General features: G+C 46.8%; 1 protein-coding gene across 1 annotated transcript; it reads left to right on the top strand.

Moving 5' to 3' along the window:
* Positions 1-23,329: 23,329 nt before the first annotated feature.
* On the top strand, positions 23,330-27,840 carry LOC107226436 (transcriptional repressor scratch 2-like). The gene is made up of 2 exons (XM_046731676.1): positions 23,330-24,087; positions 24,366-27,840. Exons 1-2 carry the CDS (start codon positions 23,958-23,960, stop codon positions 25,868-25,870), a joined length of 1,635 nt encoding a protein of 544 aa, XP_046587632.1. The 5' UTR covers positions 23,330-23,957; the 3' UTR covers positions 25,871-27,840.
* The last annotated feature ends 44,249 nt before the right edge of the window (positions 27,841-72,089 follow it).

Below are 72,089 nucleotides of genomic sequence, written 5' to 3'. Positions count from 1 at the left end.
ACTGTACATAATGGAAAAACCTTCGGCAAATAAACATTTACGCTTGCACCTCGACTAACCCGGCTTTACCTGTCTCAAAAAATAACCTCATCGTTCAGCCCGAGGATCTTGTACATATATGCCCAATGGCTTAGCGGGCGACAAGATTTTCAACAATCATTTCAAAAATTTCTTACTCTCTGATAATTTACGATTTTATTTTCCTGTAACTTGTTTGTAGACTCGCTTGAAAAATCTCGCGAATCAATTCTCAAGATTTATTGAAACTTTCGGTTACTCTTTGATTTTCTTTTGGTTCCGGAAGAGAAAAAAAAAAAGAAAAAACAAGAAATGATTTCTATCCCGGTGAGATTCGGATAATATATGTATCATGTAGACGAGTGGAATTTTTTTCCATTCTTTTCGACACGTAGTTTAATATACTGAAAAAAAAAAGTTGTCGGTAAATTGGCAGGTGAGAAAGACGACACGGTTCTTCCGAAGTTATCAAGGTGACAGCGCACCTTGTGACGCATCGAGATAAGGGAACCTTGCTCGCCACGGGTTTTTCTCGGGGGGAGGAGGATAAATAGGTTCGCTTATAACGCATTCGATGCTTGCGGCTGGACGAGGCGAGTGTAGGAAACCATCGGCTTACCCATGTGCGAGGGACCAGCTATGAAGACGAGATCGAGGCGACGAGCAAACTGCGGATCGACGAAGAAGACGGCCGCGAAGCGATCACTGTAAACCTGAGGTGTTTGTAATCTATGACAAACAGAAACACGTCCCACTCACTCACTCTCTCTCTCGCCCACTTTTTTTTTCTACTCAGGGTGCTATCTCGCCGGAGATAGTCGCTACAGGTATTTCCTATTTTACCTTGAGATTGTAGGAGGAAGACAGCATGCACGGTCATTCGGGGCGCCTCCCTCGGGACTCCTCACCCAATCGATATCGACCCTGGTCCTCCACACTTTGCACTTTACACTAACTTTGAGAAATTGAGAAATTTCTCATTAACACCGACGACGTTTTAGACGCGGTAAAGTGTTCCATCATTCGTAGCTTAATTTTCGTGTTCGGTAACAGTATTGGTATTCCGAGAAAGTTCGGAGAATCTTCAGATGCTTGTGAACCGTCCAGTGCGTCTAGACGACGACGATTCGTGTGATAGGTATTCACCAAAATACGGTATAAGAGCCCAATGAGGGATCACGTCGCGATTACCTGGACGGGTAATACGGTTACGTACAATATTTACCCACAAACCATCAGGTAAATATTTGCCGTCCAATCGCTCATCCGCATCTCTCACGAGGCTCGAACAAGCCGCTAGGGACAAAGGAATTACTTTAATCGGCTTCCACCGGCCGATGGTTGACGCGTATTTGGCGCCTAAGTGAGATTACGAGCCTGGACGTCGAGGCAAGACGAGTAGGTACCTTAAATACACCACCAATCGGTGGATAATCGAGCGTTTGCCAACCGCGGACATCCCGACGTCTCACGGCTGTACAACGAGCTGAGAAAAACCCGGAAATCCTGTTAACACCGGTCGTTCTCGGTTCACGCCGGAGGTAACAAGCCCGGCGTCTCTCAGGTACAAACGACACCCGCTGGTTTAACAGGTAGAATTTCGGAGAGCGGATATTGTACGTGCGAGAAATTCTGGAGTCCATTTTAAGACGATGTTGAATTCCGTCGCGATTAACCTATGCTCGTGCACGGTCTTCGAGTATATTCAGCTTGAGTTTATTCTACGGCGTACAATCAACACTAATTCGTTGTTTACCCGATTTGACGAAGATATCCGAGCTACTCAAGGTCTGTTATCAAACTGCTGGGTATGGTCGTACCCAAGTTCACAACAGTCCCCCCCCCCCCCCTGCCGCTGTTCATCGAGCATTCATTCAATAATCTCGCGTTTGTCAACAGAACTTACGTGCCGCATCTTCCACGGCACAGATTAAACGTTTCGTGAGTTTTTAGGAAATCACGCTGTTTCAGCCAATGACGATATGTTTGTCGGAGCGACCGTGAATTAAATCTTTAAGCCTACTTGATAGTATGTAAACAAAGCGTTATTCGAATATCTCAATTCTTAATCAGTGAAAGACGGTAACGCATATTTTTCTAACTCTTATCGAAAGACGGCTTCTACTCGTTGTCAGTCCTCAAGGAATGAAATCGCGGATTACGAGGCCCGCGAGTTTATAGGTGCGGAAATGAACCATCTGGCGATGTCATCTACCCCGATTGACACGTGTTGTGGCAAGAGTTTCTTGAACCTCCGCTACATTTGACGATGCAGATATAAATATTCGTATATAAAATTCTGTTCACACACGGAGATAAGTCGCTGTGTCAACTGCAGAATCGCTGTTGGAATTTGACCGGGAACCCGTGTGTCAATCTCTCCCTGCTCCCCGACATCCCCGGGGATCGGAAATCGTATAATAGGACTTTTATGCTGAAAGTAACGCGTGTACACGATAATAACAATAAACTCACGAACAGGACGTACACGCATTCCTCGGTACAAAAATACTACTGTTCCGAGGCGAGGATCAGCTCCGTCCTGCAATCGACGGATACCCACGCTCGCGTCAACGTGCACTCCTCTCATAAAGAGAGCCCTGTAACGATCGATTACGCACGTTTATCTGCATCCGTGGCCGTCCTTACGTCCACGTGTTTACACGAAACCGCGTCACGTGGAGAAAACCCCTTGTCGATTGTTCCGTCGAACAAACGTCGACAATTGGGTCATCGGAAAGGTATCGAGCAATATGGCGCAATCGCCAGGAAGACGCGAGCGTAAGCTCGTTGTCAGCGATCGGGATAATTATGACTCGTTGCTCGACATCTCCGCAGACAAAGATGATCCGTCCGATCGCTCTCTCTCTCTCTCTCTCTCTCTCTCTCTCTCGACGAAGACGCAAAGTGAGAAATCCGGGCTGCGGAGAGATGGCTCGAGGTCGGCGCAGAGACGCTGGTTCGTCAGAGGGAAAATGATGCATGGACGGTATTAGATTTGATGGTGAAGCTCTTCTTGCAAACACGAGGGTTGCCCAGGATTTACGAGCATTACGAGGCGAGAAGCAATTTGTAATCGGGAACACCTACCGATGCAAAACGGCATAATTATCTCGTCTCTCTCTCGTCTCTCTCTCTCTCTCTCTCTCTCGGCCTATCCGCTCGTCGACAACAACCGCATGCACACGATCCTCACGACTCCATCGAGCACTGAACCCACCAGCGACTCCGTGAAAGCTCGGAGAATATTATTCAAAAGCACTTTATACGCGACTCGAGATTCAGCTGTTAAAAGGTTGACCGATGGACTCGCCGTTTCCTTAATTCATGCGTTCAACGGCCGGTCCGGCGGTGCTTCTCGAGGACCGGGCATGCAGGAACATTGATCAACGGAGTCGGCTTCGGGTTTGCCGTAGCTCCGGACAACCTGTTGGCGAACCAACGGTTGTTCCCACAGTCACCTGTGTCCCTGCGAAAAGTATTCGAGCCCATTGTAATGAGCCCTAATATCTTTAAAAATCAAGTTTCACCAGTTCGACCCTTTGCCCTCGCGACACCTTCCTTCCTTCCTTCCTTCTCATCGTGAGCAGCGTGTTTAAGTAGGCAGGTACGGGAATGGCGCAGGGTGGCTTCGCCCGTCTCCGTTCTCCCAACTTTCAACCCTCCAACGACAGATATCGTTCTTGCGGGGCACAAGAGGAGCTGCCCGGGTTTTCAAGTGAGAATGCCACCTCGCGCCACCGTCGAAATGCAAATATCCTGTTACATTTTTTTTTTTTTAATTTTTTCCCTTTATTTTTCTTTTCGTTTCATAGCTGCACGCCTCGCTGATCTTAACTTTATTACCAACCTCCTGACTTTCGGTACCAAAGGATCAGGCTGACGCGCTCTGTGTCTTGAAATGTATGTACATACTCGAAGTAAGTAGTCAAAGTAGCCACAGTGACATCTGCCAGTCTCTTCAACCAGTTTTCTATATTCTTATTATACTCTCCACCCGGCGTCGCTCGACATCGGACAGGAATTAAGTTATTGGAATCGGGACACCGCGGGGTTGGTGTTGACGTGATAAAACGAAGAAGAAAAAAAAAGACCGTGAGAAGAAGATCCCCTTTCGCGACTCTCGGAGGAATCAGGTCTCCGCTGCTTATGGTTCCGGATTCTAATTCACATTCGATACCAGATTGTCCAAGTGTCAACCGAATTCTACGATCTTTCCACCATCCGCAAATCGACTCAAATTTTCTCAGCTCCGTATCTCCGATTACGTCTCGGTTCTACCCTGTAATCTTACCTTCAACGAGGCGCGCATAATCGCCGAAATCTTTGGTTCCTGCAAAGGGATCCACAACGCGATCGTAAAAGCGACTCACGCATCCGTTCCCGCGATTTCCGGAGCTCGTAGACCGGGCGCCATGCCACGTTTCCACTCTTTTTTATTCCGGTATTTTGATCTGGCGGCTGTTTATTTTTTTATTTTTAAAATTTTTTCGTTCTCTTTTTTGTTTCTTTCATATCCTTCTTTTTCTCCTCCTTCGCGGCGCGTCCGATCAATTAGTAAGCTATTGATCTTCGCCGGAGGGCGGAGGATGCCTGGGTGGCGGTAAGGGCAACTCTCCGGCACCTGGCCGACCCCCGCAGCAGGGCAGATGCGCCGTCGCCGACCAGTCATCACTCGCCGATGATACCTACCTGGTTAAGTTAATTTCACGACTGCCTTGGCGATGACGCGCGAGCTCCGCGCCCTCCGCCCGCAACGGACCCATCCTGCCACCTATACGTGCACGAGCTTTTGATATTGTAATTATTATTATTAGGTGCACGTGGGGCCGCGTCTACGTTGCAACAACCATCCTCAAAATCCGAAAGGCTTCTATTTCGAATTACCGTCTGCCGCAGCATCGAGTTAATTAGAATTGTATAAACTTGATAAAACGTGCTAGAATTTTTTGTTTCTCACTATTTGTAACGAGTGTAATGAATTGTTGTATACGTGCTAAATAAATGAGATTGTACCGATCTGATGCAGAAACTTCTGATTCGTAAGAGTTGAATTTGCACGTTCAAACGTACGGCGAAAATGAAAAGAAGGAAAAAGATAGCGTCGGTCAAAGTATTCGCAAAATTCAATCTATCTGTGCTACTTTTTCCGTATCCCAATCACAGCTGTATAAAATGCGATAAGATTTTCGACGCTGTAAGTTTCGAAACGCAGAAGCTGGGAGACAGATCTGAGACTGTTGAGAGTTATACAGAAAGTAAAAGACACACCCACAGCGGAGTTATCAGGCGGTTCATTTGGTGTGACAACGATCTCTGATCGCGGATTCAGATGGTCGATCGGAGCTTTGGTCAGCCTCACAATCAGCCACGAAACGAAGCAGCTTTGGTGGGAGCTCGTGCGCCCATTGCACCCGTAATACCCAGGAGTTCGTATATTATTGTAATGTTTCAACGGAGTGGAAGAACCGGCGCGTTGATCGGCGGCGGTGACCCATTGTTGCCGATGAAATATTATAATATTTTATTGCAAAACACAACAGCTCTCCAGTCGGCTGACCGCCCGACTCGGCGCCACCGTTTTCAGGGCTGTATAAAATCCATCTAAAGCCCCGATATATTCTCGAGGCTAGAATATCCAGGGAGCGAGTGAGTCTCGGCTCGTTTGGACGGTGTGTAAAGACTCTACGTGTTGAAATATCGAACATACACATGTTATCGCGTGTTACCTACATGCCTCATATTTTACATGCCCACCGGTTTCTCTGCGCTCAGGGAACCCAGACATGCGGACGCTTTGGTCAGCCCTGTCCTAGACAATAGCGATAGCATAAATCTGGCTTTGCTCGCTAGTGAAAAAGACGCGTGATCCTTTATACGGGGTGTCCTGTCGTCGTCTTCCCGCAAGCTGGGGGTAATAAAACGTTCAAGATATATAGTCGCGAATATAGGAATATGATAGAAAAGATTTCGATCGTGTCGTGATCGAATTGATTTCCGACGGAATGTGCAAATTTTTTTTGGCCCGATAAACGTTCGTTCTCGCCAAAATCGTTTGCGTAATCTTTGTGTTACGGATCTGATAAAAATTATCAAGCACGAGGCTTAGAGAAGGGAATCAAAATCTGCGCGTACGTTTATCCTCCGTTATTTTGATTTTTTCATTCAACTTCCTTAGTCCATTTGGCATAAATACGGTCGTTTATGCACGTTTTGGATGATGGCCATGACTAAAGGTAAGTGCCACGAAGCGCGTATAATGCATATATATATGCTTATCACACAGTGTCGACCTACGCCTCAATGATTAAGGTACGTCCAATACGGGCAAACTACTATAAAACTAAATGCGGTGTTAAAAGTACCGCTGACTCTGCAATAAATTGAAATTGTCAAGTTACGCACGATACGAATTTTCACATTTTCTTTCAGGTGGTACGGGCTATACCGAATAGAAATAGAAATATCAACTACACTAACAAACCATAATTTTCTCTTTTTTCATCTTACAATTTGATATAAATCATGTAAATCTTTTTTCAAGTAAGCTGTGTATGATGAATTCCGTACACAAGTTTAATAGAAATTTAATAAATGAATATTTAAAATAAATTTTCACTACCCAATTGACCACATTAACGTTGAGTCGGTAACTCAAATTTGAGGAGCAGGGACAAGAGTATACACACGTACAAGGTGGCTTTGTATCTAAGCGAATGACAGACGAGGAACGAAGTCGTCTGGCCACCGATCAAAGATTTATAGCTTGGGTATTACGGATTAGCGGTTCGCGCGAGGCCAATTCGTCAGGGAGCTTACGATTAGGAGTAAAGATTGACTGATGCTTATTCTACAATCTGTATAATACATCTTCAGCGGTAGAAAATCGTTGCTCGATAATAATTATCGCGTGCGTTAAAACAAAGCGGGATGCTGGCTTTAGTCGGCGAGGTGAATAATAAAACTAATACGGTTTTACGTGATTGCTAAACTAGAATTAGAAGAAAAAAACGTTCTCCCGCCGTCAAACGCCGCCAAGGCGGACAATTAAAAGCATGCGAACTAATCACGAATCGCAGCCAATAAAAAGTTTTTGGCTTGACAAAAATTGAGATTTTCAAACCTTCTAAAATGAGTTGGAAATATTTTAACGCGTCGTACGTAGTATTACGCACGAAGAACGAAGTTCGACGAAGGAAAGAGAGGGTCCCAAACCTCTCTCCCCGAGGGTGATACTTTTCCAGGGGTTGATACGCCTGACGTTCTACCTACATCACCCACGCACGCAACATGGCCGCGTGATTAATATAATTCCCAAAGATTTATGGGTTAGTTACAATGCCAGGGAAAGTCGTTGTTCGCGAATCAAGAAAGCGATCTGCAGTGACACAATCGCGCACCTACCTCGCCGCGGTATATGCAAAACGTACAAGATAGGAGCGTTATACGTACGTACATATATCGAGATCAGTGCCCTGGCGATTAGCCGCGATAATTATATACCAACAGCATTTGTAGCCATTCGATCTAGATTTCCATGGGATCAAACGCTAAACTATATCCGTATACAATATCTATCGGAGTAGGTGCTCCGATCGATTCACGGTTTATATGGAGCAGCAACCGCGACTCAAACGTGGTCCTTATTACACGTTGTATTGCGCCTGTGCTTGTATCACACCGTCCATAAGTCGATTACTCTCGCTAATTGCGAGATCGATCTGCGGGCGCGCCTGACTCAACTGGACCACGACGAGAATATTGCCGCGGATCGTGTTTTACCTGTATTATAATAATTTGATCGATACGACGCGGCGTCGATCCCGTAAACAACGGATATCGTGTAGGTTAACACGCATTGGCAGGTATGATATCAGGAAGTGCTCGACTTGGCTCAACAAACAACAACTTTTTCCCTATCGTTATTCATACGCTTGGCAATTCACACAGAAAACGACGGCGCTTCAATTTCATGTTTTATAACAATATATCGTTTACACAATAGAAGAGTAAAAAGTCTTTTCGAGACTCGTAGGCTAGGTAATTAGTATTAACAATTTAACAGTCATTGATTCTCGAGTCATCCCGTTTCGTTACGCGTGTATAATTCAGGCGAGTTGAGACTCGATAAAAACTAAAATAGGGCGAAATTAGAAAAAAAAGAAAAAAAAAACTCGGCTCTCATCCAGAGGGACCGATCTCCGGTCGCTCGCTCGTCATTTCCGGTTTCGAAGACAACCGCGGCGTCAAGATACGATGCAGTTAGGACCGGTATGTAACGAGGAAGAGCAAGGCGGCCGAGAGGGGCAGAAAGAGAGGAGAAATCAGCTCGAGAGCAGCGGAGGGTGTTCCACGGCATCCGGCCAACCGGCCGCGGTCCGCTGCTGCGGGCAAACACTCGAAATAAATCATCGACGAACGAAAATGAAATTTGTTACGGGTGGTTCCTTAGCGCCCCGCTGATCGCCGCTGGTGGCCCGCTGCTCCTTGTATCTCGGACTTTTCGCTTCGAGTACCGAGCGAAGAGCCACTTGTTGCACCGTATAAATAATTACGAACCTGTAAACGCAGCGGTGCAACGCACTCGGGAAACTTCGGACAGCTCGGAACGCTTGCCAAAATGCAACGCGGGCAAGTTTTGTTTTCAATTACGGAGAACACGTGTGTACATATTTTTTGATAATTTTTTTTTTTTTTATTCAAAAACGATCTGTATTTTGTCTGCTGAACAAGAGCGCGAAAATAATTCTTCATCAATTTTTTGGCAAAAAAATTATGTACCGATGTTTTTTTTTATTTTGAAACCCTGATGGCAGCAATTTTCTAAGTTTTAATAAATTCGTCAATATGTTGGGAGAAGCAATTTTGTCAGCCGCAGCAGATTACTGATATTTATTTTACCATCATGTGAAACGCCATCATTTTTTGCAGACGCAATTCAATTGCATTAAAATGAGATTTCAGTGATCAAATTTCAAACAGTTCCACGATTCGTTATGATTTACGTGCAATGTGACCAAACTTCTAGGTGGTTGTACGTACTGATTTGACTTATTTTTCCGTTACGTCAAATGATTTCCGTCAATTTTTCAAGCGTTATGAAAAATCCTTTCCACTCGTTCCAAGTAATTTCGAACGCCTACGAATCAATCAGAAGATTGAATATTCGTCGATCCGCGATTTTAAAAGTGAGAGTAACTCATTGCGACTGTTCAATGGGATTGAAAAATCTTTGATTAGCTTGAATCCTTAAAAAAAACCTCATTTATTAAATTTGTTAAACTTTTCAAAATGGCGAGAGAAATTTCGCGGGGCAATTAAAAGCGAGGAACCTGGAAGCTTTTGGGCTAAGCTCGGATGATTAATGGGCGATCTACCAGATCACCGAGCGAGTCTCGAGCTCGTGCTCGCGGAAGACAAAGCATGTTGCGCGGGTGCCGGGTTGCGAGGCAGGTTTTGATTGGTCGGCGATTCTCTAATCATTCCGTGCGGCTATTAGGGTCACTTTCTCCCAGGTGAGACAATAGCCCGTCATGCCGGCAGCCTGTAGGTTATAAAACGCGGCGGTGTAACGCGAGTGCGTGACGGTTCGCACATACACACGCCTGCACACGCCGCGGCGATCAAATTGTCTCGAAATTGCGAAAACTCGCGAGCGTTGTAAAACCAGGCAATAGACGCGTTAGACGACGTGTTCAACGCGCGTATGATATAAATTATGGCTCGGCATAGCTTTTGTTATTTTAATAATCCTTTAACACAGGGTCTTCTGTTGGAAATTTCTCACTAATGACCACGGAGAAAGTTACTCGGGGGACCAGATTTAATACGTCACGAAATTAAAAAATTGAAAAAATCTGTTGATTCTTTAAACTTTCGCTTGCACGGGTCTGCGACCAAAAAACTGCACATGTTCTTTATACCGCTTCTTATAGATTTTCACACTCTAAAAGCGGAAAAATATTCGAAAAATTCCATTACGCCAGGTTTTTTTCTCATACTCGAGTTTGTAGTTTCGTTTAGAGTGAAATTCCCGTTTACATCGAAATCCGGTATCCTGTTCTTGATTCTGAAAATCCTATGCAAAAGTGATTCTAGATTTCAATACAAGAATATGAATTTCTCTGATTGAAACAATGTTGAAAAAAAAAAAAAAATGATCCAATTTAAAAAACAAAATTCCAACAATTAATAACTCGTCCAATCCGCTGGTAATAAAAATTGTCGGAAACGGAGGTAGCCGCATCAGCATCGAGCCGGATGCTCGTGCACGTGGATGATCCCTCGCCCCCGAAAGCGTACGCAACAGTATAATCCATAATTCAGTGGGTCGTCCGCTACCTGTTGCTCCGGAGTGCGGTGATACCCGGATCAGGCGGCGTCGCCGTCGTATCCCGAGGGATGTCGAAGCAGGCGCAGAGCGCGTACCGCACACGGTCGTCGTGTATGACGGAGGAGGAGGAGGAGCTGGTTGGCCGCGTAATACGATCTCCGTTTTAAGCGATGGTCTTGTCCAGGGTGGCCCGCAAGAGCCACGAGAGGTGGACGTAACGCGGAGACGCGGAGACGCGGAGCCACGGCAGTGCAGCGGTGCGTTGACGAGGGCATTTTTTAAGCCCGATGATATCGAATGCCGCCGCCTAAAGACTAATGTACGGAGATAGACGCAGTAAATCAGAAGGGAACGCCACGTCGCGGCTCCCGGCTCTCCCGGCCGCTTCCATATCTCTCGCTTATACCCGCTTCCTCGCCCACGGACTCACGATCGGTCAGAAAAGGTACCTGCGGGATGGCGCAGGGCATAATCGAGAATTCGGTAGCTCCTCGCGTCTCGTGCCCAAAGATCCGAGAGCTTGCGCGCAGCCGTGCCTGCGCCTGTTCCTTAACATTCTGACGGTGATTAAGGACAAATTACTCCGATCGTTCAGCCCGACTCGCACGCGCTTACCGCAGACGAGATTTTACGGTGATGATAATTGTCGTGAGGATAACCCTGATCGTGCAGGGTTCGTGGTCCGCTCACCTATGATTCGTGCGGAGTCTCGAGTCTCCATCTGCGCACCTTTGCCAACGGCTTCCTGATCGCGACGCCGATTGTAAGCTTGCCGAGACGAGTTTCTCCCAATCGACGCATTCGCACTTCTGAAACGTGAAAATTTTACGCGAATCGCAGAAAGAACAAAGCGTCATTTGCGCTTTCGGAATTTCGTGAAAAAGGAAAACGCGTTGCGAAGTTTGTTCGTAATTCGCACGTGCTAATAAAACACGAGTCAATTTCTCGGCTGCTCTTCATCTCGAATTGCTCTTTTTACCGAATGAATTTACTCCAACACGCATTAATCGTAATATGAATATGTTACACGCATCTTCGTGTACCTGTATTAAAGCATTTTACAGGTATGCGATCGTGTTCTTAAGATGAATTTTCGTTCCCTTTTCAATTCTTTCTCTTTCTAAATTTCAAATCTTTTCCGCTCGGGGATCGCAACGGCACAACGCGGCGTATTAAAGGGAGAGCGACAGAGTTTCGGCTATTATTAATAAGAAGGAGATAGCAGGGGAGTCGAAGACCGGTTGACCACACGCACCCACGATGCCCGGAGGCGTATCAACATTGTTATCACGCGGCACGACTCGACGCGTATCAGATTCAGATAGAGCTCGATCCGGAGAATGTCGCAACGGTGAAAGGTTCCCGGAGCAGTCCGGAGCCGTGGCCCCAGCCCAATTGAAATTAATTAAATTAGGCAAGCCTCCACGCACCGCTATCACGGCCCCTGATAAAGCCGCGTGATTTGTTACAATTTTCTATCTCTTTCTTCTTTACGTTTTTTTTTTTTTTTGTTTTTTTTTTTTTATCTCTGTACCAAGTTTATTCATTCGTCCGTTTATTTATTTATTTATTCGTCACGCGCGTGCGAGCTGCAGGCGGCAGTCGTGATATTTGATACACAACGTCGATCACGCGTATACAAAGAAGCGAATAAATTCTACGCACGCGCGTTATGCAAATTGGAAAAACCTTCAAATCGACGGTGCAAGTATTTCGAAAATGAAACTCCGCGATTACGCGTTCAACCCGCGCAAATGAAACGGACGCGCGTATATTATTATACCTAGTTATATACATATAGATTGATCGATCGTTATAACTCTTGAAGCGACGAATGAGGCCTTCGAGGAAAGAATTGAATAATCGCACGGGTATACCGATGACAGAAATCGATTTCGCTTCAGGATGTTTATACAAAACTGGCTCAACGACGGCTCTACGCTGGCTTGTGATATATTATAAACTAGTCGGACTCGAGCCTTGGCACTACGAGTACTTACCGCCTCACTCGAGATGTGAGAAAAATGATCTAGATTAACGCACGCGTAACGTTACATACACGCATACACATATATATGTGTCGCTACCACGCGTTGGAATTCTTTCTCTCGTCAAGTAGGTGTCGTAAGGTCAAAAATGAATTCCGTCAGCTCCCAGGGGCGAAGAACAGTTATCGAATAAAAAATATGAATCTCTGAAAATCACGTCTGAAACGAAGCCTTGATTTTCCGAAGACACAAGGCTTGTAACAATTAGCCATCCCAAGGTTTCACGATCGTAATCTCGTCGAGTACTAATTCCCATTGAAAATCACCTGAAATTCGTCTTATAAAATTCCAGCATCTCTTTCATCATTTGTTCGAAAGCCTTCCATCGACGCTGCAGTCGTGTCGGCCTGCTAGGTCCTCGGATTTAGCCCGTTCACGATGAGTGATCCTATCGCGTCACCTCGAAGCTCAAAGTCTCTCACGCGCGTCTCTTAAGCGGTTCTCTTGAGCACCGGTGTACACAAAAATTCCTCGTAATGCAACCAACGCAACGTGTTTAAACGCAAGTGCATCCGCACGTCCGGCGCGGCTCGTTCCGCGAGAGCGTGGATCAATTGAAAGATGCTCGAGGAGGAGCTGCCGAAGGGTTCCGAAATGTGATTAAAAGGATAATTCCTCCGGATAATGCCGCATCGGAGTAGACGCCGGTATTATTTTCCAGTCATTTCGTTTTTCTCACACATGTCCGTGCCCGAGTATAAGATCCGGCCGGCCATCGCCGTCACGTCCCAGACCGATTCAAAAACGTCGAGCCGCAGGAATACACTGTCCCCTTTTGGTGTATGCCAGGGTACAAAGGTCCTCGACTAATTCGTGGCTGCCCCGGACTGCCGGTGCCTATCACAACATCGGCGCATGCGCAAGACGCGTATAAGAATTAGGGGCCGCGGGTGAAAAGAGCCGGAATCATCGCGGCGTAGCGGGGAAGCGGGCATTGTGATCCTTGTTTGTAGGGAAAACAGATCTTTGATGCTTTCTCCACGAATTGAAGCGGCGGCGGCGAAACAGCTATGCGCTCCTTTAAGAAAAAGCCTCGCGGCGTCCTTTGTCGGTATCGCCCGAGGATTTTTAAACGGCAACATCCGAGCCGCACGTCTCCGGCACGGCACCAAAATTCCTCGGGAAAATTAATTCGGACGAAATACGCAGAGGCTGCGGAGTATAAAACGCGGAATGCGGGGGATCGAGGGACGTCTTCATCGCAGCTTTCACTTTCTCGCGTATAATGACATCAGAGATTTTCGGGGTTGCCGATAGCATCGTGGACCACCGCACACGACGCCGGCTGGCCTTATCTGATCGCCCATTACAGGGAAACTCGGGCCCAGAGGTCGTGCTTCAATTTTTGACTTTTATTAGAAGAACCGAAGTTCATTTCTCTTTGTATTCGAAATTATTATCTGCTTCGCGTTTATTCTCAGTGAATAAACAGACGCGTGAACTATGACCGGCGACCCGGTTGTTTTGTCGGAAAATTTTATTACTCCGTTGCTATTCTTCTACCTTTTTTGTGCGAACTTTAGACCTCACGCATTTCGATGCAATCTTCTTACCGTGTAATTTGTGCAGGTTTACTTTGCACCGAATTCCACGCATCGGCGGAGGGTAGTAATATTATACAGTTTCTCACGAGGACAATTACTTTTCGCTTCACCGGAAAGGGCGATAATATAAAGAGAGCGAACGGTAAAGGAGCGAAAAAAAAAAATAGGAAAACCCCTGCTGGGGTGTTTAAATTTAAAAACTGCAAAACCACAGCGTCATTTGCGAAACAAACTTTTAACGAACGAGAGAACATTTGTTTTTTTCCATCTACTTCCACAAAGTTGACGTATGAGAAAACTCGTCGCAATTTCCACACGAAATCACGAGAATAACAGTATTAACAAATATTTCGCAGCATATATTTTCTCATACTTACCAAACTCACTGATTCGTTTTCTAAAATTATTCTTGCCGATTTGACTAGAATTTCGCGAGGGAAGTTTGTTAAACGGTGTGAAAAAAACAAAAAGTGAAAGAAACTTTGCAACAATGCAGGAAATACAAGAATATCTCTGATTTATACCTCAACCAAATGTCGTTAAAGTATAAAAGGTTCTAAAAAAGGGTTAACAAAAAACATTTCCATAACATTTCACCGACGAAGTAGCGACGCCGCGATCCTGACCGTTTGTACAATACAAAATTGTCTAATCCCCGGAGCGAAGGATTAACACTTTAAGAGGTATAAGAGTGACTCGGCATATTTGGCGGGTTATGCAAAATCATGGATGTCTCTATTATAACGCGCGGTGCACGCAGCACGCAGCTATACCCACATAGGTATAATATGCACTATCTCGCTGACAGTGGAATATCTTACTCTTCCGTGATTTATTGTCCTCAGCTATACATATAACAACAAGACACGCGCGCGCACGCACGCACGCGGCTAAAGCGCAGGAGACGTGGTCCGGAGAGAGGCGGGCTTCGAGGAGTTGCACCTTTCGGGGGTGAGGCCCGGGAAATGCGGAATAATGCGACACGCCGGCTCGGCGGCGGCACAAACACGCATAACGCGTCACCCTCGCGAAATCTCCCTCATCTGCGAGAGCTGCCGGGGACCGGAGGCTCACCTGCCCTCTCTGAGTTCTCGGACCCTGGCCGTGTCCAGCTGATCGACGGTCATCTCGCCTCGAGGAACCACGCAGGGCACGCGTCCCCGACTTCGCCGATCGCTCGACCGTAAAATGCCAACCTTTGCCGATTTACCTGCACGTGCCATTTCTCGGAAAACTCCGCTGCAGATCTAGGGATTTATCTCGTGCCGGAGGTAAGAGGATCCGGCGTACAGATACAGAAAACCGATAGGGGCGGATGAAACAGTTGACGGATTCTAATTTTAACTACATTTTACACCGTGTGTGTAAATGGAAAATGGAACGAATTTCTATTGTTAAAAATCCACCTTTGATTCCATTCGTTTAACAAGAGCCACCCTGTACGTGATCGGTTCGCCCGAATGGAGTCGCGCACGGAGAAACGAATCATCTCGCATCTAACGGATGATCGTGGCAAGTTGTTACCTGCACGATGCAGGTATACGTCCATCGAACACTCACCTGCTTTAAGGGGGGCCACACGTAGTGCGAGGTTGAAAAAAACCGTAAAACTCAATATAAAGGTGGGGCATGGAATTGGCAACGTACTTGGGTCCTATGATTGAGGAGAACATCTGCCTTCGATCACAAAAACAGCTGATTGGCGGCGTGTGGCATATTTCGTTTGCTGCGGAACAAGTCCTCTTTACTCTACTCAAAGAAAAACCCACTCACCCGCTAACCACGCTATTTTTTTTTTTGTTTTTATTTGATCGATTATACGGCGATTCGGAACTGCAAAAGAAATCTTTCCTAGTTACAGAAAGAATGCGATCCGGGCCGCGTTATCGTCGCAACGGCCGGGCGGCCGAGGGACGGAGACTTATCAAAATGCCGGCACTTTTAGGCCGCGGTGATAACAGAGCCGCGTCAAAGACAAAGATCGGCATTCGGTACAACCTAGCCTCTCTAACCACGATGCGGATAACCCGCGGGAGGCTGGTAATAATTCTTGGATTTTTTTTTTCCGGGTACAAAGATGAAAAGACCTCTCAGGACGTGGAAGTCTACACCGGGTCTATTCACCGAAATCACTGCTGCAGTTCGCGCGCCGTTCATTCAAGTTACGTCGACAAAGTAGACGAATATCCCGACGCATTGTGACGGAGCTCCGCAGATCATCGGTGCTGATCGCTGACCTGCGTGGGCGATTTGTCGGGGAATGAGAGCCCCTGGGTCCCGGTGTTTAAGGAATTAAATCTGTGGACCCAGTGGACCGCGCCGTAAGTGCATCTTGAGTTTTCACCGCGACTTGATACAAGAGAAATAAGAAGAAGAAGAAGAAGAAGAAGAAGAAGAATAAGAGGTAGGGGAAAAAGAAGAAGGGCTGAGTGAGTTAGGAGGATGCGCACGCCTGCGGCTAACCACGATTCTCCGATCGTTCACGGGGCAGGCAAAGTGAATGATCGTTGCATGCGACGCATCGTTAATCGATTACGCTGAGGACGCGGGCGTATCGAGTCTAAAGTTGAATTCCTACCGATAGCTCGCACTACGATGTCCGATGTGCGCATAATCCGCGTACTGTCTCCGTAAGCCTTGCGATTTTTCAGGGACCACCTGCGGCTGCAGCACTCGATGCTGGTCGTCATCGTTTTATACCTGGTGAATATTTTCTTCTTCCTCCATTCGCTGAATGGAGTGTCGCTTTCAGGGTGAGACCCCCGACTCGGTTATGATTGTGTAAGTAAGTTTAAAGCAGGATTGAATTGCCTCGAGTGAAACGGGACAGCGCGGCCGTTCGGCTGTGACTCCAGAGGCCATTTGCCACGGACACTCGAGAGACACCTTCGGGATTTTTGGAAACCGCAATCACCTGCCGCACAATGAACGTCTCGGAGCTGCGGAGTACCTATTCTGGCTTCGGTGAACGGTCCCCGAGTTTCAGGGCGGAAAAAACCCGCCCGTAACAACACTCGATATTGGGTATATGTATGCGGGACGACCGATATTTTACCAAAGCGTTGACACACACGGTCAGAGCAATAACATCGTTGGTTAATGTTGACAATATTTCTTGTGTGCCGAAGTCTTTGGAACAAAAGAACGATGGACAGGCTCGTCGTGGATAACCGAACCTATTTCCTGCCACGGGTCTATATTATCTTGCTGCTGTTTATAATCCGATCGTCATCAGCTGCTGTGGAAAGAAAAGTTGAAGAAAGAGTGTACGGAAAGATAGCGCCGAAAGCAAATATTTACGAGCAGACCACTTATTGGGAATGGAAATTGATTACGCAGTGGCCCGGAAAAACTAATTGGGTACATGTGTCATAGGAAACAACCTTATCTTTATTTATAATTCTCCCCATCGTAAACATAAACCGTTATTTTCGCGTCATGATGTTGGTAAAGAAACATTACGATAACGTCACAAGTGAATTGAAGATTTCTCCTGAATTATTCGATATGTAAGCATACAGTATCGGTCATCAGGTGTGACTTTGATGAATCGATGACTAGAATTTTGAATTTACAACCATTATCGTACACCCCGCAATCCTCGACGTGGAATCACGTTTGCTTCGATGACTCCGCCGGGGCAACATTCCAGCTAGCTGTTAGTTTGTACACCCATATGCGGATGACGCGGGAGAAATTAGCAAGTTATTACGACGGTTAACAATGAGATTGGATGCACCGCGTGGGCTTGATAAGCGTTTTGACTAATGATAATTAAAGCGAAGGAGGTGAAAAATTCAATTGTCCGTCAATGAGTCATGCCGGTGAACCGAGCTGCCACCTTTGGAAAATTGGCCGTAGGGAGCCAAGGGTCTTGTTTTAACTCCATTAAGCCTGAATACGAGCCGTTCGTTATACCCCGGATTGTTCCGTTATACGACGGGAATTCCTCACCCTTGACAAAGCGTTCTTATTAATCCTGTAAATTACCTCCGAACTCCACAGCATAAAACTTTGGCTCAATATTTCTCGGTAAGAATCCAGAACAACTTAGGGCGGACGTGTCGTATATCTTAATCCAAATTTCATTTCTAAATCAATTTTCCATTCTTCGGAAAAATAGTACAGTTATATCGTAGAGTAATTATCGACCCGAAAAGTACACATTGCTTATCGTCAGTGTGCACAGCTGGTGTATTTGAGCTGGAAAACACAGCGAGGCAAAAACGAGGCGTGCAAATTTCTTATCGGGGATGACGCTTCCTGGCGAGTGGAAAAATTTCGGTGGGCGGTGAACGTTGTGGCCAACAAGGTCCTGCAACAATGGATGTGCAGCGTTGAGCTGAGCCGTTAAGCCGATCGGTATATCCTGAGTCACCAAAAGAGTGGCTGTCGTCAGGCATTTAAGTGCAGCGTTGACGAGCGTAAATATTGATAGGCGGTTGTAAAACTACCGATATAGTTAAGTTTAGATTAAGACAAAACGTCTTGATTCACGTCGATGTCGGGGAACTTTGTACGGCGAGCCTTTCACGTTTCCATAGATGGCACGCCTTCGCAAGACGGTTATGCATGCATCTGCGATTTCGTTTAACCGAACCATCGTTACAAATTTGCGGCAAAGGAAATTGCAGCAACGTCACGATTAACTCAGACGGATAATAATCAGGGATTTGATTTACATAGCGTGTGAAATTGTTTCCGCGATTTGAAACATGCTACAGCAGTAATCCAATTGTCTCTTTTAACCATTGCGCGAAGAAATTGATTAAAAAACTATAACGTTGATCAGACAACACGATAAAGAGTGAAGAAATTAATCACGCAGGAATTTCGCCTTCCCGATTTTCTTGTATCTTTGATTTTTTCTCCATACCGTATTGTGCAAGTATTTTAAAAATTCCTCACGCCATGATTATCAAGGCCTCTTGCGGTACATTCAGAGTGTGAAATGTAGCGAATTCTCACACCATTGCCCCACCGCTCGTCCGCAGGTACAAAAATTTTATCCCCTGCACTTCATACGTAGAGTTATGTTCGAAACCTTGAGGTTCCGCACTCTGCAGGAGCAGGTTTCAGGTACAAAATTAAGCCTTTATCGATCCAAGGAGTCGGACTCACCTACCTACGATGCAAAGCATGGGTACGTGCGCCGAGATAGTCGTCGTATGCATCGCGACCCTCTATTAGACGCCTCTGGGGATCGCATCTGTCCTTTACCTGTCCCGATCATCCACACCATCCAGAGAACGAGTCTCTCTTCACGCTTGTTTGACACATCTGCAATGGAAGAAGAAAAATCATCATTGACGATTGATGTTTATTTCCTTCTCCTTGTTCTTGTAACACTGGCATACCTGGCTGGTCGATTTACCAAAATTCGTTCCGTAATTCTCGCCAAAGTTTGGTCAATAAACGTTAAGAGAAAAAAAGAAATCAAATCAAACAATCCGCGTGTAGGAATCATGTATGACCCGTGATCTTTACGGTGTTTGGTATCGCAGTTCACTGTTCGGGTATAATTTGTAGAAAAAAAATTTAAAAAAAGAGAGAAAAGCGTTAGTGAGAAAACGACCAAGAACAAGTAAGCGTGTATATACAGTTCCAGAGTATTAAAATAAATCTGCATGTAATTGTTCAACTCTACGGATCCTCACGGGTAGGAACGACGTATTATTTCCCCCTTCGGGAGGAAGCGTTTCTTTTTTCTTTATTTTACTTTCTTTTTTTTTTTTTTATTATTCTCTCCTTTAATATTTCGACGAGGGGCCCATCTCGTCTCTCACCTCTGAAACACCTGGCGGCTACCGGCGTCCCGCTCGGCCCTGCTGCAGAGCACGGGTCTCGAGTCCAACCATATGCGGCGGGCCCCACCGAGACTAGTTCATGGCTAGGCCAATTTTCGGGAGTTATTGGACATGTGCGAGAGGACCCAAAGACCCTCCTGCGCACCGCCCTTTGCTTGTATTGTGCCGCACACGTGCTCACATATGTGTCTTTTGCGACGGACCGATTGTGTGCAGAGCGCAACCTTCGATCCTCGTGCGGATCACGGACGAATTTGCGCGCGCCTGTGTGCCGGTATGCGTAAATACGTGTGCGTGTGTGTACGGAGCATGTGATATCTAACTGTGCGTACACGCTCGTTTAGTACTGCAGGCGGTCGGTTTGTCAACGGTTTAACAATGCACCGAAAAATACAATCAGCACTGTGCACTTTGGACAAGTAGCTATGGCAGATTCCTATAGGCATTGGGTATACCCGTTATTCATATGTAGTATTTATGCATGGGTCATTCCATGTTATTTCGATCAAGGTTCTAACGATAAGTCGACGTCTCGGATTAGCTTTATAATATTTTGTACGAAGGTACGTGAGGAAAAACGCGATTCCAACTTTTTTCAGTATTTTTCCGACTCGGCGTATCTCAATTATAATATAAAAACTTGAAACAGCAACCCCTAATTTATAAAATCTGAAGAACTTCGGAAAAATCTCATAAAATATAATCAAATTTTTGACACCTATTGAAGTATGGAGATTTCATAACTTCAGTAACTTCAAATAAGAAAAATGAAAGAAACAAATATTTATTACTATTCGATTGCACTTTTTACTTATAAATATTATTTTTATGTCAAAAATGCATTCGGATAAGAATTTTTTAATTTTTTTTTGTTGCTATTTTAATTTTTTTGGTGCTTGCAATTGGAACAAATTTTTCTTACACTTGCGAAAGAAGTATAGTTTTCTTTTCATAATAGCATTAGAAACTAGAGCAATAAAATATTTTGTTATTTCATGTAAAAATTCACTAATAGCATGTTTCTTACTTGTGACAAATAAGAATTTACTTTCAGTAATAAAATTTTCACACCGGTGTAAAGTCTTCTCTTTTCTTTCAAGGTTGAAAGACGAAGAATTTTGTTTTCGTACCATGAACGTGTATATTCACTGAGTTTGAGTACCTAATCTGCAAATCCCGTTGACACATAAGCTGCAAAAATTATCAAAAATTTGCCTTGAGTCATGGCTTATTTCTATAGAAACGACACTTTGTTCCAAGTTCGCAAATGGCACGAACCTTGACCTTACAGTTACGGGGTATTCCTAGTTTCACCGAGAGATTCGGATATAGGCGTTAAACAGACCGTGCCAAAGACGGTGGAGAAAATTCTTGTACGTAAGGTTACGGGAATGTTGTTATTTCAATTTATCTCCAACTGTCCCAGCCCGTGTTCGTCATATTAGATATATCTTGACGGTATTTCGGCCCGTTTGATGTCTTCCAAAAACTAATTATTCCTTCGCTCTGATCCCCAGCTGTAGGAGCACCACACGTGACACTGCCAAACTGTGTTCATAGAGTATCGTACACGCATGCACAGTTTTTTACAACAGGTCGTCGTAAGTGCAGCTATGCGAAAATCTGTAGGTACATAGCTTCAGTGTCAGGCTGCAGGTACAACGCAAAGAAAACACGACGGTCCGAGCGTGATTGAATCTACTTTCTTTGCGCACGAATGTTGGTAGGTACGCTTTTTACTTGTTGCGGTTTTTGCTCCCCCTCACTCTCTCTCTCCCTCTCTTTCTCCTCGAACCAGACGAGGGGGGATTTTCCGGCACGGGTGCGAGGAACCTACCTACTCGAAACTTGCGATATTTGAAACCGGGTTAATTTATTCCGTGGCTAGTTTTAGTTTAGCATAATTCTCGGACCGCACGGTGCACGACGCGTATACGAGTATTAGACGTAGGTACGAGTCGAGCGTTTTACGCAGGGAATACCGCAGCCATAAAGGTGCAACGCGCCCAGCACTTACGGCATATGTTGGGGAATAAAACTGGTCACCTCGAGTATAATAGATCGTCAACAGGGAATAATGCGCATGTGTAATACGCGCGTATTATACGCGCAGCATTGTGCCGCCCGGTGCAGCCCCGAACTATACCGGAAAAACCGGAAACGGCTAGATTCGAGTCCGCGTCCCGTATTCCTGGGGCCGGTTCTCTCGCCGCTGCACCTCGCCTGCCCGTTTTTTACCGTAGCATGATATTCCAGCGTCGCTGGACTCGCGACGACACGCTGCGCTTTGTGTTGCTGTGTCGTGTGCGAAAACGCAGGTTGGAGAATCAAAATCTGCATACCTTACACGTGTGTAACGCGGAGTCGTCCAACGCTTTACAGGAATTTCGGTTTGTTATTTTCGTACGTATTTTTAGACATGGATTCATTTTTCGTCGGACGAACTCGACCTAAATGGAAAACTGGGACCGAAAGATAAACGGAGAATAAGACAATTGGTAGAAACCTTCTTGCGGGAACTCGAAAGGAAATTTCATATCTACACTGTAGAGAAAATTCGGTAAAATCGGTATGTATGTTAGATTACGAATATGGTAAACAAGAATAATCGCACCCAAAGGTCGTAGAAAAGAATTGAGCCTATCGAGTCCAGACGCGATTAAACGAACGGTATCACAGCGGCGCAGTGCTGATGGACTTACCCCCGAAGCATCAACAAGTTTAGTCCTTGGCGTAGTATGATCATCTCGCGGATGCACGCGGCTGAATAATCGGCAAGAAGTATCGGCAAAAAATGATGACGCAGCGGTTACGCGCGTGTGGTAAAACCACGGGATTGGGGGAGGTGGAAGAATCGAAGGATAGAGAGGAAAAGAGCGACGGCCGAGTCGGTGCGGGGTTGCAGGGGGTCGGGAGCGGGAGAGAGCGGGCCGGCGAGTTGGCGTGGGCCCGAAAGCTCGGATGACGCGTGGGCGCGGATGCTGCGGCACGCGACAAGACCGTTACGTTGAAAACTTGCGTCTCGTCCGAGGTCTCGGCGAGCGCGGGGGGTGGAACGCATATTCGGAGGGGGCAAGCCTGCGACGAAAATTCTGCGTCCCCCCTCGCTCCTTAAATAGCTGCACGCACGTACGGACGTCTCGTTCGTCTCTTAATACGCGCGTGTGCGTAAACGCACGGTGCAGCGAGGCCCCGGCATCTGCCGGGGCAGGGGGACCGAGAGGGACGCGTCGCGACGCCTCGGCGTCGCTCGGTTTGCGAGGCGCGCGCTTCGCCGTGTGTAGCGCATGCTGTACCTTTGCGCAGGGACCGGCGTCCCCCCTCCCCCCGTCCTTCGCTCTCACCGTCTATCTCCTTCGCTCTTCGCCCCGGAACAGATGCACCCTTTCCGATTGGCGAGCGGCCCGCGACCGGCCTTCCCTCATTGGCCGGCCGCGCGGGGCCCGATCGCCCGCATTGGTCGGGCAGCACGTGCGGGCCACCTGCACTCGGGTGGAGGGGGTCTCCGTTATATAAGCCCCGACTGCACCCCCTGCCACCAGAAACGGCCTGCAGCCGAATACGGTAAGTCGTCAGTCGAGTATTGCCGCTCCAGCTGCGATCCGGGCTTCGTTCCGTCTTCGGTAACAGTAACGTTAGCAACCAGGCAACCCGCAACGAAAACTACGCGTGCGTGTGTGAATCATTTTTTTTTCTTGTATTATTGTTGATTTATCGAGTGAGAAGGAGACAATTGTCGATAATTCGAACATTCCGTGTTTTATGACATTTTATCGTGAATTGTTGTTTTCTTTTTTTTTTTATTTTGTTTGTCGTTCATCTCATCGGTTGTCTCGCCGAAAACGAACTTCTCGGTGAACTTTGATTACTTAAAATTGACGAGTTTGATAATACGGACCATCGATGCACGGATGTGCGGTGGTGTTATTCGTAATAAATAATAAATCAAGTGGTGATTGTGAGACGTCGAACACGTGCTGCGAACGCGGCATCCTTGCACCAATTTCTTCACCGATATTGTTGTTGCGACAAAAGGATACCGAGTTATCACCCAAGTGCCAAGTGTGAACCCACGACATCAATTGGATTACGCACCGTCGCATCGATCTACACCCACGTGTGATCAATGTTGTGCTAATTGTGATTAACTCTGTACACAACGACCTCTGAGCATCGTCAGAGACATAGAAATCGTGAATCTGTCTAAATGCTCGTCGACGCAATGCCTCGCAGTTTTGTCAAACGAAACAACAGCTACAGTCACTGTCCTCTGAAAAAACGGCCCGTCCACGTTATGCTGGCCGAAGATGCCTCCTTCTCTTCGGAATCCATCAAAGGTAAGAACGTTATTCGGTGCGTACAAAGTGGACAATTGTCCCGTCATCACCCCGCCCGATTCGATCGTACTTTTTTCAAACCCCGTCCCTTCGATGTATGGGAATAGACTTTCTTATCTCTCGCGCCGCGCTGCCGGCTATCCGTGTGAATCGGAATAATCCAGATTCCCACAGTTTTATACACCCCGATAATAAATTCGATTCCGAAAAATGTCCCAACCAAAAAGTCCGACACCTGCCAGAAGTCTAACGAAATTCCAACAATCTTCTGATTGCAGAAGAGATCGTCGAGGAGGTGATAGTGGACGACATCCCGGAGCCAGAAAACCTCAGCACGAAACCGGAGGACTTGAGTAGAACGGCAGAGAAGCTAAACCAGATAAAAAACACCTCGAATTCCGTGAGTGCTTGGCACGAAACGGCGATCCCGAGATCCCCGGAAATCGCGAGCACGGCTTTATCCCGACGCTCGGCGTCGCCGAAGCCGATAACGAGGTCGCCATCCCCCGCGGCGCAGCCCCCGACGCAGCCGGCCTCGATCCAGAGTCACCATCTCCACGAGCACCATCATAACGGTAACAACGCCAGCACCCACCACCACCACCACCAACACCATCATCATCATCATCAGCAACAGCAACAGCACCAGCACCAGCATCAACAACATCAACTGCAGCAGCAGGAGCAGCAGCAGCAGCAGCCGCAGCACATCTATCCGGTGAAGACGCTCACCCCGCCGGCCGGAATCGCGCCGCTCCATCCCGTGGCGAAAAAGGCGCGAGTCGAGGTGATACAGCACGATAATTCGCCCTCGGTGCCGACGTCCTCAGCCCCCGTCCACTTCATGGCGAGCGGCGTCGCGGCGCCCTTGGACCCCCTGAACCTCAACACCCCCGTCGAGCCGCTGGCGCGATACGCGGCGACGCCTGCTTGGGCGAGAGGGGCGCCTCTTTTCCCGCCTCACTACCTACCGTATCCGGCGTATCGTTACCCGGGCGCGGATCTCTACCCGGCGTATCCGGTGGCCGGTGGTTACTCTCACTCGTCGCCCGATCATCCCTCGGCGTCGCCGCCACCCCACACGGTTCTCACCTGCCCTACGATCCCGAGGCCGGTGGCGAGTCGAAGCTACGCACCCTGGGCGAGTCCCGACCACTGCGGCCTCTCGCCGACGAGCTCGCTGGGCTCCGGATCCCTCAGATCGCCGCCCCCCGTGACGCCGGAGGACCTCTCCTCACCCGGAAGCGACAGCGGACGATCGTCCGCCGGAAGTACGTCGGCGGGGCCGATCGGGGGCGGTCAGAAGCACGAGAAGGGATCGTCGAGCTCGCCTCGCCACAACTGCTTAAACTGCGGCAAGTCCTACTCGACGTATTCGGGACTGTCGAAGCACCAGCAGTTCCACTGCGCGGCGGCCGAGGGTCAGACCAAGAAGTCCTTCAACTGCAAGTTCTGCGAGAAGATCTACGTCAGCCTCGGCGCCCTCAAGATGCACATACGGACCCACACTCTGCCCTGCAAGTGTCATCTGTGCGGCAAGGCCTTCTCCAGGCCGTGGCTACTCCAGGGTCACATCAGGACTCACACGGGCGAGAAACCCTTCCGGTGCCAGCACTGCGGACGCGCTTTCGCCGACCGAAGCAACCTCCGGGCCCACCTGCAGACTCACAGCGACATCAAGAAGTACTCGTGCTCCTCCTGCGGCAGGACGTTCAGCAGGATGTCCCTCCTCACCAAGCATCAGGAGGGAGGATGCTCCGGCGTCACCGTGAACAGCGCCTAGGCCTGCCGACAACGACGTGACGCCGGGGCATCGTCGGGGAGAGAAGAGACGGCTGACGATCGGTATCGTTGACTGAGTATCGCGGTGTCCCGGTTCGGGGGATACGCAACAGTGCCTTAATTTTAAAATAATCGCGGGGACCGATCGACGCAGGGAGATTCGAAAAACAAGGAAGAATACATATATATTAGGTTGAGAAAACAAACCTCGCACGGAAGACTGCAAGCTCTTGGAGTACAAACGAATATGAAAAGATGAAAAATTATTATATCGTATATACGTATTGACGAGAAGGAGAAAAACGTATAAAGAAATATGAAAATTCAAAGGCTTATACCGAATACGTATATATATATATATATATATATAGATACACACACGTGTTTTCGGTTGTACTCCAAGAGCTTGCAGTCTTCCGTGCGAGGTTTGTTTTCTCAACCTAATATATTTATTCTTCTTCCTTGTTTTTTTCAATCATTTTCGATTCTCTTCAAATCTCCCTGCGTCGATCGATATATATGCGTATATATATATATACGTATATATACGTATTCGGTATAAACCTTTGAATTTCCATATTTCTTTATACATTTTTCTCCTTCTCGTCAATATGTATATACGATATAATAATTTTTTTTTCACATCATTTTACTTTAAATATCTCTATCCTAGCACCAAGACTTTCCCCGCACCCTTTTTCGATTCCTTTCCTTTCCTTTTTTTTTTTTTTCTTGTTTACTATAAATCCGTTAGATATCGTTTTCGGTATATAGACTGTGATGAGAAAGAGAAAACGTTGTTGGTCTCCCCCACCCCACCATGTCCCTCCTTAAGAAAGAAAAGTAATGCACACACTAAAAGTCTACAAATATTTTACATACTTAATTCTATTAACATATATATATATATATTTCTCATCACAGTCTATATACCGCAAACGATATCTAACGTTTTTATAGTAAAGAAGAAAAAAAAAAAAAGGAAAGGAAAGGAAACGAAAAAGGGTACGGGGAAAGTCTTGGTGCTAGGATAGAGATATTTAAAGTAAAATGATGTGAAAAAAAACGACGAAAGAAATAACTACAATACTATATACGTCATGTACAGCAGATCGCTTGAAGCGTTCGGTTTGTGTTCCGTGAAAACTTTGTGCCATTTTATACATTATTACTCTCTTTTATTTTTGATTGAGTTTTGACTACTTTCTTTTTAAACTTTTTGTGTGATTTCTATTCTATTTTTGCGCAAAGCATGAAGTGTATAACGCCTCGATTATAATATCACGACGCGTCGCATTTACGCTAACGGTTATTTATAATTTTCTTTCTTTCCGTCGATTTCTCGTATGCGCTTGTTTATTCATAGTTTTCTCCACTTGCTTTGGATTTTTTTATATACACTTTGTTATAAATTATTTTTAGTCGATATTTACGTATCAACGGATGATTCTCACTTCGCTGTGCTCGAGTGATGAACCCGCGCGTATAATCGGCACTGTGTATCATTTTTCAAGTCTTTGCAAATTTTACAAACGCCCTATTAACATTATTATCTTAATCATTATTATTATTTCATTATTATTATGCATTTTATACTGTCCTAATAATTTATGAATCACTGAAGTTCGGTTTTTAATTTTTAAGTTCCACAGGTACATTTTAATTGGTAGGGCGCGTACAGCATATACGCACGAAAGGACGAGACTTTGGTCGTTGTGCAGTCACGTTCCACTGTAAATAGCCGTAATGGTATTCCAAGTTTGCATATACATATAGTATTATTAAGTTAACGATTCAAAAGCGTACGCTTTTTTTTTCATCTCGTGGTTTTTACCATGTTTTCTTCTTCTCAACGATCATATCATACGTATAAATATTTTTCCATGTACAATTATTACGAATTAAGTTACTCGAAGAAACTAGTCATGAATTCATCATGTAGTCATCAATTAAAAAATGAATAAAATAAAAGAAATAAACGAAAAGCAAGAAGAAAAAGGAAATACCGACTAACGATGCGCAATGATGACGAATGATAGAAAGTAAAAATGAATAATAGAAAAAGACCAGCTCGAAAAGCCTGCTAATATTATTATATAAAAAATATACGTATAATATATACATGTAGATTTGTATCCGTATATAAGATTGCCTTAAAAATGTATCTTTTTAAAGAAACACACATATATTTTATATATGTATATAATATATTGTGTATATTATCATTATTGTTCAGTGTTTGTTTAAAAAATTTTTTTTTTTTTTTGATTTTCTATATTCCAGGGTCGAGCGCGACAAAACACTACACGATTATAGATTTAAAGAATACTATTACAAAATATAGAAAATACATATTTCCCTATACATATATAGAAATATTTTATACGAAAAATAATTAACCAAATCAAATTTTAAATATACCTCTCGTCTTTTTACTCACCGAATTTCGTACCTTGCTACACATCCCGCAATCCTCCATTTCGTATTATAGCTATAATACCGAACGTCAATTACTCAAGAAAATTTACGTTTATTAATGCAGTTTCTTTTAAAAGAATGATAAAAATATTCTTGCACAAGAACTGTACCTGTAAATTTACACCGCGGTAGTTTGATTAATCGACCGATCACCGAATCAATGTTAAGCTGACCAATTTTTACTCAGCAAATTAAGGCTTAAATATCCGTCAAGATGTTTAAAATCGTTAGTCGTAGACAGGGACAAGGTTGCCGGCAGGCATTTACCGCCTTACCTAGAGTTCGAGGAGGATATAAAGTCGGCGGTGCAGTCTGCGGAGGGAGTTTACCATATGGCGAGCAAATGCGTGTAGCGAACGTGTCAAATTGAACGTGCCTCGTGAACCGAAAATTCGGCAAGGGGAATAGAGGTTCTACGTGTATACCTGCGGATCTCCGAAGAGCGTCCCATCTTGAACACGTTGCGTGTAACAACTTTGGTCAATAGAGTCTTGGAATAATTTAACACCGTGTTTGGACCACGTGGTACGGCGGAGAAACGCGTCTCACATGGACGCCGGTTTCGAAATTCTGCGGAGCCGATTTTCTGGGGTTCTTGCGATTAACGCCAACTTTGCATAATCGCCGAGGCGCCTCGAGTCCTTCTCGAGTCCGTTGGAAGGCCGCAGGTGTGATCCTCGACGCAGGGCTGGATCCGAATCGAGGGTCCCGAGGGAGCCTGCGGATTGACGGTTGGACCCGGCGATGCGAATGGAGGGCTGCCCCTGTTTGTGCGACTCCGTATGCTCGCGTGGTTCCTGCAGGTACGGGGGATAGACTCCCGTGATCGTCGAAAACGCTTTTAATATACCCGATATAGTCATTCGGGGTGGGATTCGACGTGTGGAAGGCTTGGAAAATATAAGGGTCTCGATGGAGGATTTTCAAAGATACGACGATCTCTTGAATAGAATCTGGAAGTCGATACGGAATTCCGGCAATTTTATATTTTGCTTTTCTGTAACTTTACCTCTTGTACTCTGCACTCTGATTCTTCGGTATTTCTACTGCCTGTGTCTTGAAAATCTATAAAATAGGATTACCGCGTTTTTGATAAATCGATATTTTAACCTTTATATCTTCTCGTCTATCTACATTCTCACCCCTGCCCAATGTTCGAAAAATAATCGATCTTCACTCGTTGATGCGATTGAAAACTTGACAACTATTAATCAAAATTCATAATAAGCAAAATAAAAAATATCAGCAACACTTAGTGATTAAGGCTTGATCACTAATTTAGGCGTAAGCTGCATTCATCTTACGTTTTGTTTTTCATTCTTCATTTTTATTAAGAAACGCTTAATAATGCCGTATTACTTCAATATCTCATCACAATCGACATGGAATTCCGTTGTCATTTTCTTCCGTTTCAACATTTTCTTAGTTATTAAAACCAATCAAATCCGAGGTGAAAAAATCGCAAGATTCGAAGGCGACGGTCTCTTCACGTCACGCCGTCGTTTTGTTCGTACAATGTTTGGTAGGAATTTTTTATTTCTCGCTGCAGGTATTTTTATTATTCATGATGCAAGGATGCGGTTTTGCTCAGCGGCCGATGCCGCAGCATCGGCAACACTGTTGCGCGAATTTGAATATATTGAATGCAATTCGTTCTCTTAAAGATCAAAGGTTTTAAATCGCTTAACCGATCCTTTGAAGCCGACGGTCCTTAACGCTCAACGCATGCGATATTTTTTCACCGAGTTTTTGTTTTTTAACACTCCCACAATCAACTGCAAGAATACGCGCAACTAAATTGCTAAAAATATGTCACCTGTTGTTTCATCTTGTACGTTTACAAACAGCGAATAATCAATCCCCGAATAACGGCAATTAATTACAGCTGCCATGCAAACACGACATTCAATTATATCGTCAAGCTTCGAGTCCCAAAGCGATTTTATTTGTTCCCTCTTCATTCTTCTACCTTCACGTTCAGTCTTGTTCAGATTTTGCTAAGGATTCAAAAAGCAGGATCTGATAAATCAATCGCTGTCGCTTTTCCGCAATCTGAATCAACAGGTACGAGGACAAAAATAGACGAACAGACGAACCGATTCACGAGGGTGAATAATTTCAAATCTCGCTGTTCGAAACGGTAATTATTGCAATTTCTCGATAAAAATTGATCGTTTCCGCCGGCAGGACGTCGAGGCGATGGACAGGATAACCGTGGAAAGATTCGTAGGCCTAAAACTTTGTCGTTCGACCGATCGAGAGGCATGGCTTACAGAGTCGCGTAGAATGTTCGCGCCAGTCGCGAGGATAGGATAAAGAGGCGTTCTAGCGCGAGACTCGTGGATCTATGAAACTGCCTCGTCAATTCCCCATCCCGCCTCCCTCCTGCTTTGCGATCTATTCGCTATTCGTTCGCGTGTCTTCTCCATTGCAGTTATTTATTGTCGGTAATTCCCGATGCCGGGTTAAAAAATGACGGACAAATCCGTGATCACTTTGAATTCGACCCACGAATATTGCAAAAATTGTTCGATACTTTTGTGATTAAAAAAATCGAGAACAACGAAAATGTATGAACAAACCTGTTATAAATTCCGGGAAAATTTAAACAAGTTCATTCCTCGGTTAAATCGATCAAGGTAGAGGTCGTCCTTGTAAAAAATTTGCCGTGCAATAATTATACCGATTCGACAATATTTGGCGAAAGGCGCGACGCTGCGCGAGGCGAAAAGAGGCGACGGTATAAAATAACGGTGTAAATGTGCTTCGGATCGGACGGTAAGATTTGTACGCGGCAGAGAATAACGAAGGGACGTATTTGAGCGTGACTATCGTGGCTATCGCCTCGCCTATAGCAGCAGCAGCAGCTCGTCGGCTGCACGCATATATACATGATACATAACAAACAAATCCGCAGTAGATCCTCTCAACGGTATAATATGTTTAAAGTCTCTGATGTCGCGCGCCGCCTTTCGAAAAGCAGAGTTTGTAGCTCCGACGCGGCGACGTTACGCAGATCTTTTCAGTTCGATCGTTGCAATTCAAATTCCACGATATAACTTACAGCGTTTCATTACGCAAATTCAACCATGTCTGTACAAAAAACAGTTAAATTACATAAAACAGACACGACGCCACGCATCCTGGCGTCGATAAATTTTCGTTTGGCAATAATTCCGTCACGAAGATTTGTGAGGAATTTCGGTTTTTGCAAAAAAAAAATGGTTGATTTTTTTCTTATTTTCCTGTTAATTTATAGCACGCATTATAGGCGCGTACGTACACGCCTGCGGACGCAAGATCGAGGATCCTCTAAACAGCGGGTGAGCGAGTATCGGAAACGGGGAATAAAGTGCAGAGTGAGCGATCTACTATGCGATGGAGAATTCCTGGAGCAGCAGCGGCACGGCAGAGCGGTAGAGTCGACGGTCCAGATCAGCTGTCCGCATCGCATTCGTTCTCGATCTGTTACCTCTCGATCACTGGCAAACAACGGGTCTATCAACTTCAGGTAGATGCGACGACGAGGACGACGGGGGCAGTGCTCTTTCGGACAATGAGACACGTAGTAACCGTCGCTATATGTTGTGTGAATGTGAGTCCGCATAGCGATACGGAACTCCCGAAGGATCGTCCTGATTTCGGGAAACCCACGGAATGACGAATTCGAAACTTCAAAATGATAAAATGATATCTTACCAAAGTATAATCGCCCGCTGGATAGTTCTTCGATAATATTCATTCTTTTGTGAATAAAATTTTTTTGCAGGTATGCGAAATGTGCTTTTAGTTATATTTTTTTTTTTTCCTTATCGCATAACAATTTTATTCGCAACATTCGCGTGTGTGTTATTTCGAATCATCGACGGTTAGGGGCGGAGAGAAACACACACACACACACTCGGTATTGTACTCTTTTTTTCGTCGAGATCGTCGTTAGGGAAATAAGGTCGGAGGGTAATTTGCCGGCGCGATAAACGAGCGGTTCTATTGCCATACTATACCAGCGGAGGCATTAAAGTTGCGATTCTTAAGAGCAGCGAAGCGTCTCCAGGATATAAGCGAGTCGAGAGAGGAGAGGAGAGGAGAGGAGAGGAGAGACTGGCCGAGGACACACTCGAGCGAGTTAAAAGCCGAGAGCTGCGAAAGCCGCAAGAGTTAAGAGCCGAGAGCCGAGAGAGCTCATTAGCCGTTTCGAAGTGTTTAGACAAAACAATCTCAGGAAGATAAAGGAACAACCTGTTACCCGGATGCAGCGCGCGGCGCGTTAGCCTTCATCTCGAAGTGGCGAAGGTAGCACCCGAAGGTAGCTGCAACAGATGGTCCTCAGCGAGCCGAAACACCTGCTGGCCCCATCTTTCGCCAGGGGGATCGTTAGCCGTATTTATAACCACGGAAACGTAGATTTTCTCTCAAATTAGCCCAGATATCATTGACGCTCGCGCGTAAGCTTTCAAAGGGGGAGGTTTGAAGTGCGGCCGATAGTATCTTTCCAAGTCTCAAGATATTTATGGCGAAGAATTGTCGAGTGCTAATTATTGCAGTGGAAATTGATCACCGACAGGTTGAAACAAACTTCAGAGATTTGAATAAAGATTCTTTTAACCATAGGGTGTATATCGAGCAATATACATGTAACACGTATTCCTACAACTCTCCTCGATCGAGCGTGGAATAGATAATTTCGATTGAATCACGCCTTTCCGCACGCATGGTGGGTACGAGGTATTACATCAAATGAAAGATTCGCACGTGCTCGAACGAAAAGATCGAGGATCGTACGTGATTTAAGGAAGTCTTGAGCACGTCCTCGAGCACCGCGAGGCATTGTGCTCTTCGAGCAATACGAAACGGCTATTACTGTACTCGCTACATTGTCTCTGATTCCACGAATTAATTAAGCCGTATACCGTTGAGATGTAATAGAACTCGAAGGACGTGCATCCGCGCAGCTTAACGGTGATACAGTTTGTCGAAAAGTTGGAAAGAAGAAAAAAATACAACACGCACTAATTGTAAGTAGTTACGAACTTGTAGGACGAACTTTGAATCACTTGGTTGATTTTCCGGTTTCTTACACCGCGGGTACTCGGCCGCCTTTAGTACCATAAATGCAGGTATACCGAATTAATTGGTGCCATTAAATCGCGGCCAAAGTGTCTAATGATAATGTTTTGAATGAGAAATCGAGGGTTTGGATTGAGTCATTTGCGGGTGACCAAAACCAGTTATCCGCACGTCGCAGCTGATAACTATAATCAAATTCTCGAGCAGACAGAGGAGCTCCGAGGAGTCGAGACTCGAGAGCATGAAGGCACCGACTGGATCTGGCTGCCGAGCCACGCGTGCGCTTATATAAACGCTTGTTAATCCAACACACCGAAGCGCAGTCCGTGTAAAACCCGCGGGGGAAAATCGGTGCGGTTCGAATTAACACCGCATAAAGTTTACCTCGAAAATCCAGACGGAATCGATGCTAAATACACCCTGCAAGATCCAGCACACATTGCGTTTAAAAAAAATTCTTATACACGTGTATCTGTAGACCAAGTACGATCATTTGTCTCTCTGAAAGCTCGTGCCCACTGGGTATATAAGCTACTAATCTCTCCTGTATACCAAAACTTTTTCAACCGCAGACGAACTGTGGTTAATTAATTCTGACGCTGATTAATTCCTTCAAATTATATACCTCAGTCTCGCAAATGAATTAGTCTGAACCCCTTCCTCCCAGGGCTGAAAACTCTTCTTTACGGTCTCGTTTTTTATTTTCACACCGGTGGGATAGGCAAGCGCTAAATACACCTCAGGCTGTAAGTGTTCCTGTCTCTACAGGGTCGAGCAGCCGTCATTACCACCTGTAATAACTCCTCCGTCTGGTTTGCATTCCGAGCACATTTTCACACCGTGCAGATTCGATCGATTCAAGAGAGCAGAACGGCCGTCGAATATTTTTTCCACATTTTCCCACTCTCTGAAAACTGTTCTAATGCGGTTGGTAATCGAAATTTCATTCGAATGCAAGATTTCGTGACAATTTGTTATACGCACAGTTTGATTTCGCGTTTCGCATCAACTCTGGTTTGACAAAGATCTGGTGTGGTAAAAATTGGAGGATTTATTACCGATACACTGTTAGAAAAATTTAACTAAACATAATATCCCACCAGGTCCACTTTATATTTGTGTTATTTGTTACATTTCTGTTAGTGAATATGACAGACATACTCGTAATTTTAAGATTTAAATTGTCATATCAACATTTCGTTTGTAACTTTTACTCTTCTCTTCACTTAGTATTAAATTAAAAATGGTTAAATGAAGCCAAAAATTCTAGTCAACCTGTTGGTAGCCCGAGTCGCCGAGACGTGAAAGTGGTTTTATGCAATTACGTATGGCAATTACGAGGTATTACTTAGTATCTGTATAACGGAACGACAGATGGCCGAAAAGATAGCAAGCAGCAACCCTTGGCGCGAGAGTTTGGGATTTTCTTTCATCTGCAACATAATTCGGAAAGGTCTCGATCGTATAACCGTGATGCGGAAAGCAATTTCCTCGCAACTCTTTCACCGCTGAGTGTTTTTGGGGGAGTGTACGGGAAGGACCATATGGCCGGGTAGCCGGTCTCAGCACGAGCCGACGGGTGCGTGCGGTTTTCTCGAAGGACCCGCGCCCACACCCTTGCCGTCCAAGAATTAGCCGCACGGCGTGGAATTTGAAATTTCTTCATTTTCCACGGCACACACGAGCCTGCACCGCCTATGCTGCGATCCCTCGACACCTTTATCACGTAATCACCGACATTAAAGCGCACCTTCAATCTTCACACGTGCGCACCGGTCCGTACCCTCCACTCCGCTCGCGGACCACCTACCAAGAGGTGGCTGGGTGGCTCGCTCCACTCCGCACCTTCGACACGTAGCGATCATCCCGGGTGCGAAATTGTCCACGACGAATCACAACCTTCGAGTCCCTGATGGTGAGAACTCGCGGTGAACGAAGGGTGATACGTTTAAACATTGAACGCACGTTTTCACGCAGGCGTTTGCCACTTTCGCAGCTCTGGATTACGGAGTTCTGCGAGCATGGACTTGACTTTGGAACGAGTGAATAGTTTCCACGGAAATCTAATCCGCTCACGCGAAATAAGGTAAGTTTCTAAGTCCATCACCAGTAATTTGTTCTCTTCTTGCGAAATATAAAAAATATACCGTCACTCGTCGACGGTCCAATTGCAGAAAGTCTGAACCTACTTCATTCCGCACGTCGCTGATTTTGACAATTTGTTCCAAGAGATAACTTCCGGCACGCCTGAGTCTGTATTGGTCCAATTTGTCAAAGTCGAGATACGCCGGTTCACATCAACGTTGTCTGGTGCGCCGCGTAATCAAGGGAGTAGACTGCGCTCCCCTTGAGATGACTGTACGTAAGAGGGAGTTTACCGCAAGCGAGACGGCAGCGTCTGCGTCAAGCGTGCGATAGGAGGAGGAAGAGGAAGAACTTTGTAAAAGGGTAAATGGCGGCCAGGGTGACCTGGACAGTGTCTTTCCATCCCTTCCGTCAGGGGACACGAGACCTGCACGCGCCACATGGCCGACGGCACGTCGTGCCTTCGGTTTGTATATCATATTCACCCCGGGCCATTTCTTCGCCGTCATCCTACCGACCGTGACGATTCCGGCACCAGGGTGATCCTGTTAATTAGTTTTCATCCATGGTCTAGCCGAAATTGTAGAAAAAATTCGAAACGACAGATCGCTTTCGGTCAGAGAGGTAGAAAGGGGTCAATACTTCGTTACCGCTAACGGGCGATGGGGTTGGAAACAGAACTCATGCCGGTAGCTCGTACTTCGGTACTGGATGTATGATGAAGTTCAACGTATATAATACAGTTTTGTACAAAATTTTCTGTAACGTTTAGTGACACTTTGCCAAAAGTACGACAAATCGTCTTTGAAGCAAATTTGTAAACCAAGCAGGCAGTGTTGGTGATAATTTCGTGAGCCTTTTTCTGCACTTGCTGATATTTTCGAATGGTTACTTCGCGATTTTTTTCATTAACAACTGGCCGTACGATTATCGTATTGGACCGCGTTACTTCTGCATTAATTTCGATGAAATGAATGCCGAATAACTGAGACGGTTCCAAGACCTTCGTAAACTCTTACAGAATCGTCAACGTTTCGTCAACGTGAAAAGTTTTTTTCTACGTACAATGTCACTTTCCAGTACTAGACTACGTGTCGGACCCGAAGCTATCAAGATGGTCGGAACTCTCGGAGTATTAGTCCGACTGAAATTGAGTGGCTATCTGATCAGGTCTGACGATTTCTTTCGAGCATCATTACAGGAATTAGAGTGAGAAGCCGAGCAGGAAAGATAATCACGGTATACCGTCTAGTTTCTCTCCCCGGGATAACAGATGGTACTCGGCGGTGACTAATTGGGATTTTTTAATTAGGAAAGCTCCGCATTCGGAGAAACTAGAAGAGTAACGAGAAAACAGAGAATCGTGTGTGTATACCTACGCAGAGCCGTGCGGGGCCGCGTCGGATCCCGAAGAATTGAAAAAATGTCACCACCGAGTTCCGAGGTGGGCTAATAAATTCCACCAGTTAAAACCGAACGGTTATCTGGTGCAGGCAAGAAGATTCAAACACAGGCTTGCGTTGTGCCTGCCGAATCGTACCTACCTGCATGACACGCGTGCATACCGAAAGCCGGGATTTTTACCTTATTTTTTATTTTTACTTTTATTCTTCAACGCCCGCACAGCCTCGTTACGTAAGAGGATTCCACCGGCGTTAAATCGTCTCCTCTAGCTTCGACAGGAGACAGATATCCACCGGCCTCTGTAAACCAACGCCTCGTTCGACGGCCGGGCCCCGCTTATCTGGCCCATCTTGTTACCCATTACCGAAGATTTTGTCCGGTAACGAGCCGGCATCAATATTGCACGGGTCCCGGAGGACCGGCCAGCGTTGCATTGCTGGAATATCCTTGCCTCGGTGGTCCCTCGGAAAATCCTCGTCGAAACGCTGTCTGCGGAGGGCAGGATGGCTTGTAATTAAAGCCGATAGTCCTCGTCATTGTTTGGCTCAATCGCTAACGAATCGCTTCTCTCGACAGCGTTTAAGATAATGGCTCCGTAATCGGCACTCCCGATCTATTCGAACTACCGAAGCGATTTAGTACGGAGAATCGGGTATCAGGAAACCTCGCTTCGTACGTCTGCTGCGAAAAATACCTTCGAAAAGTTCAATCTTACGCCGTTTCAGGTATTTTTCAACCGTACGTTATATAGATTTGAACAGTACGTTTAACTTTCTTGCGTTCTTACTTCACGACTATTTCGCATCAGCTGTATCCTCGGTACTATTCTAAACGCGAAATATAAAGGGAATTTTTCCATCTCTCAACACTGTACATTTCATTTATCGATAATTATTCAACGACGATTATGTAACGTGTATTTTTGATGGACGGAATTCAGTTGATTCAGTTTTCTGATTGAAACGAACCGACGCTCGATCGACGAATACGTACAGTTCAATGTTTGTCAAAAAGGTAGGTACAAACATACTCTTCATGTTACGTCTAATTTTCTCAGTTCACGCTAAGCGCATTCTTTAAACACCGCGCGAGGCCTAAGCTGCAGTGGGTAGGTATATAAAGTAAAAGAAACGGAAAAAAGATAAGACCGAAAAAAACTGAATTTCCGGTAGGGAGAAATAGTAGCCTCTCCAAATATTGACGCACTTGAGAGGCCGCCAAGTTAAGTAGGCCTGCGCATCGCTCGCTCCCTCGTTTCGCTGTATGGTGCTTGCGTTACTCACGTCTACGTATGGTATACGCTATACGGACGTTGACGGATATATCGTGCATTCACCCACACATACCACTCTGTGGAACACCACGCAAAACCCGGCAGCGCCGCCGAAACACCTGTTCCTCGTCCCGGATCCGTTGTAAATAAATGAACCCAACAACAATACTCGTGAAAGGTTCACGCATACGCGGATACTCCGGACGGTATTCAAACTCCCAATTTACGGTCTGTGATTTTATTATCGAGGGCGGAATGAACGCGTGGCGATATGTCCTGATAAACGTGCGAACATCGTAAGTTGCGAGTAAGGATTGAAAAGCGATTAATTGCAGGACAAGAGCGAAAACGGATTACGAATCTGGCTCCGGTTTAAATTCTAGCCTAATCTATCCAGCGGGATAATTTCTCTTACGGAATGAATATCCGGTCCGAGTAAGAAGGTCGGAGGCGAAGGTGGCTCGGGCCGGAGCGACTCGAAGAGGTCTCGGATCGGACAGGTATAAAGTCACGATCAGATTCTCGCGAGGGGCCAGAGGTCACGAGAGTACAGGTTAACAAAGTGCGGCGTAGATTAGACCCCGTTCAGACACCTACGAGGAGGAGTTGCGCAAGCGGATCGCAACTGCTGCACGGTTAAGCCGAGATTGACCAAGATTAAACGTCAGAATTTGCAGGCGTCGCTTTGCGCCCGAAGACGTCTTCGGTAACCGTTCAATAACTCGCCTAGCCGTTTTCAACGTGTCTCGACAAAAACGTTGTATTGCCTACCACGTAGCCAGTTCCCAATATCCCGATCTCGGGTACTTCGGACGAGGACTACACGGCGCAGTGCGAAGGAGAACTCGGAGCAACACGATTTTGCGCCTAAACAGCGGGAGATGTAACCACCATCGCTCCCTGGTGTCTGACCTCCGGTGATTGGCCTTCTTCTTCTTCGTCGTGAGCGACCCGACTCCTCGGCGCCTGCGTTTGGTACGCAATGCCCGATGTACGCATGTGCGAGATACGCCCAACTACGCGGTTTTAACCGCGGGATAATTACGCGCGAGACTCCCGGCTGGCTCAACTCTATCGCCGTCTATTCATCGAGCTCGACGTCGAAAGAACCTGATGAGCTTCGGAAAGGCGGACGAGCCTGGTGAAAAATTGTTTATTTCCGACGACGGTGAGCCAGTATTTTTCCCAATTCGTCAGCAACCTGATCCTGGTCCCTTGACCAACGTCGTCTCGAGCTACGAAACGTGGTGAAGAAAATGAAAAATCTACACGAGTCGCGTCACGATGTTTTAACGACACGGTTCCGATTCATTCCTTTCGCTCTTTCGATGCGATCCTCTCTTTTTACAGGGTAAATAGATACGTCTCCGGCATTTAAACGAAGTCTTTCAGCGCGCCCCCGATCCCTGATCGTTCCCTCGACTCCACGGCGATCGAGAAACATTCTATTAAAGGACAAGCAGATCAAATCGGGGAAGAACGTCCAAATGAAGATAAGTAATGGTTCCAAGGATGATAATGTTCCCGGGTAGATTCTGGCAACTAAACTATCGCTCGGAACTTGAAGAAAAGACCTTTTACGGCATATCCGTGGTTCGGACACGCTGCCGAGACGTCGAGCCTCGACTCCGAGACCGGTCAGAGGTCGTCCGGCTCTCTCGATACTCTGGATTCCGATTTGTCACGGCCCCCCTTTCCGTCCGTATTCCTCCTCGTCAGACTCGCCATCCTCCTCCTCCGGCATCCTCGACCTCTCTCTCTCTCTCCACACGGAGATCTCGCCGCGGCGAAGACCTGCTGCTTCGAAATAATGCCGGTGCACGTATTCCTTTGATTGTGAGACTGCACTGGTCAAAGACCTCGCCTTCTTCTGACTTTCCTTCCTTCGTTCCTTAGGCAAGCAGCCCTGCTGCTGAAGGAGCCTTACGCGCACGGTGGCAGCCGTACGTCGTCGTCTCGGTTCACGTGGTTCACGTCCACGCCGTATCGTAGGGCTTATCATATTATGCCTGCTGCGGCGACGAGTTATGCACCTGCGCAAACTCGGCCTGAACTCATCTTCGCAGTCTTTGATCGAACGACGACACACCGTTACAACAGCATGTATATCGTAGGGAAAAACTTAGTGGGTGGCTGATTCGAGATTGAAGTCTGACGGTACGTTGCGAACTGATCGGTGAGAGAATAATTTGACAAATAGAAGCTGGAGTTGACTAGCGATTCGATTTTTCCCAGTTTTCTTTCTTAAAAAGCAAAGATTGCTCGAGCAGCTGCAGTGCCTGATAAAAATTTCTTCATCAGTGGAACCGTGGAAATCGATTCAAAGATTTTCATGACTATCATTAATCGTATCGATACCTTGTATCACGGATTCACCTATAAACTGCAGTAGAAATGAGAGAGTCGGAAAAATAACAGTTTGCCAAAGGCAGGGGAATACGAAAGTGCGCGATGAAAGTTGTACCGTAACAGCTAGAGTCATTGGCCGATCAAACACATATTTTTCCTGACCCCAACATTATTACACTGCACGTGTACATTAAACTGTCATATTCAATTGAGTACGGTGGAGATTTGGAACCGTCTTCATAGTCCGTCGCGTATAATTTCCGGGTTTGAGAGTCGAAGAAGGGTTCGAGATGAGCGCTGATTGTAGCCGAATGGCTGTAACGGTAAAGATGCAACAAACTGCGGACACCACGCCTGCGAGTTGAGGAACGTCCGCGTGCAGGGGCGGATATAGGTATACCTTTACACGCGGAGGTAGGCATGCCCACACCGTTTATTTCCCCAAATGAAATGTTCGCGGTTTCGCATGGTGCGGATCCATGCGGGCCTCTTTCATTCCCTCCGCGTACCCTCACCCCCCACCCCCCTGCGCTCGCCTCTTTCATCTCCCTCGTTATTTATCTCCCTCTACCTCTTTCTCGCCCCCCTCCTTACCTCGGGACGTCCCTCCCCTTCCTTCGCGAGCATTACAATTGCTAATTCCTCGTTGCGGTTGCTGGGCGCCGTAAAGTTTGGTCGTCGTAAAAGCGACGTCGGCTGTACGTAGTGGGTGGGGTGGATGGGGGGTGGGGGGCACGCGCGAGACGACGCGACGGGATTTAAACGGCGTTTACTTCCTGATGGGTACGCGATTCTGGGTCAAGTTAATATACCTCGTTGTACTTTTTGATATTCCGTTTGTCCCATTTTTTACGCGCAGCTCTTGTTCATGCGAACGTGGGTCTTGCCGTCTAGCTCTCGAGCTCGCGTTGTACCCGGATTTAACGATAATGTCACGTCGAGGGGTTGATGACCGGTACGTACAGTGTACTGCATATAATATCCTTTGATTTAAAACAGTGGGATATAAAATTTTATGTAGAATATAAAAGAAATTTCACGAAAATTGGATATAAGTACATATAATACCGTTAATTCTTACCTCGTTCAAGAGACCTCTTCGATCTTCGACCTTCGACGTTAGGACCCACCGTGAAGAGGAATAATAAAGTGTTTTACACCGTACCGCTTGTTCGGGCACGCAATCCGTGAGCGAAGCCGAGGTTGAACACATTTTTTATTCGGCAGTAAGACAGCGACGAGAATTGTAGTAGTTGTCAATTATTTCAAACACTGGAGAGAGTGGAAATTTTCAAATCTGAAACATAAAACAAGTTTTACCAGTTAATTCTACAGTTTTTATGGATAGTTTCAATATTCTGAACCTCGACGTTGTAAAGTTTTGGAAAAATTAGAGTTGACATCAATTGATGGGAATCGGTCATGTGTTAAGTTTGTAAAGATCATCGGCTGAAAACCCTCAAAAGTATCCATAAATTGGATGGAAACGAAGTGCCGTGTGTTAAAAAAATACCAGTAAGTTGCGAACAAGCTTCACACGTTGCAGGATACCTGGCGGTTGAGCTCTTTAACCGGCAAACCAATTTTTGACGGAAAATAAGTTTGCCGTAACAGAGCTCAACGTGCCGTGCGTGCGATGCAGAAATATATACACACGTACGTAGTGTGTGCGTACGTCTGTGTGTATCGTATGGGGTAAATAATTATCGGAACAGTATCTTGGTCGTCGGTCATATATCATCGACATCTCCTTGCCGCAGTCTACAAGATCTTTCACACGAACTGGCCGTGGCGCACCACCGCATACGTACGGAATCCTACCACCAATAAAACATCCTCAGCACCGTGTTACAACCGCTCACGTTCAACACCTCAGCGCCGCATAGCTCACATCCTATACCTATAGCCATACTTGAATTATTATTCCGAGATTTTATTGCCGGAAAATAGTCGGGTGAAAATTAATGATTTAACCAATATATCCAACCGGCTTCCTAACACTAAATCCGAAACCGATCACAGGCTATTTATTTGTTAGGTTTTTAGAGCCCTCCTCCACCCACGCGCTCTCCTCTTCTCTCCTCTCCTCCCTCACCGTCGAATATCTATAAATCAGTTGAAAATTGTGGAAACTAATTAAGAGCTCTTATCTCTACGCTATGAAATGTCTTTTATTTTCCTTCGCTCGCGTGATTTATAGAAGAGTTCGAATACCTTCCGAGTATTTTGATCGCCTCGAAAATCGCAGTAAAAGTCACCACCCTGCACGTATCGTATCGTAGATTTTACCCTGCGATACAAAATTTTCTCTGCAGCAGGAAATTTTCGGATCGTGTGGACAAACTCGATCGGAGGAAAAAATACAGAGTCCAGAGAGGCGACGCAACGAAGATATTTTCTGAAAGTTGCAAGTTCCCTTAAATTATCTTATATCGCTCGATTGGATCCCTTTTCCGTTCTATCGACACAAACGATCCGGCAGGCTGCACTGCCGAGAAGATCGCCAATCTGAGATCAAGACTCAGCCGATCCTGGGGCACGAATGATATACATTGGTAGCGATCATCCGATCACATCTAGCATTATAGGTACTAGTACGGGATGAGTACTAGCTTATAGTGCTTGCGCGACCCTCGGTGTAGAGAAATGTAGCAAGCACGGCTAATCCTTACGCGAGTAACAATCCGTCACTCGAAGGATTCCATCTCGATCGCATTCCGTCGAAAATAAAATGGAGGAATAGTTTACCGATATGGTGTAGCAAAAATTTGAACTACCATTACAGTCGACGAAATTATAGCCATCGATTAGTACCTTATTAATTCAGGCGTGAAATTTAGTTGGCAAACGTCAAATCGTTCCATGTTTTCACCGCTATATCGCTGCGCAGGTATATGCGAAATATGTTTGAAAGTAAAGATTTCTCTCATTTCTCTCTTTTCTCCTTCTCCCTCTTCTTCTCTCCTCCCCCGGAGCAGCAATTATCTTCGTACGGTAACTGATTTTTTTCTACTCTCTCTCTCTCTCTCTCTCTCTCTCTCTCTCTTTCTCTTTCCGCGTCGACAGTAGGCACATAAGGTAGGCGGGTAGGTAGTTGCGAAAAAACGAACGAATGACTGAACGGTCGATGTTAACGAATGACACTCATCAATAAGGAATTAGCATTCGAACACGAAGGGGAATGGGTCGAGGTGTAGGTTGCAGCGCTCCGACTGGGACCTTTTAACGAGCCTGAGATGTAGAATGCGGACTAGCGAAATCAACGCCTCAAACATCGGACGGGTTTCTTGCGTGCTCGTATTTATTTCATTTTTTCCTCTCCTTACCTTCTCTCAATCAAGTACAGCTATGATTGCCGAACTTGGTGTTTCGGTGGAACGAAATTACTTACGTAGTGAATAACGTCTAGGACAGAAATTCGTGGTGAAATATTAAGGTAAAGTGTCAAATGGGACAAATACGAAAAAGGGATGACGAGGGAAAGTAAATATAGTAAAATCGGAATGCTGCAGTGCCTCGGGTAAAAATGAGGTATGAATAATTTTAGGATAGTCAGCGTATGTAATACGTGAAAAATGTATGTCTGCTTGTACGTATATAATATACGTATAAAAGGTATACGGCGGGTGGCGTTAATTAGCTTTGATCTCGGCGATTATCTCGTACTCGGATATAGTAGACGAGGCTCTTGTAAATTCAACGTTATTGCAGGGGTCTATTAGTTTATACTCGAGGCTCGTAAGTCGTTGCGGTCTTACATGCCTACCTACCGACCCGAGCAGCGGCTGGCTTCTGGCGGATATCCGTGCCGCGATTCAGACCTTTATTAAAATTATTAATTTCACAGTTTTACGATAAACCATACGGATAGAATCTGCTGCGCAAGGAAGTCGGCTCAGAACTTTCATCCGAGTATACAAATCAACGATAAATAGTATTCCGACGGGGTGATGAAAAGTCAAAACGGTCACCGTTGGCTCGCTTGTAATTTAATTTCAGCTGTAGGATAATGACCAGTAACGATGAATTATCGGGCGCTACTTTGAGGAGGAGAAAACGATGGCAAGAATAGTTGGGGCGTAATCTCATCGTCGTCGAAAGCCCGTAAGATCCGGAGTTTAGCCCGACATTCGATTCGATTCGTTAATCTGAATCGTCACTCGACTGTACAAGCCGACTCGAGATACACGAAGAGAGAAACCTCCGTACCCGCGCACTTATTTATATCAGAAAGTCACGGGGAGGACTGTTTTGACTTTTGAAGTATATAACGGCACCTCGTAAGGAGATAATGGGGGCCCATACGGCTGCGGCGGGACCCCCGCACAACGACAAATTTTCTAGCAACATTTAAATATCTCCGAAGCATTGTCGGGGTCCACGGGATGTCCGACAGCCTCGTTCGAAATATCCGGTAAATATATCGTTATTTTATTCAGTAGCCCCACGCACGCGTATACGTACGTACACGTGCTTTATGTTCGCCATTGTGTTGCTAGATTCATGTGACTGTGTCTTACATGCTTCCGTTGTGTTCTTTATCATGCGTGCGTGCCTGTGTGCGATGCACTGATACACCGGCGGGTAAATTATTCCACTTAAACGACCCCCGCCATCCAGTTGTATCTTACGATAAGTGCCTCTCAGCTAGGCTAGGCGGTATATGGCATACGCTGCGGCATCGGGAGACGAATTGGCCTCGGCCTCGGAGTCTTGTAAACAAGAAGAATAAGGCGACCGAGATAAAAGAACCCCGGGGAAACATAGGGCAAAAAATACGTCGCCAAACTGGAGGAAATCAACCGGAGGATTACAACCCCTTACACCTCCTTTTCTTCGTTTACCCTGGCGTCCGGTATTCCAGGGATTAGGATATTCGCCGGAGACCCCATTGAGGGAAGATATCGCAGACAAAATAAGTCTAGACAACGCGACCGGAGCTTTCTTGCGACGAGATTCGAGATTTCCTCCGGCGACAATCGAGCATCCTGTTACTCCCGTTCCAAATTTTACCACGTGTGCTGTGCAAGAAATTAAAAACTGTGAGACCAAGTAACAACATCGTTTCCTCTCAACTTGATCCATTGAAGAGAAAATCTCGCAAACGAGCGGAAATTACACGAAGGAAACCAAATTTCTTGTCTTCGATGCGGACGGGAAAGTCAAGGTGAAAAAAATATGAAGTCTGACACGTTGCTCGTGGGGGAAGAGCCGCGGTGGGCATCTGAATGCCCAGAGTTTTTGATTGATCAGCGGACTGTCTGAATGCAATTAACAATTCAGGCATGCGGTTGACGTTGCCGGAGGGTGAGAGGCTGCGCGTGCTAGATTTATTATATCATTATCGTAGTGCTGGTCGGTATACCTGCTTAAAGTATCCTTGGATATCTTCCCGGAGTCGTGAGGCCGGATAAGTTGGTAATATCTTGCCGACGATGATGCTGCTGCTGCTGCTGCTGCTGCCGCTGCTGGCACAAGCTGTGTATGTGTTCCTCCTGCCTACTTGTTTCTATTTTAGTCCTGCCACAGGCGGTCATCCCCCGTTACAACCTATCATATAGGTACGCACATGTCCTGTACGTACTGCAATTTACGTTTTACGTACAAGAACGATATCCCAGGTCGATACCTCCGATTCTTATTTAGTTCGTATATGATGTAGTGCATTTATTTTTATCGGACGTAAAACACTTTAAGGAGGTTGAAACGAACCCCAAAAAATGACACCCAAATGTTTCTACCGACGAATGAAACGTTTCAGCGTTGGTTTCATTCAAATACAGTAGTACTTGTACACGATTGTTAAACTTGGAATAAAAATTCTTTCCCTAAAACGAATGATCCTTAAATTGATTTTGAAAAATGATTCGAGTAAAAAGATGTTATTTCTCACCGCGAGTCGATGGTTTAGCCCTTAATATCGTTGAAGGATATAATTAGGAGTCTATAGAGGGTAACGAGGGCTTCACTTCGGCCGTTAATGTAAAACACTTGGCAAAAATGTCTGCTTCAATTGTCTTGGTGAGAGGGATGGCTATACGGTGTTAGGGTTGGTTTTATTGAAATATAAAAATTATCGGACATAAAAAAGATCATAAATCATTGAGTTAAGCGGAGAGGCGTGTATACTGCAGAAACGTTCAATGGCTAATGGAGTCTGGCAATGATCACGGAGGTGTTTTTTTATTCACGTCATTTTATTTAGCTCCATTTTATTGTATCTTAACGCTTTTAGCCGAGCGTTAGCGGTCGCAAAATCTCAGACATAAATATCCACGAAGAAGGAGCTCGCGTCGAGTAGTTACAGCACCCACAACGAGAAAAATCGCCCGTAACCACGGTGCCAAATTACAGTCTCCGCAGCCACCCATATAAACGCAGTTATTATGACGTTGGTATTAACCCCGCTGCTTTACGAAGCGAACGAGCCAGCGAGCGACCAGCCGATCGTCGCTTTTGCTAAATTATAGCTGTTTCAAGTCCTCTTAATTTTTACATTTATTGATTTTCACATTTTACCACCTTCGAGTCTTTTACTACCGACAGCTATTCGGACCTCCCAGCTACCATCGACATTTTAAACTGATTCTCGCCCGGATTCCAAGACTAGCTCCCCCTTTTTCCCCGATCTCAATAGTATTTCTTCGATATTACAAAACTTCGAGTTCGTGGCGAATGAGATAATATTCGAAACAGCCTAATTACGGTAATGCAAAAATACGGCCCCTTTCCAGCGCCATGTAAATCAACAAGTGCTCGTCGTATTATTCCAATTTCTTTGATCCTTCGTTATTCGTACTCCAATGTGTGTCTAGCATTTCAGATCGATTGATTGGCTGAAGAATGCTGAAATCGACAGAATTTTTATTTTTGCAATACCCTCGTCGAGCAAAATCGTACGTTAACGAACCACGCGACAGCAGAAACGGTGTTTCGCAACCCAATGGAACGATTACCCCTCATCGTCCTCTGGAACGCATTTGTCGTCGGTTCCTGGAACGAGAGCTAGGAATACGGCATTCGGTGGACGACCGAAGTCACCAGGTCGGGTCCGAAAAGCTCGGAGAACGAAGTCCTGCGCGCACTCTTCTCTTCGCTGGAAGGAGTAACCGGCCATTCGCGTCGCCGTCAAATATTTTGGCAAATTTATGCCCAATAAGAATTAAGCAGGAGACCGCGCCGGTGGTTCGCGACGTTTAACGACACAACGCGTGGCCTTCGAAAGGCGTATAGGTAGGCCCCTGGCCCGATGTCCCACTATCGTCCGGCGCGTTATTCCGACCGTAACGCAGACTGCGGCCTGCACCACTCGCGCGTCTTCCTCCTCTGCAGGACCACGAGGAGACGGGCAAAGCTCCGGTGATTTACCGACCATCCTCGCCCTCCCCCTCTTCCTCATTTTTATCCTCCTTTTATTTTATTTTTCCTTTCTTCAACCATCAGAACTTTTTCGCCATCTCAGCCGCATCCTCCTCCTCCTTCTCCTTCTTATTTCGACGGGCTCAACCGGGTTGCCGCAACGGCCGAGTGTCACCGTTATAAATCAGTCAACGTCACTCGAGATTAGCGTTTCTACGGCGCATCAGTTGCTGCCCTTCGCCTCAAGTGAGCGTACCATCGATACGCGGGAATTCTTGGTGGCTTTGGTGGCAAGGCGTTACACAGGCCGAGAATAGGTGACCACTGCCTGCCTGTGTGCAGGTACGCGCCTAATTTACGCGGGCCAGTTAGACCCGAGGACTTTGGCGTCGGACGGCCAGGCTCCGTTTGTGGGTGAGAGATGCTTGTAAATAGCGGGGAAGAACCGTGTGTGTCCTACATCTACATACCGACGTCGTGATTTCACGCCGACTAATTAGTTCACGAAGTCGGTCTGGATCCAATCGACAATTTACTGACTAGTATCGCTCGGCATCTACGACTTGGTACATCTACGGACCAGTGGAACGTACGAGGGGCATCGGGAGGACGAGAGAAACGTAAACGTCCTTTGGTACTGGCGTATTCCTCTATCCTACTGTCGCTGTATTTATTCCCAGTTTTATTTTCAGCCGAACACGGAATTCGAAGAAATTGAAAAAGAAGTTGTTCGTATAGTTTCGTTATAGTTTTTCGCGGTGTAAATCGATGCAGCGCGCTCTAAAATTTTTCATTCAAAATATTTCAAGTTTACATCTGTTATATAAAAATATATTCGTCGAGGTGTTTTGAAATAAAACAACGTTCGAATTTTCAACGGGCCACAACTGAAATAGCTAGTATAAGTAGAAAAAAAAGTTTTTCTTCAATCAAAAAATCAAAATTTTAAATTTATGATGAAACAAGTTGTAGCAGTTCAATTATTATTTCTTTTTTGAAATTTCTATTCAAGCCAAAGTTTACGATCCTCAAGCCAACGATGCAACGAATGGAAATCTTATGTTCTTAAATTACAAGTTCATATTACCTTGCGACTATTTTATATGTTTGAATTGATGATAAAAAAAAAAAAAGATCGTAAGATACACTTCTTAAACATCAACTGAAAACTTAATATCACAAGTGTGGGTCTTTACGACGTGAATTGATATTTTTTACAAATTTTTTTTCGTTCACCATTTTTAATAAATTCCAAATATTGTAAAAAAGAAATACGAAAAATCAAACGAGCCCACTCTACCACTCAGCCTAAAGTGTTCATCTTTTTACCGAATTGTTTATCCAACTAAACTAACCATTTCCGATGTGTCCCGTTGCAAAATTGATTTGCTTTTCTACCCTCAAACACCCTAACATCATGTATAAAAACAATTTAGGCATAAAAGTGCTATACTTCTGAAAGGAAAGTTTCTCTTATGTTTTAGCACTTAGGTAGTAAAGCTGCAGACCGGAAGCAACTAATGTTACGAAATGAGCGACGCAACGAAGATAGCGATACATACACGACGACAGGTAGAATCTTCACGAGTCGCGGTACCGTCCAAATAGATAGGAGCACCGCCACTTACAACGAGCACACGGTTCAGGACGTACACCTATCTGCCTTCCAGGCACGAGACGGAGAGCCGAAAGCCGAAAACCGAAAGTAGCTAAACGGATCGACAACTTCCTGTCCTGTTCCGAGCACGAATTCGTATCGGAGAAGAGCCGCGGCGCGGCGGCGCTTCGGGATCCAGAGAAGGAAGACGAGGCCTCTGGGCGACGGAGCCGCGGAGACCAGACCGCTATAAAGTCTCGTGTTATTTACTATGTTAATTACCGCCCACGTCAAACACAAATTTATGCTAAAAGCCGAGATCCTATCGATGCTGAGCACCGCTGACAGGTTCAGCCAACCTCCTCCTCTCGGTTTCTCATCTTCCTTCATCTCCGCCGTTGGGTTCCATCCTCGTCAGCCGCGCGTACGAATCGATAGGTCAAAACCGTTGAGCGCGCGGCGTGAATTCCAAGAGGTGGAATTCGATTTCTACAAAAAAATTTCTCGCCAAATAAAAATCATCTTAGGCAGGTATATGAATCGTTCACATACACGTCTGCGCGCCTCTCGACTTTCCAAGCTCATCGTCGCCAGGATCATCGGTATTGCGGATAGCGTTGCGCAGCGAGTTTCCTTTCATCTAATATATACGCCGATCGAGACACCTATTACTCATATTTCCCGCAGTCACCTAGTCGGTGGGACTCGAACAACGCCCGCGGCTCCGGGCGCGTCAAACATTCATCGGCACCTGCTGCGGAACATACCGACGCGTTGTCACCCGGCGATGCTTCCGAATGTGGGTACCCGAGCGGAATGATAATAGTAAAAAAGGAAGAGACACGCGGAGCTTTCCCTCGCGTAAACATCGAAAAATCGATTCACGTCACCTGCGAGGTCCGCGCCGTAAAACCAACGGCGTTTCCCACACACTCACCTCGGACGTCCACCTATTACCTGCCAGGTTCGCACCTAGACACCGTACAATGCCCGACGCACTTACGCCCTGCGTGCGAGGAACTCGAGTGGCATACATACAACGGGGAACAGTTCCATTCGAACCTCGAATTGCATTCTACGCATGGATCGTACACGCGCCCTGTCCCTCGCCTGTAAAACCAACTTCGAGTTAATAACACATATTTGGCATGCGCCACCTGTTTCCTACTTCCTAAGTCCTGCGGTTTGCTTTACTCACGCAGGGGGGAATTGCTGGCGGTTGTTACAAGCCGATCGGTTTGTTTGTTGAAAAATCGATGCGGATTCAAGTTTTGACGGACGCGGGGTGCAGCGGTGCACGTATGCTGCTGCAAAACTCGAAAGTACAGCTGCTTGAAAGACGTTGGAAAGATCGAACGACTGACTCTAGGTTCTGGGAATCAATCACTCGGAGAAAAGTCACCTGTGAGGGACTCGGCACCGAAGGATGTGAAATCCCGATGTCGAACCGTAATATTCCGCCCTCGACTCTCGGGCCTCCCGCGGTTCTCACGTTTAAGACCTACCTCACGTGGGCAAACAGATATACGTGTACTTGTACGTATTACGTACACATAAACTGCAGTAGGTAAAATGACGAGATTTACAAGGCCTTCCGTGGCGCAAGGATCCTCGTCACGTGAAAATACCCTGTCAAAAACACGTGTCGCACGTGGTGTTTATGGTCGGATAATCCACAACCGGATGTAAGGACACCGAGAGGAAGAAGAAGGTTGAAGGAGGAACCGAGGTCGGGCGCAATTGTGAAAAATGAAAATGACCATTCCCCGCGTGCATCCCATGTGGCAACCTGCCTCTGCGGAGCCTGCGGAGAACTAGGCGTTCCTGGACAAGAAGGACCCTGCTGGATGGTCCCGGGTGTTGCAGCGCGTGGGTGTTAACGTTGCAGCCGAGTTTACGACCCCGACAGGACGCTGCGGTGCGCTCCGATCGAGCCGGTCGTGTTGGAACCAGAACCATTTGATTTTACGGCCGAATTTCAATCCCCGCTAAATTCCGGAATGAAGCCATCGTGAGGCGCGGGAGGCGCGAACTCCTTCTCCCGGCGTTCGACACAAGCGTGCACACCTACGTGGAGGAAGACTGCCTCGAGATGCTTGGCACTTTTGGACGACGACGTCCGCAGGCATGTACGAAAGGTCGCCAAACAGCATCGCGTCACCGGGGAGAAGGCGACCTCCTCCACGCACTCGGACTCGAAGTAGTCCATCGGAATTATTATGCGAGAGTTTAAAGTGTCCCGGTACAACGCACCGCCCAATGCCCTGCAGCCGGACTCCACGGTGCGGTACCGGCGTTAAAAATAAACGGCCACCCGCACAGAGGTCGGGCATTTGTCGTATACCTTGGTATCGAGGTTTACCGGATGCCTCCGACGTTCGTGTTTCACTCCTGCGGCGGTATTCCTAGCTGCGGTGGCTCTCTCTCGCCCCACGACCGATGCGGACGACTCGTTCTTGCCGTAGAAATTAACAAATTTCCTCAATATGCGTCGTCACTCCATTGATCGAAGAAACGCGGAGTCTTAGCGGGGGTAGAAATTGGAAAGAGCACCGGCGTTCCTGAGCGCAGGCAGAGCCTTGATAATCGAGGAAGTTGGACGCGTCGAGGTTGACGATAACTTCCTACGGGGTGTGTGTCCGAGTCTCTAGACAATGTCTACATTAAGGTTAGTTAGTAAAGAACGAAGCGGTACACGATAGCTGGGCCGGTCGAAAAGGGGTCCGGCGTGTTTCTCGTGTCGTTAGAGTTAATGCTATGCGCATCGAAACATATCCCGCAACGTTCCGAGTATAAAGATGTACTGGCGTGTACAATGAGCATATGTATGGTGAACCCGACGAGGACCCCGAGGCTGGGGGTCCGGGGAGATGGAGGCGAAGGTGAACCGATACGGTCCCGGTCTTGGGGGCCTATTAAGATATTTGAATAATATTAAACGGGCGCTCATGAGCGTGCCTCGGAATCGTGTCGATAAGCGAACAACGACGATGCTTAAATACGGGAATTTCACTCTTTATGAGAAAGATAAAAAGTTTTAAACACCGCCGGACCCCTGTTCACCACCGGCGAGAGAGAGAGAGAGAGAGAAGGAGATCTTCCTTTTACAACGATTCCCGCGGCTCGTTGGCCGGGACCAGCAAACTCGCCGGGTTCCTTTGGCCCCGGAAATATCTACGCGGTATAATCCTCGCCGATGGTTTTGTACCTTTGTGGGTGAAAGATTTAGAGGCAAGGGCCCCGGGGCCCTTAGGCGATCACCTGTAGAGCATACATCCTACCCATATGCTCGATGTTAACACAAGATTAGAAATTCTGGAGCAGTCATTGCTGCATTTATTTTTTTCCTCTTTTCACACTTTGTTCGAATCTATAGTCTATATCTCGGCTCGATAGTCGGGATGTAAGAATAGTTGAGTGCCAGAGAAAAGGAAGGGCGTTTTTTGTGTTAAAAGTAATCCTCCGATCGATAATTACACACCGCCTCGGATGTGTGAATTATTACATGCAATATGATACAGTGGAATAATATGATAATTATCGTATCATGAAACGTAGATTGGATGGTTATGACTCGCACCTTAGGATTCTTCCACCCACGTCAGCTCTTTAATTTCTTCCCAAGAAATTCATTTATCCCTCAATGTATTTCATGAATTTCATGCAGATATTTCTTCGAATCTGGAAATGCTTCGGTTTCGTTAATACGGAAGAGCTATATATTTGGGTGCAGATATTTTCAGTTTCAGATTGCAGTGGAATTCTACCGTCAAGCCTCCGTACGTGCAAAAAGTGCCTGCGTCAGGTTTTCCGCCTCTCGGTGATCCATCCACCCGTCTGTTATGATCGCGTTTTAACTAGAAACGAACGATGATCTCACCGGCGCGGTCTGACTCAATTTCATATCAATATCACTCTGCCCCTGCGGCTCTTCCGCGAAAGGCTCGAGTGGGCATAACATAATATTTATTCAATAATACGTGCTCTTTTTGCAAACTTTGGTTAACATGAATCTTCGCTCCCCTTTCGTTCCCCTGTTCCATCTGGAACGGCTTAAGGCCCCGATGAGCCTCGCGGGCCAGCTCATTAATGCAGGTGCAGGTCTCGCGGCGCGCGTTGTGTAAATTTTTCAAGAGACGTTGTCACGTGTACGCCAGGTTCGAAACAGGTAAGCCTCCGCGCCACATGACGGCCAGATTTCCGCCTGTTTATGTCCGCACAATGCGTCGAGCGGCACGTTATTAGCCCTGCGATAAACCGGAGGGTCGTGACGCGTTCCACATGGCGAGAATACCCTAGAGATAGTAAAATGTCGCCTCGACAATTACCCGCTCTATGGGCGTCCGGCACGAAAAATTCTCAAAACTGTACTTGCCGTTCGTGTGGGTGTCTACATTTTCTTCTCGAATCGAATGCTTTCTCTCCCTCTCCTTCTCACTTACTCAGGTTTCCGTCGACGCGGAAAGCTCGAAAGGAAATCTAAACATTTCTGGATATAAGAAATTTTAGTCCTCTACACATCCAAGAAAAAAGGATCATCGCTGGAGAAAATGAAACCGAAGAAACTTTGGATTTAAAAAAAATCGGTCCAAAAAGCATTGAAGCAAGAAGTTGACCGATGAATGATAAAAGTCGCGGGTAATTCGTCTTCGTCTCGCACCGCCTCGATCATCAATTTATGCAGAACAATCGAACAACGCCGAGGCACCCAGGTTCAAAGACCCGCGCCGCTCGGTCTCGTACATTATACAAGGAGCACATACGTATGTATGCAACGAACTTACCGCCCCATTCCTCGTTTTTATATTTATTTTTCTCGCCTTGCATTTTTCGTTTCACATTTTTTTCTCTTTTTCGTACAGTTTTTTTTTCTTTTCCTTTTTCCGTTAACTCTCTCTTTCTCTCTCTCTCGCTCTCTCTCTCTCTCTCTCTCTTGTTGCCTCGCTTTTTTCACTCCGTCAGCAATTAGCATACGATTGACCCCTCGAGTACGAAACGCGCACGACGCGACGAGACGCGTACGTTCCGCTCTCGCGAACCTTAGCGCGCGGTTCCAATTAAATTAATATGTCCCTCTGGTTTTTACGCCCTGACCGTGCCCGACCAAAGATATAGACACTTACATGCGGTTGCCCGTCCGTCTGAATGTATAAGTGGATATTCACACAGTGCAGCATGAATATCAGTACTTGTAATTAAATCGAATCAAGTAACGCGTGATACGGGTGTTGCATGGGTAATGTTTGGACCTGTTGTGGATTGACTCGGGAAAATTTTTTACTTTGACAACCGTTAATGTGTTACCATGATAAATATCTGAGGTTAATACACAGCGCAGCAGACATCGTGTCGACGTAACCGAATAAGTGACTCGAATTAGTCCGATTTTAGTCACTTACTGCAAAAGAGTCTGAAACCACAGTGCAAAAAATTATCTTGCGATTGCGAAATAAAATTCATTCAGTAAAATCATTTGCAATGAATATTCCCAAAACTACAGCCGTAAATCGAAGAAATCTTACAATCGCATTACTTCAAGGCCTGATTAGAACGACCGAACCAACGTCGATATTTGGTATGCATAGAGACATTACATTCAATTGAATGTTTTCGTAATTGCAAGGAAATTATACAATCGATTTTGATATACTTGCAACGAAACGTTTTGTCCTCTTAATTTTTTTTTTTCACGATAAGTGAAAATCAATTTGGTTGGAAAAACAAAAAGTTTCAAACTTTCACTACCACATATGTGGCCTTGGGCATCGGAGCGACGATGTCAGAGTCGGAGAGCTGTGAGTGAGGGAACGAGAAAAGCAAATCCGAAAAGAAAATAATACAGAGAAGACTGTTATCGTATTACCCTGTATAACGGGTAAGCTGGCCTTCCCTTTTCTTTCCCTCTCTTTCGTCCCTTTTCGTCTTTCACAACTTTTTCCTAGAGGCAATCAAAGTTGCGAAACTCGGGGGTGAAGATCCCCCTCGCTGTGACACTTGCGCAGACCATTGAAACCTCCGACAAAGTGACCACCAGCAATATGCCGGTCCGAGAAACAATGCGCCATCAGTTAGGACCGGCGAACACGTGTCGCACCGTTCAAGGGTTCGGGCTTAAGACTACGGGAGCATACTATTGACGCTCTGCGACGAGTACGTGACGGCGAAACGAAATTCGTACCTACGGTGTTACAACAATACCGCGTTTCCCAGGACTTTTACCTCATTGTCTTTGACATCCTGCGAACAGCTGGGGCTGCTGGTGGCTGCGTCCTGCAGGTACTATAGATTTACGACGCTGCCACTCCAGGCTCGTCTCGGGGTTCGGGGAGAGGTCAGGAGATTCCGGGGCAGGTCAGTCCCCCGAACATGCCGGAAACACCGATTGTACAACAAGTGCGCGTAGCGGGGCGGACCCTTCTACCCCCCAAACCAACCCAACACAGCCCCTCGAAAAATTCTGCAGCCACGGCTGTGGCCTGCGTCGGCTCGACCGCATTACCGGGTATCGTGGTAGCACTGTCGGTTTACGAGCTGGTAGAGAATTCCCGGTGTTCGTGGTATGACCTGAGGGAAGGGGAGCGGATATCTCTCACTTCCCTCACCGGCTTATCATTCAGATTGCACATGGAACGAAGCGAATGACAGTTGAGAATTAATCGTCCACATTTCAGGGTATTGGAGACACGCGAATCGGTAAACGAGAGACGAGGGGACGTGAAGGTAGAGAATTTTTACAATTTAACGGATGGTGGCAGAAGTCCGACACGGTAATTCGCGTTTACGTTGGTTATCAAAATTTTTTTCCTTTTTCCCAACGACCGATACTAGTCGAGATATAATAAGAATAATAACTTCGTGTCGACGAAATTTTAAATCAGCCTGTGGTTACAGTGCTTTTGACAAGTAGAAATCTTGCAAAGCATTTAAATGATCCGCGGCAAAATCGGCAGGTCCAAATAAACAACCTCTAGAAACTAGAGAATTTAAATATTCTGACGATACCGAACTTTGTTTCGAATTTCCACATAATTCAGTATTTAAATATCATGCTGAAAAGCTCTTGGAATGTTATACTCTACCACTTTTGCCCATGCCAAGTGATTTATTCTCCGGATGTATCCCATTCGCATTTTTGTACGCTATAGTGCAAAATCATGATTATCGTTTTTTACGATTTTCTCGAGATGTACTGCATATTAAATAATTGTCAAGTGTATGAAACAGGGATAAAATTTTCTGATCAACCGATTGCCGATATTCATTTTGTATAATTATTCTCACTTTGCGAGGAATACGCTAATTTTGAAAAAAAAAAATATAATCAATTTCTGAAACATGTCCAAAACATTTCAAAATCGTCCAAAAAGTGTTTCTTTACTCAAACAAAGGCATTTTTAGTTAAAGTTTTAATTTTATAGTGAACGGGTTAAAATAAATGAAAGCAATCGAATTTTGCGATAGAATTTGGGCTTTGTATCACCGCAACGCGCTCTTCACATATTGTACCAGAGTTGTGTCCTACGAAGAGGAACCTCGGCATTAGTCTCGAACTTGAACAATACTTAAAGACGTACACTGAACGGTTCTCCACTCGATGGGAAAGAGTCGGCGTAACAAGTGCTATTTGGCAGCCTGCTGTGATCGTGCTTTCTCGAATGGCTGGTGTATTTAACGAGGTTCAATTCCGATCCCTGCAGATTCAACTAAATAAACGGTAAGGTGTGGAACGGTAATTCGTTCCATAAGGCAGAAATGTACGGGGTATAAATACCTGCTGGGGTTGCCGAGAGTGGCTTAGCTCGAAATTAAGAAACTCCTAATCTAGCCTGCTTCACTCAGGGCTTTCTTTTGGCGATTCATGACAGACCCCGAATGTCATAAAATGAAAACTCGACTGTGAGTAGTTAAACTGTGCAGTCACTGCAGATGATTATGCTTTGACTACAAAGCAGGAAAAGTTACCCATGCAGCCATTCCGATCATAGTATGTATAATGTATGTATATTAGGGTGGTTCAGAAAAGGGCCTTTTTTAGATTTCCGTCTTCTCCGAGATTCTTATATTCTTTCACTAAAACATAGCTCACGGGAAAAGGTTGGGCCGAAAAAGTTTTCTTAGTATTGCCTCAACGACGTTGAAATTTCGAAAAAAGGCTATCTTTCACAGAATGGACCATGCACAAAAGTTACGGAAAGGGTGAAGAATAGTATAGGACTGTAGTACCTAACAAGCGGTACGCGAACATCGTTCAACTAAGCTGGGAATTCTGAAATATGACAGCATATGGTGACAGCCCGAGTTGACCGGTAGCGGGCAGGTGATCCGATTGTGGGTCGCTGGGAACTTTTCGCTTACCTGTCGGCAGTCGGCAATCAGACCTCCACCAGGAGCACCCCTCGGCGTTGGCTAAGCTTCGATGGCCCATTGTTTTCATATTCCACCGTATACCCTGGCTCTCAATGGGCCTGTGCACGAAAAGGAAGTATGCAGGTTTATGGGCCTTCCACGTTCACGGAGATAAGAAATGCCGCCTGAACTCTCTAGACCTGTACACGGCACGTTAGTGCGGAACAGTGACTTCCGGAACACTGATGCAGTGCTGAATTTCGAAGCAATCTTTTTTACAAGGGAGTCAGATTTCCTGCCCCTACACGTTTCCATTTCGACGTATCAAGTTCCGGATCCATTTTGTAACAATCGATTAATTTCCATTAACAGAATTATCTTTTTTTCATTCTAAGTGTTACTAATTGCTTGCCTATCAGTATAGTGCTACTATCAGCAGCGGGTCAGGAAATCGAAAGAATTTTTGTTTCAAGGCTTGTGGTTCTTGGCGTATCAGTTTGACATGGAATTTCAATTTTTCAAATCTGGATTGTTGGGGCTAGTTCGGTGGAAAAAATGTGCTGATTGATTAAGAATAACGGCAAGTTGACACGTTTTAAGTTAGGGAACTTAACAATTTGGATAAGCATACAGTGTTACAATATAAAATTGTTAGACCAACGGAGAAGGTGTATGATCGAGGTATTTCAAATCTGAATCAGGTATAATGGTCCGTAACCGTTAAAATTGACAAAACGGAAGAAAGAAAAAGACATCGGAACGATAAGAAAGTTCTTGGTTATATTTACATTGCTCAGGTTGAAATAAGGCATACGGTAAAAATCGCGAAGCATTAAGAAGCAAAGTGGAAACCCCTGTTGACATGGAAATCTGGATGTTTGCACACACCGAGGTATATAATGCGTATAGTAACGGAGTTTAAATTCCGTGAAATGGCTGATTGAGAAGTCTGGAAGAGAATTAAGCGCTACATCGAAAGACGGGAATAAGACTCGAGTTTCAGGAAAGTGGCGCGGCGGGCGAGGAGGTCGCCTGCAGGCCCGTCGTCGTCCTCCATAAATCTGCGCTCCAGGTTGGCGCCAGGACATCGGACGACGGGGGAAAAGGGGGCGGAATATCCGAGGGGGAATTCCGCGGGACGAGCGCGAAGCGAGGTGCGAATCCCAGGCTACGCCGAATCGTAGCCTCGCATCCCCGGTCCCGGCGAAGTTGACCATTCGTTTCAACGTCAGAGAGCCGTAAAGAATCGGGCAAGATACGCGACGTACGGCGGCGGCAGGTGACCCCTTGACCTTCCCGCGAGGGAGGTCGCCCCGCGTGCATATGCATTGAACCGAACTCCATCGCGGCCGACTTCTCCTTCCTGCCTGCCGATATCAATCGGCGTGGAACTGCGCTATATATTACATTAATATATTGCGTTATTATTCCGGTCGCGAACCGAGATCCTACCGATTGCCGATCAGAGCTAAAAGCGCCCCTCTTCCTTGGTTTCCCCGATACGGAATCCCCCGTGAGACGTTACTGATCTCCTCTGGCGATTGAATTTCGTACCAGAAATCCGGTTTCCGATATGAGGCTTACTAAATCTTCACCGATTCTTCATCGCACCTGTGTAGGTATACTGGAACTAGGTGCTTTGCTGTATATTTCAATTCAAAAGTGTGGATTAAATTTTAGCAACGGATTTTCTCGGTACCTACGAAATTGAAAAAAAAAACTAAAAACAGTGTCACTTGAACGTGACGGAAAAGCAGATTTTCGAAAATCTGATCCTCAACGAGGATAGCAATTGCGTCGGTTACGGAAACGTTTCAGCCGTAATCCCCTGGGTTCTTTAATGACGTCGAATGCCAGTGGGATGAGGAAAGTGATGATACCGGTGCGTCGGAGAGGAGGGAGTCTATTTGGAGATTTGACTTCCGACCTCGCGTCGGTACCAACTTTCTTTCCGTAGTGGCGCCAGGCGCCGTTGGCGTGGGCGATGTTTGTATGTTTAACGATTTTTGGGAGAGAGAGCCCCGAGATCTGGGGCGTCGCGACGCGACGTCATCCGTTCGCCGTTGCGTAAGTAGCACTACCGTAGACGACACGGTAAGAGCACATACGTACGGCAGCTGGAAGACCTCCACCTCCACCTCCACCTCAACCTCAACCTCAACCTCAACCAACTGCAACTGCACCTCTCTTCCTCTCTCCGAATATTCACAAACGAGTTAGGTAACTCGTGAACACGGTAAATCAGACTTCGTCGCCTGAACTTTCACTAGAAAAAAGATACCGTCATTCTGCACGTAACTCGATTCGCCACTATTATAGTCGTCGAGTATATTACAAGGCGCGCGACGCCCCGGCTCACGAAAGCACGAGTCCACCTGCTCGTTTCAGGGTGGTGACTCGGCTGGGGGTGCGAGTCGCGGTGTTCGCCGAGCCCCGGTGGGTCGAGGAAGTCGCTGCGATTATGGGGCTCACAGGTGACGCGAAGGTCGGAAAGGTGGTTCTTAGGGTCACGCACGCGGTGTGGACCCGGAAGGGCCTACGAAGCAGAGGAAGTCGGGGCACCGGACCTTGGCGACTCCGGCGCACCTGTCGGACTCGGGGTTATCGATACGGTTAATGTTTCCCGTACGCGATGAAGGTGACGGGGTGCACCGACATCCGGGGACTTATTTCGAAACGTCGGGCTTCTTTAACAAAAGTGGCGTGAATTGAGGAACGAAAATCAGCGGCTGGTGGTTCGCTTCGATTGAGTCATAATTGAAAACATGGTCTTGCAGATGACCCGAACAGTCGGATTTCAATTTGACACAGAAACGGTGAAATTCAAAACGGCGGAGACAACGTATATCTGCTTGGAAAGAAATTTCTTCTACTTTACATGCTAATTTATTTGGTAGATGGCTTAGAACTACCGATTCCGAATTCACCCACACAAATAGCTTGAATCTTGCGAAGTCAACGTCGTCTAACTAACGTTACGTGCAAATTTCCGACAGTTGTCTCCGGCACTGGGTCTAAAAATCGTCGACATTCAACTATCCATTCTCGAAACTTGACGAGTACCAAACAACATTCAACTGTTTCGGGGCTTGACCCAGAGGGCGGTCGATTTGTTCCAGAGCTTTGCGAGACCTCGGAAATCCTGGGCCATATATCACGTCATTAGCCTCTTAAGGAGTATTTGGGATCAACTTAGAAGTTTCTCCGTAGCGTTAGGGTGAGCAAGCGAGATACGAGCCGTAGGACAGCTGCAATTATTTCGTTATTCAAAGTCTTAGCGGCGGATATTTATGGGCCTCTCGGTGAAGGTTCTGGGCGCAGCATCACCTACCGGATTGCTGGGGTTCATAATTTGTCGCTAGGCGGATCAGCGGTGCCCGCGCGATTCCTGTAACCGCTTATTTACATTGTCTCGCATTTAATTACGATAAATTTAACCTAGGGGCACGATCATCGAGCGGGCCCTGTTCCGCCCCATACTCCGGCATGTGGCCGTTTCCTGGGCAAGAATATAAGTGTCTTCGATATATTCTGACACAGCGTTTTCAAAAATAAAAACATATATACCATTTGAATCTCGGTTTGAGCGCGTACTGTGATGCATTTCTCAATATCAGCACAATTCAAGCGACGGCTAGTTTTCTGCAGACTGAATAATGTCAGCATCCACTCAATGTCGGTTTACGCTGGCACAATATGTGGCCAATAGATGTCATCTAAATACAAAAAAATCGAGTCGGTAGCTTTATTATTCCCAAGGACATTCGGGTTTACCGGTTTACTCGAAACTGAATCTTCGGTACTAAATCAGCATGAAACGAATTTTGCTGATCACGCCGAAATTGTGTTTGCGGACACGAGTTGGAATTACGTTTCGAACGATGTAGAAATTAACCTTACGATGTTGTTGGATCTCAGACGCGTTACTCCAGAGAATCCAAGCATCACTTTATCGTATTTAGTAAAAAACCGAAGTTTCAAAAGGTGCCACAATTACAAAAGCAAGACGAAAAAGTTCAAGATACATATCTTTTCAAGTCTTTCAACAGCGATTAACGAGTGGTGCAATTTTCCAGGATCACAGATTCTCAGGAAAGAAATTCCGAGGAAATAAGTGTAAAAACACATTCTCCCGCGTCTGAATCCGAGGTTGTACTAAACCTACAGGACGCAGTGCAGATGTGGGGTACCCTGTGTACGGGTATACACAAGCCTATACCGCACCCGGGCAATCGACCACGCCCTACCACTTTGCCAGCTACCTTACGACTACGATACGAGCGCGGATAAAGTGAGACGCTTTATCCTCCTACGAGAGAAAGGTCACTCAAGGTCATCGAAATGACCGCCCAGTCCAGAAGCTTGTGTGTGTGTATATATACATGAAGATACGCGTGCACCATGTTCATGGTTTCGCCCGTGTATGCGATATCCGTGTCCAAGGAGAAGAGCTGGTCGCGAGTCACGATTCCCGGGTGCCATATGGCCGAAATGCTGACGGAGTGGTTCTCGCTGGAGGGAAGGCAATTGAAGGATATCGTCGAGTCCGCAGGACGGCGACACGCGATGAGGCGAACAAGATTAAACATTTTCTCATTCAAAGTTGAGAATCACCATCGAGCCACCCACTTCGTTCGGGATACGCATAGAATCCTCATTCACGCAAATGACAGACGTAGAAACGCTGACTAGCGATGGTAGCTGTACCGGAAAGAAGGAAAGAAAGAAAGGAAGAAACGCCAGCAAAACTAATTTCCGGATAATAAAGTGGCTCGATTCCACACCCCGCGTGTTCCTGTTCGTTGATGTCGATTAAGACGGGATCTCCTCTCCCGCACTCTTCTCCTGGCTGAGTCACCCCAGACAGAGAGAAAGCGAGGGAGACGGAGAGACATAAAGGGACTGAGGGCCCGTCGCACAATAAGCACGCGCACCCATGCTCTTCAACTGCAGCTTCTATCAAAGTTATTTAATTACTACCTGTTAAGACTACCTCTTAGGTCGGGGCGGAACGATCCGGTGGCAGCCGTGCGCGTTCCCCGCCTTATCTGTCAACCGGGTATAAGTATGTATAGGCACCGGGATTCGCCCGATTTGTTTTTCTTGCACGTCGACTGCACCGTTCGCCCAAAGTTAACGCCGCGGGAGCACGGACCTCGGAAAAATACAGATTCTGCAATCAAAGCGAAGAGACGAAGGTCCCAGCGATTGAAATTAGACAAGTATAAATTAATTCGAAACCTGACTACAACCGATTCGTGCCGCTGAAGAATTTCAATTTGTCGATTTGATTGTATCTAACGAGTGCAAACTAAAAATGCAAACCTTTATCAATGTCAGCGAATTCGTTTCTTGTGCTTCGTAACAATAACTTTTACTGCACAAAAATCTTGACAATCAAGATACCCGCGAGTATCGAACCATCCCTGGACTTGCGAGACGTGGATCGTAAACCATAATTACGGAGAATAAAGCCATGAAGTTGAACCGCAAAAGGATATCTGTATTAAGAAAATTAGACCAGTGTATTCAAGCTGACTTGTGTGGGTTGGTGCAGGGATCAGGACACGACTGTAGCGTGAATCCCCAGTTTTCCTGTTTCATAAAAGCGACGATGATCACAAGCGCGGTGCGATTCCATGATTCATTATTAGCCCATTATGTCTTGCATAACAGGAAGAGTAAGAGCTCCGGCTAAGGAAGGAGCCCGCCGCATCGCGGTGGCGTGTTACCACCGAAGGTGTAAGTGCTAGCGGGAGGGATCGAGGCCGAAGATAGAGCGTCGCGAAGCTGCAGGAGTCGTCCTGGGTCATTGCGCCGCTGGAGAGCATCGTCGTAGGAAAGTGCGGATAAAACTTTGCCCGCAATTTGTAGTCGCACGTTCACCTCTCTGGGGTAATTGGCTTGAACTTGGAACTCAAGCCCACGATGCGGCATGATTCAGCGCGCTCTCCCCCTTCTTGGCTCCCCCGCATCCTGCGATCTCTCCGCGGTTTAGTTTCGTTTAGGTTTATAGTCGCGTCGCCTCCACGGGTTCAGAGTTAAGAGCGAGGATCGAGGATCGAGGATCGAGGAACGAAGAGCGTATACCGTTCCGGGGCCGCGACGTGAAAACCGGTCGACGATCGAAGACACGTTCCTCCCACCTGACACAAACCCCGGGACTTCTCCTCGTCACGATATATCAAGGGAACGCACAGATAATCGATTTATATCGATTCTTCCGAGAATATCGGCTCTTGCCCGCGGGCTCGGATTCACGCCTTGGAATACCTACTCGCTGCTATTACTTTGTCACGGGTCGGTGTTTGGTGATCGTTTTTTACTCACCTTGGGGGCCGATGATGCCGGTCCGCGGAGGGGATCGAGAGAGGAAGATAGAGTAGGAGAGAGAGAGAGAGAGAGAGAGAGAGTAACGTGGACGGGGGCGACGGAAGAGAGCGAGGGAGAGCGTAAGGCCGACAAAAATTCTCACGTAAAGCACCACCGGCTCTAACAATAGGACCTGTCATCGGATTTGGAACGCCTGTTGAATTCTCTTTCAGAATAGTTTGAGGCCATTATTTTCCGGTGAACGATTTCGGTGCCTACGCGAAGTGCTGCGGGATGAAGAAAGACGGAGATCGAGCTAGACGGAGAGGAGAGGGTCGAGGACCGAGCTGCTACTGTGCCTCCGGAATGTCGAACGGAATTCCCGAAGAAGCCGCTGACCCGCCGCGGTACACATACTCGAGTAGGTACCTACTTTATTTCACTACATTTTTTACTTTCTTTTCCCTTTCCTCCGCGTTCCTCCTTGTCTTTCGCTCCTCCCTCGCGCTTTTTGCCTTGCTCCCCGACCTGTGCTCGAGGATCACGAGGAGAAAGGCATCCCTTCGGGACGTTGTCACCTGACCCGGCCGCCGCACCTACGTATCTCCGATGGTCGAACCGCGTCTCTGTCGAGGAGACCGGAAGAGGAAGCTGTCCGGGTCGGGGCGGAGCGGCGGGATGCACCCGAAGGATTTCTCCTCCTCCTCTCTCTTCCGCAGTCCTTCTGCATCGAGACGAGTTCACCCCGGGGAATAAACACGTGTCCTATACGGTATTCCTCCGTGCACTGACAAGTCTGGAGGCTACCGCGCTACCGCAGCGGATTGCACGTGCGGGCAATGTGAATGGGGGGAAACGGTTCGCAGAGCCACCTCTTGTCCGGCAAGAGCGAATGGGAGTATCCTACCATCTTCTCCCACAACGGCGAAAGCTGTTGACTGGAATTTGACGCGTTTACAGGGAACGAGGAGGACCGCCAAGAGGGACTCGATGGTGTCTTCCAGGTTTGAAGAGACCGTTTCATCCGGCACCTTGCATCCAACGCTGAACGCAGGCATCGTTCTCCCACTCGGTCGAAGTGCCCGCGGGCGTTGTGAAATCTCACTATGACTAAGACTAATAGCAACGAGAATACTATCCGCAACGAGATGCAAGGCGAGACGGCGAGACGGCGGATGGACGGACAGGGAGGGGAACTTCCACTCGGAGGAAACCCACTCGTCTCCCTTGACAACGTCCTCCCACTCTGGCCACATTCCCCATCGCCCTCCCCGTGCTCAACAGGTGGTGTGTACTCCTCGGCTCGATGCTAGTGTGTCACGGATGTACGTGTAATACACCGAAGTACGGGCCGTTCCAAACTGTAGCCTCGTGAATAATCACGCTGACGATTTTTATTGCCTGCGAAGGCCGCACGGTCGTCGTGACGAATGATCCGGCGATGCCTTGAAATTTATGAAAAGTCTCGATAGATAGGACGGTCATATTAGTAACCTTCGATAGGAATCGTTGCTTCGGAAAACAGCTCGGTATATTAGTCAGGCATTGAAAAGGAACTGCGACGAACGAAGATCGGGTTAACATGTCGCCAGCAAAGACGAATAACTTTTTGCACTTCGCTCTCAGTAATTAATTCTTTTTGATTTTGAATCCCACAGGCACAGGTTATACGTACGCGGTGTATCCACGTCTGGCTGGCGTGTGTGAGTCGTTACACCGCGCAGAGGAACATTGACGTAGAGGTAGGGAGACGGAGAGACGGAGAGAGAGTACACTGAGGGAAAGAAGAAAACGTTGTGGGAAGGGGAGACTTTATCGTAGGAAGTTATTGTGACCCCTCATCCGCTCCTCGGTCCACCACGTGTGTCCGTACGTGATCTCGGAGCTCGGCAAAGTTCCTCTGGAGTTTTTGTTTTCATCGTGCAGCTCGGGGCAGCCGCTCGGCTCTTCTCATATGCACGTTCCTACATCAGACGACACGGACATCCGTCCACGGTGGGATTTCGACTCAGGCTTCACCGGTCTTGACGGCAAGGTGTTCTGTTTAAGCCGTTGCAAATTATTAGTCCTAGGAAGTGGTTCTGCACTGTCTGCCGCATTTCCACGTCTTCTACTATTTCCCGACATGCCAAAGACTCGTTATCAGCTGATTCTGAATGTTACGATCCAAATCCACCCTAACCGTACTTCACAGTGAAAGCCCAAACTGCGATACGGAGCGAAGCGAAAGAATTGAACATTTCGAAAGTCGAACACGAGCCGACTGATACGCTCTTCACCGATTCGTCGAGTTTGACTCACGCTTGTCCCCTTGACTAGATCGGCTTGTACATAAGCGCGCAAGTTGAGTCTGGATAGTGAGAAGACACCCACACCGCGGCACCTGCCACGAGCCACCGTCATTGCCTAACATCCGTTGGAAGTTGAAAAGCTGTGCGCACGTTGACGTAAAGGTATAAGTCTATAAATATGCAGGTAACGAGTGAAAGAACCCGCGAGCGAGGCGGATTCTCATCGAATTTAGATGTTTTGCATGCGTGGACGAAGAAGGAAGGGCAGAGGAGCGATCGCGGCATGCTGCGGCGCGGGCAGTCGGAAAAGAGGAGGACCTCGGTTTTACTTTTATTTTCGTTGATTCTTAGCCCCGGGTTCGAGGCGTCGGTCGCGAGGCGCGGCGTGGGCGCTGGAAGAGGCGCTGTGTCAATATTATAAATTTCTCACTCCTCGCTCTGGACTCTGGACTCCGCATATACATGTTATACCCGGTGCAGTTGATTCGCGCCAGGTTATTACGTGAAATGGGTTATTAAAATGTATACTAAATTTATTATAATTGGACCGAATTGGCCGCGTGCAAGTTCCTCGTTAAATTTGATCATCGTGAGTTACAGAGTCTCTTCAAAAGCCCCCTCGATACGATTTTCACGTACTGGGGAACGGGCGCGCGCTTGTGTTATACCCTGCTCCGTGCCCACAAAAGTTTCGATGGTGATAATACCGACGTAAATCATCTCCCTGGCTAAAACTTATCCGAGCCAGAGACAGGTCGCGGTATATGCCGCCTGCCGCGTAGTGTGAACCATTCGCTCGAGGCTGATTGCGAGCATAGTAACACGTGAAGAGATATTCTTACTTCAGTGTCATTAAAATTGTTACCTTCGATCCGTCGCCCCAGCTATTATACCCACAAGGTCTCTAGTCGGCGCCAACCGATACACAGCGACCGAGGAAGAGGAGGGAAGAGAGGAGCTGGGCCTCATCTCGAAAGATTCTCATCAAAATCCACTGCCGCCGCAGCGTCGTTGGTTTCGGTATCTCTTTGATTCCGCAACGGCCCGGTATCCGCAGCCAGGCGACCGTCTCGTTCTCCGACTTCTTGGCACTGACGTTTAAAATTCAACGATCGGTGCACCAGCGTAGGCGGTAAAAGTTACCTACCCGATTTAATACCCGATAGAGTCATTCGCTTCGTTTATAATCCCTCATTCCATCGGTTCAACTTCGGCTACTGGTTCCGATTGATCCCAGACCAAGAATCTATGATTCGGAAACGCAAGAACCGCAGGTGTTCCTAGTCGGTAATTGACTTTGTACAGGAATCCCAACCGATCGAAGAATCCTTCGATTTTACGTCCATAGACGTAATTTTGCGAGGCGGCAAATACGGTACGTAAGGTGTTTTTCTTGAACTACGGACCGACCTTTCGAGCTCGGGATTAACCTGTCAAAGAAGGGAGATATATTTTTGAAATTAAAACCGTAGAACCGTGGGTCAGGAATAATACGGAGCCAAGAGTCATCCGTCTTGTTAGGATAGATATATTAATGTCAAAACAGATTAGGAATGACGTCTGTATATCGAGGCATGCGTCGGTCGGTCGTTCGTTCGCGTTGTTTCGGCGTTGAGGCATTGTCGAGGTGCGGACGTGGCGGGTGAATGCGCGGGCGTCGGGTCGCGTCACGTCGCGTCGTCTTGCGTTACGTCGCGCCGCGGCGGCCTGCGATTCGTTGTGTTGCGTCGGTTTGCCCGGTGTCTTCCTAACAAGCGTTTTCAATAATATTCAAATTTAATGGCTCGCTCGTAAACAACATTAATGAACTGTGAATCGAGAGGGGCCTGACCGGCTAATTAAAATATAATGAGACGAGTAATTATTGGGTACCGTAAAGCATCTTCGATGACGCTCGGAAGGTGAACGACGCTCGATGTACCGAGTGCTAAGCGAGGAAAGATTAATGGGGAGCATTTATCAGCGGGCGATGCGAAATTAAGAAACTGGTTAGGAAATCGATACCGCGCGCAACGAGGAGAGCCTTGGGTAATCGGAAAACCAGTCGAGAGAAGGAGAGGGAGAGAGGGAGAGAGGGAGCGACAGGGATTGAGAGAAGATTTGGTCCGCGTCTCGAGGAATCGCGCGGGGTGCAGGAGAGGGCGAGTCAATCTGTCAAGCCTTTCGCGTGGCAAATGACAAGACGTGGCGTTGAAACAATGGAGTGGAACGGGGTGGGCCTCTCGACAAGGTTCATCTGATGGTTGAAAGAGGCTTGAAAGAGGGGGCGAGGGGCGAGGGGCGAGCAACGGAAGAGGGAGACCTTCGGTATAACCTGCACAGCACAATACGGCGTGGGCGCACTGCATGAATCTCCGGCTAGTCGCTCCAACCTGTTGAATCTCTCTCCTCCTCCTCCTCCTCCTCCTCCTCCTCCTCCTCCTCCTCCTCCTCCTCCTCCGCCTCCGCCTCCGCCTCGTCCGAGAGGCGAACCGGCGGCGCTGGCGAGTTATGGAATCGTGACTAGTGGCTCTTTGATTTTAAGCTGACGGGACGACGCGCTTGCATACTTTTCACGCTGAAACTGCTCGCCTGCGCAGCGCCGCGAGGAAGGTGCAGCGCGCGTCGCGAGGCCGACCCGTCTTTTCGACGGCCCTGATGCGCCTCGTCGAGGTCCAGGGACCGCTTCGGACTCGGCGGAGAGACCAGTGGCGCATAAACCAGGATTACGCGGACGCCCTCGCGGTACTGTAACTCAGGCCAACGTCAAGCGAAGAAGCCGGTCCGCATCCACCACCACCACCAACACCAACGCTTCGACGAAGAGTTCCCCGCGTTCTGTCTTCGCCGCGAAGATAAACCGAATTCGTAAGAGCGCTGGTAACTCGGACTTTCTAAAATTATTTCAACGGTCGCCACTTTGCTTCTGTTTAACAATCGGAGAAAAAATATCGAGGGACTAATCGTGTCGCGATGGCAATTGTAAGGACTCTCACTTTTATTACGCAATTAATGAAACGGATGAGCAGACTTTCGGCGATTTCACTGTCCTTTACCTTTCCGCTGTTTCCGACTATCCGTAAGAGAATCATTGCAGTCGAAGCAAAGCTTCTGCGAACGGTGACAGTTTCTTCCATTGCTTCGCCTTTCCTTCTTCGAGGGGAGATAAGCGAGGAGTGGATTTTTGGCCGGGCGTTGATCAAGCATCCGAGGCCCACGGACCGAGGTTCGAGGTTTGAGGGACGTGGTTCAGGATGAGGTCAGCGGGTCTCGCTTTCTCGTATCTCCTCGCCGGGGTCCCGATGGGCCGCGTTTCTTCGAGCCATAATGACCCATCTCGGACAAATTACCACTCCAATGGCATTGTGCGTTGCCACGGGTACGAGGGACCTGCTCGTCTCCGTTCCACCTCCGCGTCTCTCCGTAGTCGGTGCAGCGATACTCGAGAGCCATAGTTGTAGGCGTCGAGGATGAGCCGCGACGTAGTAATCTCAACCCCCGAACAAACTCCCTCCGTGCGGAGCGAGTGGCCGCGGTATAGTCCACGCCGGGAACTTGATGTTTCGGGTCGTAAGATACAGGCGTGAATGGGAGGGAGGAGTAAAGGAAGGAAGAAAGGAAGGAAGGAAGGAGCAAGAATGAATGAAGCCGAGTTCAGAGTGCGAGAGGTGGGGGGAATTAATTATACGAATTTTGTACTTGTAAGAAGTGCCGCGGCGCGTAGGAGTATTTCACGCCAAAGTCTGGCCTATTGTATCGCGTACCAGCCGGACTTAACACGGCTGCGAACAGGGGCCGACGCGTCATACGTGCCGCGCCGTTAACAGAAACTGGCTATATTGTCTCCCACGTCCACGTGGGCTATCACCCTGCTTTACCTCGAATATGGTGAAATTGTTTGTAGGCTGGTTACCGGGTGTACAGAGGGACGGACGCCGCGTGTTGGCGGTGTAACCGTTACTAACTTAACTAAGGAGCAACCACTAACCGGTAAAGATCATCGACGCGGTGCCTGTGAGCCCGAGTCCTGAGGTGCGGAGAAGAGCCGCCGGTAAACAAAAGGCCGACTACTTCCGGTACCGCGCGCAGCTTCCGTTGAACAAACTCGAGAATCAAGTCTTATACGAGTATGACTGCCGGTGCGGAGAGTAATTTCCCTATTTTACACCAGGCTGTAGGGTCGTTTAACGAGAGGATCATAAACAGCACGATGGAGATAAGGAACCCGATGTTTTCTAAAATCGGTCCGAGGCGAAGGCTTGCTATAAAAAGACGAATCAATCTCGAGCACGAGTGTATTGTACATGCCTCAGCTACGTTCGCGCTGAGGGTCGTTCGACGTTCCCGAGCCGCTAATTGCGGGGACAAACGTGGAACGTGGATGGAGCGAGGTAACGAAGACTTTAACCGGGTAAATACTTGGAGTAAAAAGAAGAAAAGAGGAGAAAAAGATGGAAAAAAGAAAGCAAAACAGAGAGAGAAAAATCGACGCCGGAGTTGTCCATAAATAAGAGGCAATAATGACGTTAGCCTGGTAATGAGCATAAAGTATTCTCCCCCGTCCGAGTGTAGATAAAGGTTGGTACACTCACCTACGCCCATAAGTCCGATCAGAGAGTTGAAAATTACCTTTTTTATTTGTAATCCCGTAAAAATTGCGTCCAGTCATCAAACGACCGCGTGCCCGGCGTCGAGGACGGCAAATCAATTGTCCGGTGTTACGCCAGCCAGCAACCAGCTTGGCGGACAACGCGTTTGCCACCGAGATTCATCCAGGTGTTAAAATCTTGTCCAGCCACGCGAGCCCGAGTACCCCGTCCCCGTCAACCAGTACTTTTCAGGTATACGTACGCCGTGCAAGTATACGATATGACCGCGCGCGCGCTTGTGTGCGTGCACAGGTATGTGTGGTGGGTGGGATAATGGTTGGCATAAATTAAAAGTTCGGAGATACGTAAGGAAACAGGTGAGTCACGACTAGAATTACGTAACTCAGAGAAGTAGGTATTTAACTACTTTGTTCTCGCATGTTACACGTGATTGTATAACAACGGTAATTGACGGATAAAGAGTACCTACTCCCGTTCGATGGTCTAACGATCCGCGGTGAATCTGTGCCAAGTAATAGGTACCTTAACCACCGACTATCCCGAGGTGATGCAAGAGCTTGCAAATTTTCACGGTCCGCAACGATGAAATTTACCGGACTCGTCGGATACGACCGTGATACGAGTCCTGGATAAAAAATTATCAGTCCCCACATCTGTTCGCTTCAAGTTCGTTTACATTCTTCATCTCTGTTATTTATTCATTTTTTTCGAATTCTGGTCGTCCGAGTGCCGGTGAAACATCGCGGCAGGAAATGATCTTCTATCTGCCCACTCCTCGTGACGTATAAATTCCAACGAGATTCTGGAATCTCTCTAATTGTGGGAGGGATCAGTTTGAGGAGTTTAGATTCCTCGGAGTTTGGACTACGACGCGACGACGTCGGCAACGGGTTAGCCTGCATCCGGTGGCGGCGAGGCGGGTCGGGGAGGGAGAAGAAGGCCTGCGCCCACCTGCACCACCCGCGACAAACCACGGTAAATTGCTGTTAATTTCACCGCGAAGCGCATATATTACCATATATTTCGGTATAAGTGACCGCTCATTAGATATGCTAAGCAGCACTATCCCT

The sequence above is a fragment of the Neodiprion lecontei genome, chromosome 2 (genome assembly GCF_021901455.1).
Source record: "Neodiprion lecontei isolate iyNeoLeco1 chromosome 2, iyNeoLeco1.1, whole genome shotgun sequence".
In the NCBI taxonomy this organism is placed as follows: domain Eukaryota; kingdom Metazoa; phylum Arthropoda; class Insecta; order Hymenoptera; family Diprionidae; genus Neodiprion; species Neodiprion lecontei.
Note: the sequence above shows the minus strand (reverse complement) of the source record. Positions and strands in the feature narration are given on the sequence as shown.

What these genes read in the sequence shown, in the direction of transcription:
- LOC107226436 (XM_046731676.1), top strand. Translation starts at nt 23,958, where the DNA reads ATGCTCGTCGACGCAATGCCTCGCAGTTTTGTCAAACGAAACAACAGC. An exon ending in CTCTTCGGAATCCATCAAAG is followed by an intron (nt 24,088 to 24,365) that starts GTAAGAACGTTA and finishes TTCTGATTGCAG; the next exon opens with AAGAGATCGTCGAGGAGGTG.